This window comes from Mixophyes fleayi, chromosome 6 (genome assembly GCF_038048845.1).
Source record: "Mixophyes fleayi isolate aMixFle1 chromosome 6, aMixFle1.hap1, whole genome shotgun sequence".
Taxonomy (NCBI): Eukaryota; Metazoa; Chordata; class Amphibia; order Anura; family Limnodynastidae; genus Mixophyes; species Mixophyes fleayi.
In genome coordinates, this window is record NC_134407.1 from 124,749,774 (window position 1) to 124,821,862 (window position 72,089).

At 40.6% G+C, this 72,089-nt stretch overlaps 2 protein-coding genes across 7 annotated transcripts in view; one reads left to right on the forward strand and one right to left on the reverse strand.

Annotated features, from left to right (window-relative positions):
• Positions 1-17,159: 17,159 nt before the first annotated feature.
• Positions 17,160-53,763, forward strand: ZFP91 (ZFP91 zinc finger protein, atypical E3 ubiquitin ligase). Of its 2 annotated transcripts, none has more exons than XM_075217272.1 (12): positions 17,160-17,407; positions 17,876-17,907; positions 19,574-19,765; positions 21,379-21,418; positions 21,532-21,630; positions 21,782-21,886; positions 22,003-22,119; positions 25,121-25,171; positions 50,320-50,398; positions 50,585-50,699; positions 50,785-50,884; positions 50,985-53,763. In XM_075217272.1, exons 1-12 carry the CDS (start codon positions 17,217-17,219, stop codon positions 51,388-51,390), a joined length of 1,527 nt encoding a protein of 508 aa, XP_075073373.1. In that variant the 5' UTR covers positions 17,160-17,216; the 3' UTR covers positions 51,391-53,763. The 2 variants fall into 2 exon arrangements, with proteins under 2 accessions (XP_075073373.1, XP_075073374.1); XM_075217273.1 differs by lacking the exon at positions 17,160-17,407 and adding an exon at positions 17,720-17,780.
• Positions 53,764-69,138: 15,375 nt separating this feature from the next.
• The window catches only part of LOC142161556 (uncharacterized), an 8,193-nt gene continuing 5,242 nt past the window's right edge, over positions 69,139-72,089 (reverse strand). For all 5 annotated transcript variants that reach the window (XM_075217279.1, XM_075217277.1, XM_075217275.1 and 2 more), the window contains one exon: positions 69,139-71,444. In XM_075217279.1, the coding sequence (XP_075073380.1) occupies positions 70,847-71,444 (598 nt within the window). In that variant the 3' untranslated portion in view covers positions 69,139-70,846. The remainder of the gene's footprint in view (positions 71,445-72,089) is intronic.

A 72,089-nucleotide genomic window follows, 5' to 3' on the forward strand; every position in this document is an offset into this window, starting at 1 on the left:
AACTGCCTTCCACATTGCTCTCATTTCTAAGGCATGAGACTCTATTACATGGAGTTTTTTCTTGTGCGTGACCATGTTCCTTGTGAAACTTGTACCAGAAGTTGGGCTCCCCAGCCTGCAATACTGGCATTCATTGTATTACCCACTCTGGTTCTAAAAGTAACACCCCTCTTGCCTTTAATTTTGAATTTTGCAGACAGCTGAAATACTGTTTGCTGCTTCTAGACAGTCTGATGATATAATTCAGAGAAATCTGTTTGTGATCCCACTGAGTCAGTAGTTCCATTTGGAGACTCCACATATGCCACCTTGGCAAAGAATAACTCCTATGGTGGAAGTCAACAATCGAAGTCCCTTCCATATGTTTGTTTGGTGATAAGTATTTAGTTGATGTACCAGGCACTGAATCTTAATACACCTTTCTCCTGAAAGTGATGCGTTATTCTGTATGGTGTTTATGGATGCCCAGAAACTTTGTTGTGATGGGATGAGATTATTGTTTTTCCTGCTCACAATCCAGCAAAAAGGTTATCATTTGGGTTGTGCTGCAATTGACAATGTGTTCCAAACTTCCCACCACTAGGATGTCATCCAAATAGGGCCATATCTTTTATGACTACTGCTAGAGCAAATTGGACCACTGCACTCAAGAAACCAAAAATAACCTAAAATGGTAGAGCTGAAATTAATTGAACAAGGTATCCCTCTTTGGTTTTAAATAATAGACAAAAACACTCAAAATTACTGTGCTCATACCAGATTATATCATAAAAAACTATTAAAATTGTAATGATGTCAACACGGTGGCTAAGTGGTTAGCACTTCTGCCTCACAACACTGGGGTCATGAGTTCAATTCCCAACCATGGCCTTATCTGTGTGGAGTTTGTATGTTACATAGTAACATAGTTGATGAGGTTGAAAAAAGACACCAGTCCATCAAGTTCAACCTATTTTGGATCTCCTGCGATCCTGCACTTATATTTGAAATTAATCCAGAGTAGGCAACCGCCCATCTGTTTCAATTTTGAAAATCCCCCCAGACTCAATATTGCAATCCAATTTTTACCCTATATCCACTACTATCCTTTATTTTAAATTAACGGTCGTATCCCTGGATACACCTTTCCGCTAAAAATTTGTCTAACCCTTTCTTAAACATATCTATTGAATCTGCCATCACAACCTTCCCTGGCAATGAATTCCATATCTTGACTGCCCTTACTGTAAAGAACCCCTTCCTTTGCTGGTTGTGAAATTTCCTCTCCTCTAACCTTAGGGGATGACCACGTGTCCTGTGTACTGTCCTTGGGGTAAAAAGTTCCCATGAAAGCTCTCTGTATTGACCCCTAATGTATTTGTACATAGTAATCATATCTCCCCTTAGACGCCTCTTTTCTAAAGTAAACATGCCTAAACTGGCTAACCTTTCCTCATAACTTAATGACTCCATACCCTTTATCAATTTTGTCGCCCTTCTCTGAACCCTTTCTAGTTCCAAATTATCTTTTTTATAGAGTGGTGCCCAGAACTGTACTGCATATTCAAGATGAGGTCTTACCAATGATTTATACAGTGGCAAAATTACACTGTCTTCCCTTGCATCTATGCCCCTTTTTATGCATGCCAATACTTTGTTTGCCCTTGCAGCTGCTGCTTGACATTGAGCACTATTGCTAAGTCTACTGTCTACGAGCACTCCCAAATCCTTTTCCATTATAGATTCTCCCAAATTAATTCCATTTAATTTATAGATTGCATTCTTGTTTTTGATCCCTGAATGCATAACCTTACATTTATCTGTGTTAAACCTCATATTCCATTTAGCCGCCCAATCCTCCAGTTTATTTAAGTCCCTCTGTAGAGAAGCTACATCTTGCTCTGATTTTATTACCTTACAGAGTTTAGTGTCATCTGCAAAAATAGAAACTTTACTCTCTAAACCATCACCAAGGTCATTAATAAATATATTAAAAAGGAGTGGTCCCAGCACGGAACCTTGAGGTACTCCACTTAAGACCTTTGACCAATTAGAAAATGTTCCATTTATCACAACTCTCTGTTCCCTATTCTCTAACCAGTTTTCGATCCAAGTACAAATTTTGATTTCTAGACCCAGTTCCCTTATTTTGTAAACCAACCTCTTGTGTGGCACTGTATCAAAGGCCTTTGCAAAATCTAAGTAGACCACATCTACTGTCCTGCCCTGGTCTAAGTTCCCACTAACTTCCTCGTAGAAACTAATTAGATTAGTTTGACATGACCTATCCCTCACAAATCCATGTTGATTCCCACTAATAATTTTATTGCGTACCAAGTAATCCTGAATACTGTCCCTTAAAATACCTTCCAGTAGTTTCCCCACTATTGATGTCAGGCTTACAGGTCTATAATTCTCTGGTTGTGATCTCGTCCCCTTTTTAAACAACGGCACCACATCTGCTATTCGCCAATCCCTTGGTACTGAGCCTGATGAGATTGAATCTCTGAAAATTAAGAATAGCGGTCTAGCTATTTCCGAGTTTAACTCCATAAGGACCCTTGGGTGTATGCCATCTGGACCCGGAGCTTTATTTATCTTAATATTCTTCAGTCACCTTTGGACTTCTTCCTCTGACAACCAAGTATTAATTAATGGCATGGTTTCATTTCCATTTTTATGTATTACTCCTGCCATTTGTTCCTCTCTGGTAAATACTGAAGAAAAGAACGTCTTTAATATCTCTGCTTTTTCCTTAGTATCATTTATCAATTCACCCATCTCACTTCTTAGGGGTCCTATATTATCTTTTTTAATCCTTTTGCCATTTATATACTTAAAAAACTTTTTGGGGTTTGTCTTACTTTCTTTTGCAACGTGCCTTTCATTTTCTAATTTAGCCAATCTAATTTCCTTTTTGCATGTTTTATTACATTCCTTGTACCTATGGAAGGACTCCTCTGACCCTTCAGACTTAAACAATTTAAATGCACGCTTCTTCCTTTGCATTTCTTCCCTCACCTTTTTATTTAGCCACATTGGTTTAGACTTAATTCTTTTACATTTATTTCCCATAGGAATGAACTTATACATGTATGTTTCCAACAACATTTTAAAGACATGTTCTCCCCATGTTTGCGTGGGTTTCCTCCGGGTGTTCCGGTTTCCTCCCACGCTCCAAAAACATACTAGTAGGTTAATTGGCTTGTATCAAAATTGACCCTAGTCTCTCTCTCTCTCTGTCTGTCTGTGTGTGTATGTTAGGGAATTTAGACTGTTAGCTCCAATGGCGCAGGGATTGATGTGAATGAGTTCTCTGTACAGCGCTGTGGAATTAGTGGCGCTATATAAATAAATGGTGATAATGATAATGATGATGTTGAAATTGGGACTAAAATTGTATAGAAATGATAGTTAACCAGATGAAGGCACATATACAAAAAATGCAAATATAATAAAAATATTAATACTTTAATAATGATAAGATCATAGAACATGAATTGATAAAAGGCCTAAAGAAAGGACTAAAATGCACAATGCCAATGGAATATAGTGCAACCTAACTAATTGCACTGATTACCTGAAATAACAATAAATACCACCATGAGTAATGCATAGAGTTCAAGATAATGATTAACATAAAAGTAAACAACACCAAATAAATATAGTGCAACCTTACTAATTACACTGATAATTATAGGCCAGATGATAAATACTCATGTCGAAGTCGTATAATTGGATGAAAGAAAGTATATTGATTAATATTGTTTTACCGTGCGATTGCGATCAGTACGCCACGTGTTACAAGTCATGGCAATCGCACGATAAAACACGCATGCACACACTCGCACTTTCACATTCATTTATTTATATATTTCATATTTATAATGGTTCCATTCCACAGTCGTTTATGAGCAGATGTTATTTGGTTTATAGTTATATATTATAAGGTTATATGTACACTTAAGTGAGATTTTAAGTTCAGGTCAAGTATGTCATGCTTAGTATCATTCTAATCCCCGATTTATTCGCAGACAATCACCAAACAGAATGCACATTGTGTATGGTAGTTATAGATTGTAGGGAATAAATGATTAGAATGATATTATCTGTGTAGTGTAAATAGACTAGTTTAAACTGGATTCTGGGCGGGAGAGCAGACTCCCATCCTTGGAATGTTGACCTCCACCCTTGAAGGGGGTTGTTTGAACTGGCCAATGACCTGCATTGCACTGGACCCTCCTGAAGCCTGAACCTATGGAAGCAAGCCAACTCATCTGTATTGTTTTCACTGTATCAAGTGTTTATATACAGCTCCCTGGAACCAGATAAACAGTCATCTCTGACCACAGTCTTCTGGACTGAAATACTGTAGCTGGTACCAGCAGAGCGCAGCGGGTGCGGCGTATGAATGTATGTATAATATATCGGCTGTACTGTACTTTACTTAGTTATTGAACTGCACACAAATCGCTTAGACAATGCTTATTGAAAAACGTTGAAATTACTTTAATAATTTGGGTGCTCTTGGCGAAGGTTATGCTACCGGACGATGCGCAAGGCCTACGGATTTCGGTTCCTCAACAAAGGGTGGATTGACACGCCATATATGGGTAAGAACGCAATGTGTTTAAAACCTGTTCATCATTCTGTGTTGTAAAACCGAATGTCCGTTTTTGCATAATCTAAGGAGCGCTAACTTGGATCTAGGGACAAGAAAGAAAACGGTTTCTTTTTATTGTCGTTTTGCGTTTTAAATGTATTGCATTGCATAGCGTATGTTTACTTCTGGTGTTGTTGTATAGTATAGTGACTTGCTAAAGCCTCTGAAAAGATATTAGTATTGTTTTGGAAATAATTTTTTTGCGCAGAAAACAAAAGGTGTATGTGAATGCATAAGAGTTTATTTACTGTTGAAAAGAGACAGATAAGGGTTGATTTACTGTTGAAATGATACAGGGGTATTGTTCAGGCGTGTTTGACGAAACACGGTAAAAAGGTGACCTGAAAACAAAGGTTCTGTTTGAAAGGCGAACAGAATATAAAGAAACCTTTGTGTGAGTGGCATTCTGTTCTAACAAAGAACAGGGGAAAAAGAGACGCCACCGAGTATACATGGCAGGTATACTCGAAGCGAAAATAACAGGTTTTCGCGGCATTCCCAATAGTTATCGCAAAGCTTACTGATAGTATCTATAAGCGGTGCGATCGGACCGCATAGTTGATTGTGCAGCCGTGATTGTGACTTGAGAGATGTGGGAGGCAATACACTGCAACCACTGATATTCATAATAAATATTGGGTGCTAACAGTTGTAAAGTACTCAAACTAGGAAAGGCAGGGTATTGCGAAGTTGGTACTTATCTGCAGACCCGTAACTTAGAATTCTAGCGCTTGGGGCGAGAAAGACAAATGCCGCCCCCCTAGCACTCAATTTTAACCAGATGAACCTAAAATATTCCTAAATTGCGCCCCACCTGGCAGTCGCCCCTATCGCACAGCCCTAGTTACGGCCCTGCTTATCTGATCCCAGTTGTTAGGTTGTTTCTCCATTTGAGTACGTTGACAATCGCGTGTTATTGTTCAGTGGTACTCAGTGATGTGGAGTTGAGGGGACGTACCTGTTGAAATCGTCCACGGCCAATAAGAGATGGCCAATTGTGTGCTGCCTAAGGAATGTCCGGTTTTTGCGGCAAGGTATATTATGCATAATAAATATGGTGCGTAAGCAAAGGCGTACTGCGACACCTGGGTCAAGATGACCCGGGAGTGTGTGAGACCTTTCCCAAACATCGGTAGTTTTGAGTCAGAGGTGTTAAATAATGTTAGAGATAAAGTGCGGTTGATTAAATCAACAAAAACGAGAATTGAACATGATGACTGTTTAAAATTGTGGCAACGAGAAGGGTACACGTGGCAAGGGAGCGCGTGCTCAGCAGAAGTAGGCGTGGCGAAAAGCACGCACACAACTGAAGTGAGCGTTGCAAAGCGTGGAGAACTGAGTGCACACGCGCCTCCCGCTGCAAAATGCGGTTGGGATGGTAAGTACAGTATTTATTGTTATTCAGGTGATCAGTGCAATTAGTTAGGTTGCACTATATTAAATTGGCATTGTGCATTTTACTCCTTTCTTTTTCTTTTTATCAATTCATCTTTTTTAACAAATAATTTTAGTATTAATATTTTTATTATATTTGCACTTTATGTATACGTGCCTTCATCTGGTTAACTATCATTCCTATACTATACTATATATATACTTTAGTCCCAATTTCATTTTAACATCATCATCACAATATTAATAGTTTTATGATACAATATGGTATGAGAGCAGTAATTTTGAGTGCTTTTTGTCTATGACTACTGCTAGACACTAGATAAATCCCTAAAACCCACAAGCTGGAATCTAATGAGATCTTCACCTATAGCAAGCTGCCTTCCCTGTAGAGCACAACATGCTTGCAGGTAATTAAGGGCCCCCAGGACTTAAGCTTAAGATATTTGTGCCAGCTTAGAGATGGAATATGGAGATTATAACAATGTACTAGAGCCCCCTGAGAATATTAATAGCATTGCCATTATGTGACTGCCTGGTGGACCCAGAAGCAGTGTCCTGGCTGCTTTGCAATGGCAGCCAGAATGGAGAAGTAGATGTTGGCATCTCCCTGCATGCAAGCTGCCACTGATTGAAGCCATCCCACCCCCTAACAACATTATGACACATTACTTTTTTAATTCCGCAACTCTTTAGTAAAAGTTCTCAGGGAAGTTGGCAGGCCAAAGGACAGTCCGGTGACCTGAAAGTGTTGCCCCATGACCCAGAACCTAAGGAATTTTCAGTGATGAACGGCAACAGTCATTTGAAAATAGGAATCTTGGAGGTTTATAAATTTACAAAAAAACACTTCACTGATGGCTGTGATGATAGAATTCTACTACTACTACTTTGGAAGCCAGCTTCACTTCTGTTCCTCTTCATCACTAAATGGATACATACATTCTAATCTCTTTAAATTAGACTGTCGGTTTTCTACTTGTGCCCGTTCCTTATGAATAAGCTCTTTCACAACTTGATGTACTGAAAAAACGTTACCCTTTTTACTAATTTCTATTTCCGAGCTGCCGTGGAATGTAGGCAGGATATTACTAACAGCAATGCAGGAAATAATAAAACACCACTAACTTAGGGGCTTACCTAGAGCAGGTGCACTGCAGCTGTTTGGGGTTGGACTCAGGCTCCAGATATTTGGCTGCTGCACAGTAACACAGTGAGTATAATAGCACTCTTTGCTCCAACAGTGAACGCTAAGAGCAGTTCTGAGTCATATTACTGATAGGTACTCCATATTGGCACCCTGCAACCTAGAAATCAGATCTGCTCCCAGAGGTAGCAGACCGGTGATTGAGGTAACCAACCCAGTCTCTGGCTTACACTATAGATGGTACGTCACTGGGACCACAAAGCATTTAAGCCCCTACACTGCAGAGAAAATAACAAACTCTATCTGATCTACCTAAGTACAGGAAAAAACATGGAGGAACTGCATTATATACTGTGTGAGGGCATTATTGTTTAGCCTGTCTCTACCTAAACAAAAGGGAACTTCAACATTGCAGTGGTTGCCATGGAGGATTGAACCGAAAATAGTAATTTTGGTATAGCGTTTAGTATTTGAAATGCGGAGGAGCCATTGTTTATTTCATAAGACAAAGGAAGATTGAAATACTGCATGCAATGCAGATGCAGGCTGGGCTGTGGGGCAGGGGGGGCGTCTGCCCCCCGAGCTGGTCCCATATTGGGCTACCTTGGGCTGGGTTACTGGGCCACCTGCATTTTTTTCCTTTAAAATGGGCTGCTGAACAAAATCTTGCCTCAGGGCCAAAATTTGACAGCCCTCCCCTGTGCAGATGCCATGTATATAATAATTTAATTAATAATGAATATAGTTAACTAAGACAATATGGGTTTTTTAAATGTAACACATATATATATTTTTTATGCATTACAATATTTTAACACTGATATAAAACAAAGCAATTAATAACATAGTCGGTGTGTTTGTAGATTTTTTAATTTCATTCACTATTCAGCTGAAATTTAGATTCTGATAGTTAAAATAGTCTTATTGTTCTCATATTGCATGTGTGTAATGTGCTGTGTAAATGTACTGTTGTCAGCAGAGTCAACATTTTCCACAATAAAGGTTATGCCACGTGGGTGATTTTCATGCATTCTGTACAGTGTCAGCAGGTGCATGCATAAACAATCACTTGTAAAGCTGTCACACATGTGCTTTTATGTTGTGTTTCAGTGTGGAAAGGTTAAACTAAATAAGAAACAAACAAAAAACTGAATAAAATTCTGTTGCTACATGGAAAAGCATAGTATTTTCAACATGGTTAAGGTCAGAACACAAATTTGTTATTACTTTATGTACTTTATTCATCTGTGTGACCGCAGTTTTGAAGTAGCATGGATAGAACAACCTGTAGCCCAGCCGATTATAAGAATATTCACAACAACACAGAATATTTCAGGATATCAGTGTGCAGATCTTGTAAGATATAGTGACCTTGTTCTTTCATACCTCCCCCCTTATGAAGACCATATACCCAGGAAATAGTGTGTGGTGAAAGGGGGCATGGTCTTGGCTGATTGCTTGTCGAGGAAGAGGATACCATTTCTAGTCTGATCTTATCAATCTTGTCCTTGAAGTAGGAAGCAAGATCCTGGACATTGATAGTAGATGGAGGGTTCGTGGTGGGAGGATTGAGAAGAGATTTAAATGTATTGAAAAGGCGTTTGTGGTTAGAAGCCTGAGCATAGATAAGAGATTGGAAGTTTGTTTGTTTTGCAGTGTCCAGAGAATTTCAATAAGAGCGGTAGACAGAAGTATATGTGAAGAAGTCATTAGAGGTACGAGATTTACGCCAGTGAAGTTCTGCTTTCCAGGAAAGTTTTTGAAGATATCGTGTTGCTTTAGTGTGCCACGGTTAACATCGAAGTCGACGTGTAGTATGTAGTGTCGCTGGAGCCACTTGATCAAGGGCCATTGCTAAGGTTTGGTGAAAATGAGGTACTGCCATCTCAGGGGATGAGAATGTAGAGATAAGGGAGAGAAAGTGTTGGAGAGAGGTGGAAAATTGTTGAAGATTAATAGAACTAAGATTTCTGCGGGTATGAGGAGGCTTGGTAGAGTTAGACAGTAGAGAGGTTAGAGGGGGCGATTGTGTAGCTGATAAGGTGATGATCCAAAAGGGGGAAGGGTGTGTTAAGAAAATTAGAAACTGATCAAGGCAGTGGCCATCCTGATGAGTAGATGATTCAATCCACTGGGAGAGGTCAAGTGTGGAGGTTAGAGAGAGTAGTTTGGAAGCAGCTTTGGAATGTGGGTTATCAATGGGGATGTTGAAATCACCCATAATGATGGTGGGGATGTCTGAAGATAAGAAGTGAGGGAACCATGCAGAGAAATCCTCAATAAATTGTTGGTGTGCACCAGGGGGACGATAGATCACCGCAACACGTAGAGAGAATGGATTAAAAATGCGAATAGCATGTACTTCAAAAGATGTGAACACGAGTGATGGGACATTTGGTAGAACTGTGAACATGCACTGTGGGGAGAGAAGTAGTCCAACCCCACCTCCTTGTCTGCCTTCAGGTCTGAAGGTGTGGGTGAGGCCACCATGTGAAAGTGCTGCAGTGTCTGAATGCATGAGCCATGTTTCTGTTATTGCCAGAAGGTTGAGGTTTTTTGAGAGGAAGAGATCATGAATGGAGGTAAGTTTGTTACAAACAGAGCATGCATTCCAAAGGGCACATTTAAAGGACTTTGGAAGAGAGGGGAGACAGGTGATGTGTTTGAGGTTTGCTATAAAGCCGTAGTGCTCTGATGTATGTGTGTGCGAGGAGTGTGGGGGACCTGGATTAGGTGATATATCACCGGCTAATAGAAGCAGAGAGAGAGAAAGATAGGTAAGGGGATTGTAAGATGTGTGACTTTTTATTTTCTGGGGACAGGTGGAGGCTGTACTTGTTAGAGATAATAAATAGGACAAAAGTTTATGAGTGTTAACTAGAGGTGAGTGGAGTAATGCAGGTGCAATGTGGACAAATGTTTGTGTTGAAGGGGTGAAAGATGACACAGTCCTAAAGATAATGCCATGAAAAGAGACCAAGAAAAGCAATTTGTTAAACATTGTGATAAAAGGAGTGAAAGCAAAAAAGTTAGGGGATTTTAAAGAATTACCTATTTGCAGTGTTCCGTATAGATTAGAGATGGTCACTGACCCCCGTGTTTTGGTTTTGGATTCGGTTTTGGATCTGGATTACCGTCGTGTTTTGGTTTTGGTTTTGGTTTTGCAAAACCGCCATTGCGTGTTTTGGTTTTGGTTTTGTTTGGTTTTGTTTTGCTATTTTTTTCTTGGAAAATCCATGTTTTTGGGCCTAAATTAACCCAATTTAGTGCTCCAACTGTTTCTTCGTTGGTAGGCCTATTCTACACACAAAACAGATTGTCTTCCTCTCCATCTATGCATATTGGCAATGCAGCCATCGTCTTTGAATGTATATTACACCCTACACTTATAGTTAAATATGTAAAGAAATGGAAAAAGCCAGTTTGGTTTCTGTCTCTCAAGGCCCCTCTCCACTTGTATAAAATACCAAAAAATTCAGCCATTATAGACTGTACAATATTAATTGACATGGAGAAAGCCAGTTTGGTTTCTGTCTCTCTAGGCCCCCCTCCACTTGTATAAAATACTAAAAAATTCAGCCATTATAGACTGTACAATATAAATTGAAATGGACAAAGGCAGTTTGGTATCTGTCTGCATCAGATCCTCTCTCCACTAGGAGTAAAATAGAAAACTATTCAGCCATTATATAATCTAGAATATAAATAGAAATTGAGAAAGGCAATTTGGTATCTGTCTGCATCATAATCATCAACATCATCATTAGCGCCCTCGTCGCCTACACAAATCTCCCCCTCATCCTCTTCTAATTCCAAAGTGGCATCCTCAATTTGGGTATCACCGGCTACACTCGGGCTATTAAGGCACACATCAGCAGAATGCTCACGATTAGACATCCCACTGTTGGATGGACTCTCCACAGGGATTGTTGTCATTTGTGAATCAGAGCAAATATTCTCCTGTAATGCCTCACTGTTATCTTGCAGCTCGGCTTTGACGCGTAACAGTAGTTGTGCACCAATTGTAGGCTGGGTAACTTTTTGGGATCTGCCACTAATAGCCAAAGGTGAAGGCCTCATTCTCTCTTTGCCACTGCGTGTGTAGAATGGCATGCTTGCAATTTTTTTTTTATCGTCACTTAACTTTTGCTCAGTTACACTTCTTTTTCGCTTCAATACAGTAAATTTTTTTTTGGTTTTTGTTTTTTGCACTAATTTGAAAACACTCTGTTGTTTGACATCGCCTTGGCCAGATGACGTACTGGGAACACTGACATCAGGACTGGTGACAGAACCTGGTTGCTCATTCAGATCATATGTGGACTGCTTTGAATCCATTCTGAGCGCAAACCACTGGGGAGTGCTAAAAATTATTTAGTAGATTCTGCTGACAGTTGTGACTTTTGACAGCCAGAAATATTAATGCACAATTAGGGAGGACACCCCAAAAGCACTGAGGAGTGCTAAAAATTATTTAGTAGATACTGCTGACAGTTATGACTTTTGACAGCCAGAAATATTAATGCACAATTAGGGAGGACACCCCAAAAGCACTGAGGAGTGCTAAAAATTATTTAGTAGATACTGCTGACAGATATGACTTTTGACAGCCAGAAATATTAATGCACAATTAGGGAGGACACCCCAAAAACACTGAGGAGTGCTAAAAATTATTTAGTAGATACTGCTGACAGATATGACTTTTGACAGCCAGAAATATTAATGCACAATTAGGGAGGACACCCCAAAAACACTGAGGAGTGCTAAAAATTATTTAGTAGATACTGCTGACAGATATGACTTTTGACAGCCAGAAATATTAATGCACAATTAGGGAGGACACCCCAAAAACACTGAGGAGTGCTAAAAATTATTTAGTAGATACTGCTGACAGATATGACTTTTGACAGCCAGAAATATTAATGCACAATTAGGGAGGACACCCCAAAAACACTGAGGAGTGCTAAAAATTATTTAGTAGATACTGCTGACAGATATGACTTTTGACAGCCAGAAATATTAATGCACAATTAGGGAGGACACCCCAAAAACACTGAGGAGTGCTAAAAATTATTTAGTAGATACTGCTGACAGATATGACTTTTGACAGCCAGAAATATTAATGCACAATTAGGGAGGACACCCCAAAAGCACTGAGGTGTGCTACAAATTATTTAGTAGATACTGCTGACAGATATGACTTTTGACAGCCAGAAATATTAATGCACAATTAGGGAGGACACCCCAAAAGCACTGAGGTGTGCTACAAATTATTTAGTAGATACTGCTGACAGATATGACTTTTGACAGCCAGAAATATTAATGCACAATTATGGGGGACACCCCAAAAGCGCTGGGGAGTGCCAAATATGAAGAAAAAATAATAAACCTCTATCCTCCTCTCTGCACTAGCGATTTTGGTTAGAGCAATTGCAAGAACAATATTGTATTCTCTGTCCCTGCTCTAATTAGCCTATGACTACACCCTGCTCTCTCCCTCTGTCAAATGGCGATGGATTGCTGTGGAGGCGTGTATTTATAAAGTTGAAGTATCGCGAGAACCGAGTCCCGAGATCCGACAACGTCACAATGACGTTCGGCCTCGATTTGGATTCGGAATGGGCGGGAGAGTACTCGGATACCCAAAGTTCGGGTGGGTTCGGTTCTGGAGAACCGGACCCGCCCATCTCTAGTATAGATAGACAAGTAATGTAGAAATAGGCTGTGGCAGATGTAGCTTATTCCTGGAAGTGAAATCAAGTCAAATGTAGTCCAATGTTTGTCCAGCTGTGTTGTCTAACTGTGCATTTTCTTATACTTGTGAGAACACCCACTTAGTGCAGAAAACACACACATACGTCTCACCCCACATACGTCACCCCATAGACTGAAGCTAAGATGTAGTCAGGTTAATTTAGGAATACACTACAGCTGTGCTAATTGGTCAGCTAATCAAAGTAAAGGAAAACATTTGTTGAATAGGCTAGAAGAGGCAAAATACCTATCATAAATTATCAATAAAAGACTCTGGCCAACCCAAGTTAGAACTGGTAACAATTTCCTATAACATACTTTTAAACACACAGTTGCAGAGATGAGATACACAAATTAATGTAGTTCTGACTAGTAGAAGCTGGACATACTTCCATCATATTTGATAAGCAAATGTGTGGGAGGTTATGACTGGTTTATTAAAGGGGGAGTTACGACACTGGGATATGTCTGAGAGAAATTAAGAAAGGTATAAACTTTTGGAATATTTTTGAGCAAACCATAGGTGACCCCCAGTGGACATTTCCTCCCCACATTAGCATATATACTGCCGCTCTGAATGCCATCCCATTTGTTTGCTTTAAAAGCCTATGTGTGAAGGGATTGTCAACTCTTGGATCTCAATCCCAATACAACTACAGTGGCTGTGTGAGGACAATGATCATCCAACGCGTTTCATCCACTATACTGGACTTTTTCAAGGATCCTTGAAAAAGTCCAGTATATCGGATGAAATGCGTTGGTTACATCATCCTGTTTGTTATGTGCGGCGGGACGTTAAGCATTCAGCACGCTACGGAGTAGGATTTCTTCAATCAGCTTGTCCGGAAAACCTCTGAAGTTAAATATTCAGCTTCCTAATATGATCAGCCACCGCTGATTATCAGAGCTATAAACATCATATACTTAACATCCTTGCTCATCAGTGTGTTTTTTGTGCCCTCCATTTGCTTATTTTAATTGTATATCTTAGAGGTGCTGCAACATCTACACGAGTGCGCTCCCCCTTTTTTATCTTCTGGAGAGACTTGCCTACACTCGCCTCACAAGCTTTCTTTCCGCAAACAACCTGTTGGATCCTCTTCAGTCTGGATTTCGTTCTCAACACTCCACAGAGACTGCGTTGACTAAGGTTGTCAATGATCTGATCACTGCTAAAACTAAACGATTACTCTCCTAATTCTCCTGGATCTCTCGGCTGCATTTGACACCGTTGACCACTCTCTTCTTATACAAACGCTGCAATCCCTAGGTCTTTAAGACACTGTTCTATCCTGGTTCTCATCCTACCTTTCTGCTCTGCTTCCTTTATCAGTTGGAGTACCACGGCTCAGTCCTAGGTCCTCTGCTGTTCTCTATCTATACCGCTTCTCTTGGAAATCTAATAAGCTCCTTTGGATTTCAGTATCATTTCTATGCGGATGATACCCAAATTTGTCTATCCTCTCCTGATATCTCGACATCTGTGTTGTCCCGTGTAACTGACTGTCTTTCTGCCATATCATCTTGAATGTCCTCTCGCCAACTCAAACTTAATCTTTCTAAAACAGAGTTAATAATATTCCCACCCAACAAGAGCATACCTGATATCTCTATCTCTGTTGATAACATGACCATAAAGCCCACCCCACAAGCTCGCTGCCTAGGTGTAATCCTTGACTCACACCTATCCTTTGTTCCCCACATTAACTCTATATCTAAATCATGTTACATTTCCAGAATTCGCACATATCTTGCGCAAGACCCCAAAACAGACTCAAACCACTACAATCTATTTTGCACGCTGCGGCAAGACTGATTTTCCTTGCAAATCGTTATTCCTCTGTTGAATCACTCTGTATGTCTCTACACTAGCTGCCTGTTTTCTACCGAATCCAATATAAAATACTTTTACTAACCTACAAGGCCATCAACAAAGCTGCACCAACATACATCTCCTCTCTTGTCTCAAAATATCTCCCAACTCGGCAACTCTGTTCTGCACAAGATCTGTGTCTCTCATCCACCCTCATTACATCCTCTCATTCCCGGTTACAGGACTTTTTCGGGCTGCACCCACTGTATGGAATTCTCTCCCTTGCACAATAAGACTCTTCTCTGGTCTACAAACTTTCAAACGTTCTCTGAAAACCTACCTCTTCAGACAAGCTTATAATATTCCTCAACCACCGCCTTAACCTCACTACCTTACCTTATTACCACACGTTACACAATTTCACACAAGACAACTACCCCCTGACCAACATTGTTGTGTGACAGGATCATTTAGCCCATGAGTCACTTTTACCTTTGCAGCCTGGCTGGGCCGAAATGCAAAATGTAGACTTAGCCTTAGCCTCATGTGTCAAACTCTCATTGTCCCATAGATTGTAAGCTTGCGAGCAGGGCCTTCTCACCTGTCTGTTTTACCCAGTTTGTTTATTAGTTTACTATGTTTGTCCCCAATTGTAAAGCACTACGGAATATATTGGTGCTATATAAATAAATGATGATGATGATGATGAAGCACAAAAACTGTGTGGCAGGAGTTTAAAGGAATGGGTTTCCATGGCCGAGCATCTTCATGCAGGCCGCACATCACCCACCAAGACCAATGCCAAGTGTCTGATGGAGTGGTGTAAAGCACACCGACACTGGACTGTGCAGCAGAGGAATCGTTTTCTGTGGAGTGACGAATCACGCTTCTCTGTTTGGCAGTCAGATGGGCGAGTCTGAGATTGGCGGATGCCGGGAGAACATTACCTGCCTAACTGCATTATTCCAACTGTAAGGTTTGGTGGAGAAGAAATTATGGTATATGACTGTTTTTCAAAGTTTGGGCTAGGCCCCTTCTCTCCAGTGAAGGCCAATCTTAATGCTTCAGCATACCAAGTTATTTTGGACAATACTATGCTTTCAACTTTGTGTCAAGTTTGGGGAAGGCCCTTTTCTATTCCAACATAACTATGACCCAGTGCACAAAGCAAGGACTGCAAATACATGGTTTGATGAGTTTGGTATGGAAGAACTTGACTGGTCCGCACCAGAGCCCTGACCTCAACCCCATCGAACACCTTTGGGATGAACTGGAATGGAGATTGTGAGCCTGACCCCATAAATGCTCTACAGAATGAATGGGCACAAATTCCCACAGAAACACTCCAACATCTTGTGGAAAGCCTTCCAAGAAGAGTGGAAGAGGGGGACCAACTCCGTATTAAAGTATATGTATTTGAATACAATGTCATTACAATCCCTGGATGCTTGTATTGGTCAAGCATCCGAATACTTTTGGCCATATAATGTATATATAAGCGATATAAAATGTGGAATGGTTGTACCAGGCATAGGAGATATATAGAAAATATATCAGTAAAACTTATCAGTACTACACACAGTGTAGAGAACATATCAGTGTAGCAAAACAACAAGCGTCACTTTAAACACCAAGCAGCAGAGGGCGCTGCAGTGAGCCAAATCATTCCGGCGTTCCAGCTTTTACCCAATCCTCAATGGGCATTCCTTTAAGCAGACTGGAACTGTCATTATTTTTAGTACCTCGCTAAAAATGTTAACATAGAGATGCAACCATAAACTTGCTATGTTCCCGAAATATCACATAAATTATGATTCCTATAGCGATCAATGCTTGAAAAGTTATATAACAATACTGACATCACACAGCTGTTTCGTGTCTAGAAACCTTATATCACCAGTCATCATGGCCACTGCTGGGAGAAAAATGAAGGATAATACTAACAATTGATATTGTCTTTTTAACATTATAGTTTGAAATCTATATTTACTATTTATACTCCATGAGGTGTTTCTTACATATTTTAACAGATAAATTCGCTTTCCTGTGAACGGCAATATGTATTTTCATAGCTATATGAAATGCTTAGACGCAATAAAGTTGTTTAAGAAAAAAACTCCTAGTTACATGAAACTACAGTTCCCAGAAACCAAGGCTGAAAAGGCGCGTAACAGAGCATGCGCGGTAAACTCTCTTGCACTCTGTCTCAACACTTCCCTATGAAAAGCTAGGTACAGTGATAAATGGGTGTGTCTAAGATCGTGCTGCAAACCTTTGCAGCTATGGAGCATGCGTATTACGTCTTGGGAGAAACTAGCGCTCATCTCGCACATGCGTAGCCGTGCGAGGTCCGTTAGCAAGGGTGAAGGGGGGGGGCGCACGTCATGTGACGCAAGAGCGCTGACCCGGAGGGGGAGCTCCGCGCCTGCGCAGTGCCGAATAGACAGAGCGGACTGGCTGACGGACGGATGCCGGGAGGGCCGGAGCCGCGCGGCCGCCCGAAACGGGCAGTAGGGGCCGAGGGGGCGGCAGGGGAGGAAGAGGCAGTGACCGGGGGCTCCTCCCGCAGGAGGAAGGCGGAGTGTCCGCGGAGGAGGAGAAGCCGCCGGGAAATGCCTGGGGAGGAGGAGGAGGAGCTAGGCCTTGGGGGAAGGCACAGGTGAATGACGTAAAAAAAAGGGGTGGTCGGGGGTCTGGTGTGTTAGCGCTGTTGCTGTGTGGTCGGCCAAGAGGAGAGGTGGGCGTGACACTGAGTGAAAGTGGGTAGAAAAGTTGAAGTGGGCGTGGCTGTATTTTGATTTGCATAATTGGGTGGGATTGTAGCTCATTAGGTTTTGGGCGTGGTCATGCATGTTATCAAATTTGTTGAATGAGAAGTGTGGCATTCTTGCTATTGTAAGTCAGGTGGGGAAAAAACTATGTTGGCAGCATATTTGGATTGTGATTGAAGCCTCCTATCTGATGTGCTCCTCGTGGGAGAAACACTTTAATTAAGATGGAGGCTTGTGTGTTTGGTATAGAGCAGGAAGTGGGTAGGTCTGAATTTCAATCAAGAAAAGTTTGTTCTCAGCAAGGTGTTTGAAAGCATTGTAAGATATTAGTTAATAAGATTAATTTGTATTTACAGCTACCTGGAGGAAGAAATGTTAGCTAATAAAGGTGGGTATGATCATTAGTAATGCCTAATTAATGCCTTTTTTGTGTCACATGAGAAAACAATAAACACAAAATAAGTTCTCGGATCAAATGGACCAGAGTGACTTAGCCTAAATTATTTTATATGTAAAACATTGAATACTGTCTACATTACCAATATGAAATAGATTAATTCAGTTTCTGCACTTATACAATATATAGAGCAATGTAAAACCAGACATTGAGACACGTTAGATGCCTTAAGCTGTTAATATGCAACATGCATGTGAATTAACAGTGTTACCCAGTTCATGTGTATTCCAGATGCCCAGCTTTGTATAGTTAAATGGCAGGGGTATTTCCAGGTTCCCTCATGTGAGATATAGGAATGGCAATAGAATTAAAAAAATGGATAAAAACTTAAACATACATCTGACAGCTGTGTACTTTGCTTTTAAGCTGAAAAGAATCCCCAACATGTTGTAATTTAGGGAAATGTTTTTTTTGCACCTGTCAAAAGGAAAAGGTGTAGTGGAATTGTGAACACTAATACAGTTATACCATTTTTATCATTCCTGAGCCACTCTGCCTTTATTTGCAAGTCTTGTCTTTGAGCACTGACATTCCAGATGAGTGTGTGAAGCAGGGTTCATTGTTGTGCATCATCATTAAGTATATAAAGAAAATAAGTTTGTGTTTCAGAATAATTGGCAGAAGTATTAGTGATAACTTTTTCCTTGTTTACATTTGTATTATTAGGCTTATCCATTTCCATTCAGAACAAGGCTGTCAATTGATCCTGTCTCCTGTTAATACTAGTATTAAAGTTAGTTAGCCTTTTAATGCAGTTTTGGTCTTTGGAAACCAGCTGTGTATTACTAACTGAATAAATTATTTGTACAAATAATATATTGAATATTCTTAATACAAAGTAGTTTGTATAGTTTAACAACCGTATTATATCATTTTGTAAAAATGGATGACTAAAAGAGAGATATGGTCTTAAGAAATGAACCACATTTCACACAGCTGACACTTAGGATAAGATTCAATTAATCGTGAAGTATCTCGGGTCGTCAGAAATCTCTGCTCATTTTTCGGTGCAAGGAAAAATGAGCAGAGAGTTCTACAGTAATTGCTGGCAATGTCCAAGAGCCACATCACCAGCCATTGGGAGAGCTTCAATTGCTGGCGATGTGTCGCGCAAACATTGCACCGTGCACATTACTGGCAATTGCGGTAGAAATCACTCAAATTTTTTTTCATGGGGTGTGAGGAAAAATGAGTGGAGATTTCTGTCAAATCTCATTCCGGAGACGCAGCTAATTGAATCTCCCCGTTCGACTTGGGATGATATCAGATGATCTATAAAACACACTTCTGTTATTGGACAATCACGGTTCCATTGCTTACTGTGTGTCAGGATGCTATATTTTTCTACAGAGAAAATTCAGTGTTCAGGCACATCACACTTAATTTGGGTTTTGGACAGTAATAGTTAAGTAACCATGTTTAAGAAGAAAACCTTTTTCGCTTGTAAAATGACTCTATTGAAACAGTGATTAAGTATTTGTTGTAAAGTTTACACACAGTCTTTGTAACCTTCTTTGCAACAAAAATAATTTGTGTTATCTACATCAGTACTGTATTTATTTATATTCACTCTTCATCTCCTCACCCCACCTTTCAGCCCCAAAGTGTGAGGTGGAGGAAGTAATTGTGCAAGAGACAGAGCCCCCCATAGTAATTCCAGATCAGAATGTGGAAGTGGTGGAGACCCGCACAGTTGTGAGGGAAGGCGTCTTACGCACCACACGTTCAGAGTCCCCTACCTTGGAGCTCATCTGCAAGACTGAACCGGATCCAGATGATCTTGTGTACGGTAAGAAAAGGAAATTAATGGAGCCATTTGTGCATATGACAAGTATCAAATAAACTTGTGTGATCGTTCCAAAAAACGTTATGAATGTTTTTGAATTGTAATATATTCTTCCAATATCAGGGATACAAATTATGCGCTATCTTATCTCAATCTTAATTGTAGAATATATATATATATATATAATGTGTGTGTGTGTGTATACCAGCCCACTTCAACCACTGTGAGTGCATGTAATATATGATATATATCACTCTACCTTAATGAAGGAGGAGAGGTATGTGCAGTAGACTCAAAGGGTCTAATTTTTAATTGTTACAGTGTGCTCATAAATCGGGCCTGAGCAACCTGTGGCTCTCCAGGTATGAAACTACAAGTCCCAGCATGCTCTGTCAACTATTGACTGGAAAATCATCCTGGGGCTTGTAGTTTCACAACACCTGGAGAGCCACAGGTTTCCATGACATTTAATGCTTTTACCAACGTGGATGGACTGGCTTTATTGAGTTTTCTGACTACAGCCGGCTCCCTCGTTATATATCGCCAACAACCAGACACCATCATGATTGAACTGAGTAGCTCAAATTGCTTTTCACGTTACTATGTTCAAAGCTGATGACACTCTGGTGGGAGCAGCCATAGACAATGGACTTGGTTCAGCTGGCCTGTCCAAGATGGCAGGAGAGGTAAGGGGGATATACACTGTACTAAAGAGTGTATATAGCAAGTAGTTACAGCCCTTGTGTCTACTCTGCACGTGAACTCCTAAAAATTGGTGGCGTATTCCTGGTATGCTAGAAATTTACAGCCAGTAGTTTAAGGATCTGGCAGTGTAAAATGGAAAGCTCTCTTGTCAGCACATTAATTGGAAAAGGTTTGTCAGTAACCCCAATATACATATCTGTTATTTATACAGTGAATTATATGGCCCTGTGAAATAAAACAAGAAAGGTACGTTTATTTTAAAGGACTTTAAAATCAGGTGACGGAATGTCTGTCTACATTATAGACATCCTTAAGTCTGCTCTCACCCACTGTGCTGACATGTTATGCCCAAACATCACTATAATGTGGCAGCGCTTTGCCCCATTCCCAGAACCAGGTTGTCACTGACAGCATTATTTTCCAGTGAAGGGGTCAGGAACAGTTGCTTTCAGCCCTCTGCATTGATAAAGCAAATCATGTGTTATCACTATCGTGATGTCCTCAGAAGTTTCCCTGAACTGAAGGGACTCCAGCTTCTGGGGATATGTAATTTCTCCTTTACTTGTCGGCACTGAGCTAACCTGGATCTAAATGGTTTGCATGTCACTTGCCGTAAGTTAATGGTTAACCTGAATCTACCAAATGCTGGCAATAGGTAGCCAGCAGGTTGTTGTTGATGGATGTTAGTTACGTATTGTGCTCAAGTAATTATAGGAAAATGTTGGTTCTGCTTTTATGTAAGCAAGGTTGTGAAGAGACGATGGCTATAAATGGAGCCACTGCACTAGATACTGACATAGTTGTTTTGCGGAAATATAAAAAGGATTGTAGGCATTAAGTAACTGATGTGAAAAGTTTATCTCTAAGAAGCTGGTATTGGTGTTTATCCTTCATGTTTTGCATTTTTGCAGAGATCAATGAGGGACCCTCCTCATACACAGGTGGAATCAGGTGAGGTGCACTTCAGACAGGCCAAAAACAATAAATATGATTTAAGTTCCTTTTACTAGTTCTAACTAAGGTTTTCTTTTGTCTTCATCTGCCTCCTCACTCCCCTGTCTCAGTGAGGAGGAAGAAGAGGAAGATGTGTTGGTAAGTGAGGAAGAGATTCCCTATAAAGATGACCCCAGTGATGAAACCTACAGACCTCCACATATTGACAGGTATTGGATAGTGTCCTTTAAGTCAGTTTTGACTGTTTTATTCCTTCTGTTTTATTATGCCACTTCCATCTCCTACTTTAATTTCTTATTTTTGTACTTTTCCACACTTCTCTATCCTTTTCTCATCATCTTCCTACTTTCCATTCCTCAGTGAGGAGGAAGAGGAGGACGAGGATGATGAAGAGTTGATAAGTGAGGAAGAGATTCCATATAAAGATGACCCTAGAGATAAGAGTTACAGGCCTCAGATGAACAGGTACTGGTGATTACTATTGTTTATGCATATTTTTCATTATGTGTGTGTCAATCCCGTCTCATTTCTGTAAGTGTTACTTTCTCTTTCCTTCCCATTTATCCATTCTTTTTTTTTAGGGCATCTACTGGGTCCAGGCGCAGAGGCCCACGTATCAGAGAAGAGACTGCGCCTGTAGAAGTGAAGATGGAAGTGAAGGAAGAGAATCCAGTACCTGAACCAGAAGCACCTAGGAAGTGAGTGACCCCTTAAGAGAGTAGTCTTTTACATCGTTCATGGCCATTTTCAGCTACGCATTGTCTCATTGCAATGGGAAATGTTTTATTGCCAAGTGTTCCAGAGTGAATTGAATATTTTTATATTTGTTGGTCCCCCCCCTAAGATCTTTTGGAATAAATATGATAATTGTTATATAGGCTGGTTGGAGTTGTATCACCTTTTGTTTTTATATCCTTGTTGGAATTGTGCCTATTGTATAAACGGGTAGTATATTAGAACATCTATATACATATCTGTGAATAGGAATTTGATATAATGTAGTATTTTCACCATGTGCCTTTCCTAATATTTGTAAAAATGTATTATAAAGATGGAATAAGTAATGACATTGCCAGTATCAGTTAGTTGACCTTGTCACAATATATAGTGAACAGTGCAGGCTAAAACTCCACCCTAATTATACAGATATACGCTAAATAAGCGCTATAGAATTGCGTCTGCAGAGTATTAGATGGTGTATTGCCATAAATTGTATCTGCAGATTATTAGGTTGATGTATTACATAGCCATTCTAGGATGGCTATATAATACATCAACCTAATAATCTGCAGATACAATTTATGGCAATACACCATCTAATACTCTGCAGACGCAATTCTATAGCGCTTATTTAGCGTATATCTGTATAATTAGGAGGATTTAAGTGGGACTTTGCAAGAAACTTTTTGCAAATTTTAACCACATATCACGAGTTTTATATTTTTCTTTTAATTATTTCGCTCAATATTTCCTTTTTTAATCAATCTCAATAAAGGTTATTTTTTATCAAGCACTCCTGGAGTGCCTCAACTTACACTGTCTTCCCCAATCTCTCCCCTTTCCCGTTCGAGTGTATATCATATTTACCAATACAGTGTTGGGTGCACCCCCCGGTTTAGGCTTGTCTTCAATCGGGATCACATTTACTATACATCAACAAGTGCTTGCATTATTCTACCTTGTGCTGTTTTCTACCTTTATGTCTCTAAAACTCCACCCTATTTACCTTTTAATTTTGTCCCTCAATGATTTTTTGAAATGAATGGAAATGTTAAAGTTTTATTGATCTGGAATCCTTGTGCTTGCAGGTTTAGTTATCCAAAAAGGATAGTAATTGCAATCTGTTGGCCAAATGTATGCAGAACTACATGCAGATCCCCTTCCCCTGGGCACATTAGACTGGACCACCACCCCGCAGACACCCCTGCCAGTCACACTTACAGAGCTGTCCTAGCCTCTGTCACCTCAGTGGTTGGTTAGCATACCTGGTGGCTCAGGTGGTGGAACAAATAGCACTAAATAATGTCTTGCAACCATAATGAGCCATCGGTCAGCCATGTAAATGGAAATTCTCTGTGTCCTTTGCATGAGTCACTGAGAAGTCAGAACCTTCTGTTAGGCTAATTAATGCATATCAGTAGCACTATTTAGTTCTCACCATTCCATTCAATCTGCAGGTCCTGCTGATCTCAGATCTCACTGTGATGACATCACATGCTATTTAACACTGTTAGTTCACACAGCCAGCATAACAGCTGGTCCATCACTAAGGTTTCTGTACCATCTGGGTTATTGGAAGTAGTGGAGTTTGCTGAATAATGGTCTAATAGAGCTAATTAATGTGTGCTTCTAGCTGTACTAATAGGTTGTGAGTTCTTATTGCTTGACACGTGGATTTTCAGCATAAAGGCAGGACTGATGAGCAATTAGTTAGTGCTGTTGGTCGTCGCCCCCACCCCTTTGCTTGCACTACAGGCATTGCTGACCTCTTGTTCATGGGCAGAGGTGAGCTATACAGGCAGAAGCAGGGTGTTTTATAGGCCAATAGCATACCTGAACTGTAAGGTTAGCCGGAAGATTGGGGTACAGGAGAGAAGTTGGGAGTATTGGGTTGTATGTCAAGGAGTCTGGAGTTGTATCACTGGTAACTGCAATGTGGGAGTGTGTGTATATATATTAAGTAGGTTGTCTTAGGGGGAGGATCCTGTCAACAACCTGATATGTAAGTTGTAGTATGACATGCACAGCCGTAAAGTTTCACCTGGTGCTACATGGTTCCATTCACTCAGTAAGTGACTGGTCCCTAATGTGGAGTGGATACTGGAGCAAACCATAGGTTTTTAGAGTAAAACTGCTGCAGCTACACTACATGAACTCATGGGGGTAAATGTATCATACTCCGATTTGTACAAGTCGCCGGAAATCGGCGAGTTGACAGCTAAAATTTAAAGCGGCGCTGCATTGTAAAGGGAAGTTTCCCTTTACAAGGCCGTGCCGTTTTAAATTTTAGCTGTCAACTCGCCGATTTCCGGCGACTTGTACAAATCGGAGTATGATACATTTACCCCATGGTGTTTTCAATAGCTGACAACACTTGCTATTTCATTCATCCCCATAACATGTGATTTGGAACTGCCCCTGCAGCCAAGAAAATACCAACTCAAGACTGTCGAGAGTTCCACTTACCTCCTAACATGGAGAGAACACTGAGAGAGGAGCACATAGGCAAAAAAGGGCTATTTTGGTATTGGATTATGTGTGGTGTGCTGAGTTTATATGTGGTTGGCGTGGACTCTGGTGGACATGGTGCTACATATTTCGAATCTTGAACCTGTTATTCTTGATGTGGTTCGTTATGGTGGTCAGTGGCCTGTATGTGGTGAGTATAGGTCTGTTCTCTGTCCTGAATATTTTAATTGAACTACAGCACTGTTTACTATTTTGCCATACTATACACAGTGATATACTCTCTCATGTATGACCCAAAAAAGTGTCACTCTACACCTATGAGTTTGCTCAGAACAAGCTAGAAAAAAGTACACAGTAGACTGTGAACTATCTCCATTACATGTTATTTTTTACAAATTTTCAAGTGCCGTGGTTACTTGACTTCCGAAGTTTGGCATGAAAAAAAAAATGCATACAAAATTTTTGGGCTGGTCTTCAAATCTCATTTCTTGTTTTGACTATGTCCTTCAGGAGAGGCCGACGGCGCAAGGATGATAAAAGTCCAAGACTTCCAAAGAGGCGGTGAGTAGGTACTTGTTTATCAAAGTTGACTCTGAATTTGCATACTGTTTATTATTTTGAAAATTCCTTATTTTCTAAAGAATTGTTTGTGGATTTTTTGTGGGATGGTTGTGTGTAAAACAAGGATATCCCCATGTATGTAACATGTTGAGTTAAACAATATTGCTCTGTAGTCATGTCATTTCTCATAACAATGTGGTCAGTGGTTGGCCATCGTATGGTATTATTTACGGTATACAACATGCTCTTGTTCTCACTTTGTGCCTACTCACCTTCAATGGAGAAGTCCAATAAACAGTTATGTAAAAATACTATTTGACAGTATAAATTGTCTTTGACTGAATTTAGTGAGTAAAGTAAATATTGCCCTCTCCACAGTGACATTGTGCCAAGGGAGTCTCCTTGGCCCAAGCTTTGGAATCGCAATGTTTGTGGATGGCTCACTCCCATCACTTAGGCTGGTGGACGGTAGGGGATAGCCTTTTGGTTTTTACTGGTTAAAACAGCATCGGTTTTAAGAAGTTGGGAATTGTTACAGTATGGGAAATCTGTAACCAATCTCCACAAATTTAGTTTACATAAAATAAACGGTAAAGCCTAAAAACCTGTAATAATACAAAATATTACTTCTCTGTGGTTCCGTAATTCAGATTCAGTAGGCCTGTCGCATCAGCTGAAAGTAGGAGAGTATCCCCATATGGTGGAATACATTGGGGAGCTCTCCTCGCCTTTTTTTTTTATACAGGCAGCGTATTGTTTATATACAAACAAGGCTCCCTTGGATTGAGAGTTTCAGACATCGAGGGACCCTACTGGATTGCAGGAGGACAGGTAAGTAATAGTTTTTTTGCATATTTGCAATTTATGGAGCATTACCCACAACTGATGATAGGTCGGCTTTAACTATATTGATGACTAAAGTTATTAGTATAATGCAACCCACCCACTGTTACTACTTGAACAGTACTTATGTAGATAATCTTACCTGAGTATTAGGAAATGCATTACCAGTTTAGTGATTTGATAGCTAATTAATTGTGTATTATCTAAACAGTAAATAATCACAAATTAAAGACAAAAAAGGTGAATTGTTTAAAAAAACAAAAAAAAAAAACCTTGAAAAAAGTAGTCTCTGAAAGTTCATGTAGTTTTTTTGAAATTTCTCTGATAAAGGTCTTTTGTTGTTGATGTATTTGTAAATACTGGTTTTCAAACATAGTGGCAGAAAATAATTCTAATTCTCCATGCCAAGTGGTTTGACAACTACTTTAAGCAGCTGATAAAGAAGGGTAAATGCTGAAAAAGTTTGGGAAAAAGCAAAAATATCTCCACGACAATAATATTCAGAAATTTGATGATATACAGTCATGGCCAAAAGTTTTCAGAATGACAAGTATTGGTTTTCACAAAGTTTGCTGCTTCAGTGTTTTTAGATCTTTTTGTCAATGTTGCTATGGTATACTGAAATAAAATTACAAGCATTTCATAAGTTTCAAAGGCTTTTATTGACAATTACATTAAGTTTATGCAAAGAATCAATATTTGCAATGTTGACCCTTCTTTTGAAGACCTCTGTAATTCACCCTGGCATGCTGTCAATCAGCTTCTGGGCCACATACTGACTGATGGTCGCCCATTCTTGCCTAATCAATGCTTGGAGTATGTCAGAATTTGTGGGTTTTTGTTTGTCCAACCGCCTCTTGAGGATTGACCACAAGTTCTCAATGGGATTAAGGTCTTGGGAGCTTCCTGGTCATGGAATTTCGATGTTTTGATCCCTGAGCCACTTGGTTATCACTTTTGCCTTATGGCAAGGTGTTCCATCATGCTGGAAAAGGCATTGTTCGTCACCAAACTGTTCTTGGATGGTTGGGAGAAGTTGCTCTTGGAGGATGTTTTGCTACCATTCTTTATTTATTGCTGTGTTCTTAGGCAAAATTGTGAGTGAGGCTACTCCCTTGGCTGAGAAGCAACACCACACATGAATGGTCTCGGGATGCTTTACTGTTGGCATGATACAGGACTTCCTTCTCCGGAAGCATTTTTCCCGATCCCCAAACAATCTGAAAGGGGATTCATCAGAGAAAATGCCTTTACCCCAGTCCACAGCAGTCCAATCCCTGTACCTTTTGCAGAATATCAGTCTGTCCCTGATGTTTTTCCTGGAAAGTCTTTGCCTCACTGTGCGTGCAGATGCACTCACACCTGCCTGCTGCCATTCCTAGCAAGCTCTGCACTGGTGGTGCCCCAATCCCGCAGCTGAATCAACTTTAGGAGATGGTCCTGGCGCTTGCTGGATGTTCTTGGGTGCCCTGAAGCCTTCTTCACAACTATTGAACCTCTCTCCTTGAAGTTCTTGATGATCTGATAAATGGTTGATTTAGGTGCAATCTTACTAGCAGCAATATCCTTGCCTGTGAAGCCCTTTTTGTGCAAAGCAATGATGAATGCATGGGTTTCCTTGCAGGTAACCATGGTTAACAGAGGAAGAACAATGATTTCAAGCACCAGCCTCCTTTTAAAGCAGGCCTGTCCAACCTGCGGCCCTCCAGATGTTGTGAAACTACAAGTCCCAGCATGCCCTTCCAGCTATCAACAGGTTGTCTACTGGCAAAGCATGCTGGGGCTTGTAGTTTCAGAACACCTGGAGGGCCGCAGGTTGGACAGGCCTGTTTTCAAGCTTCCAGTCTGTAATTCAAACTCAGTCAGCATGACAGAGTGATCTTCAGCCTTGTCCTCGTACCTGTGTTAACAAGAGAATCACTGACTTGATGTCAGCTGGTCCTTTTGTGGCAGGGCTGAAATGAAGTGGAAATTTTGTTTTTGGGATACAGTTTATTGTCATGGCAAAAAGGGACTTTGAAATTAATTGCAATTCATCTGATCTCTCATGACATTCTGGAGTATATGCCAATTGTCATTCTAAAAACTGAGGCAGCAGACTTTGTGAAAAATATATGTGTCATTCTCAAAACTTTTGCATATGACTGTATATCACAATTACTACCCATTTAGTAACAGATACCAAGAAACACAATCTATATATGTGAAGTTTTCAATGAAAACTGAGGTTTAATCCACAAAAGTGTCAAGCAGCGTGTGCCAATGTTTTGGCCAGCTACTGTCCAACTTCACTCCACTGCCCTGAAAATAGTCACTAGCTGGCTGAACACTGGCATACATTCCTTGATACTTTTGTGGCTTAAACCTCACTTTTAATTGACTTGAAATATATTTAGTTTTTTAGTGTTTTTCTTTTTTTTCTTTATTTTTATTATACTATCTATAATTGGGACATCGTTCAAAACAAACTTTGTATAAAAAGTAAAGTTCTAAAACACACATTGCCTGATTCATTAAGGAAAGTAAATGCCGATATGTGCCGTACATTGTGGGGGGGTTTTCACTCTGTGCATTTCTTCAGATCTGCCTGTAGTTGAAAACGGATATGCATATACCCAAATTACATGCGTTTTTTTTTAAAAAAAAAAATACACAATACTTCGTTTTACGGACCTTAATAAATCAGGCCCACAGTGTGCTTGGTATTATACATTTTGAGCTATGTATATATCTTAAAAGTTGTTTTATCCCATATTTATTGGATATGTATATGGCACACTTTGTTAGAAAGTCAAACTGTCTATCACAGGAAATTGCAACTGTGCAACCAGGCCAACTTTTCCACACAGTTGAAAATTTGTCCTGCTTTAAGTCTGCCATACTTCTCAGGAAAAATGTGAATAATTCACCCATCCAGGGCCAACATTCCAGCCGTTGCTCAAAATTTCAGGAATGGTAAGAGTAACAATTTCCTGTCTCCCTGGGCAAACTATGTAAGTGAGGATGAAATTGCAGAAATGAGGCTCAACTGATCTTGATCCATATCCAACAAGTATATCCATAGAGTCCACTAACTCAAACTCTGACTGCAGCAATCCACACTGTAACACATTGCTGATTCAAAGCATAGGGGTATTCTGTGGGTCATTGAATGAAACCCTTGCTAAAGGCACATTGATGGCTTTTTTTAAGTAACACAAGAAAGTGAGGATAGCAAACCAATTAGAAACCAGACTTTTAATCAACTGTATGATCATTTCCAGTCATAATTCAGGAGAAGTCTTCATATTGAAACAATACCTAATACGCTTGCTGAACAACCTGTTAGCGGTAAGATGAGGGTGAGTGTTCTTCCCTAGAATTTATGATGGTTTCTGCATCTGTGGAATATTAAGTGTGTCTAAAGGAGCTCTGTGTTGTGGATCACCTAATGTGCTCTAGTTATTTCAATAATGATTAACTGAAAGGGGAAAGAGAGGATCTTCAAGAATCCTCCCTTTTGCAACAGTCCATCAGATGTTGTACCAGAAAGCTTGGTATTATCTCCAGTGTTGTTAACCATATATATGGTGCCACTTGGTGAAATGGGTCTCCGGATACTATTTTTATACTGCTGACACTCTACTATAAGCCAGACATCTGTGATGTAACATAAATTAAAAATGGCTTTCTAGCGGAACTACAATAGTGGATAAAAGTCAGGTGGCTAAACTGAAAGCTGAGAAAATAGGTTCTTGTGGCTGGTGATGGACGTGTGGCAAAATATGGCATATATACCTACTGAGCCATTTTGTCTTTGTTCTTTTCTGCCTAACTGAAACCATGTGTGTTTCCTGGGCATGGCATTTAGTGAATATATATTACTAGGACAATAGTTATCAGCAGTTGTGAAATATTCATTATCACTCCTAAGTAGCTGAGGAAGAATTAAGCAGCACATCCCTCCAGAGGATCTTCCAGCACCAACCTTTGTGTTGTATGCTTTTAGATAGATTACTACAATACCCTTTTTCTCAGGAATACTTGATAAGGACGGTGCATACTATTAAATAACCAGTTTCATCATATGGTGAGATTACAAATTCTTAACACTCTACACTAGCTGCCAACAAATATTAGAATCTATTTTAAGCTTGACTTTAAGAACATCTGAGATACTGGCAAAAACACTCATTTCTGGGATATAGGAAAACTGTCCCAAAATACAGCTGAAATTGTTTTTTACTTATTATGGTCATTATGTTTTGAATACAGAGTTTTGAGTTCTAAAATAATTATTAATAAAAATTTGGCAAATCAATAAACATAGTAGAGCTCTTTATTCTCAAATGCTACTAAACAATGTACATTTAGGATGGCAGTATACCAAGGATTTGCATACAGTTATATGCTGTTGCCACATGACGACAATGTTGCATTGCACAAAACAGATTGCCCTTGATTAAAGTCTCATATCGGTTGTGCTATGTATGCTTGCCTATTGGACAAAGCTGTAACTTGGTTCACGTAGACCTTTTTTAACAGGTCTTCTGACCTTTCCAATGGAATACTGTCATGTAGTCTCACTGAGTTACAGTGGCATAGGTTATCCATTTAGCATTACAATTGGTAGGTTTAGTAGTGTAACCAAAACTAAGTAAGTGGTTGTAAAGAGGAAATAGCCCCATGCTTTTCATAACTGAGTGTTGATGCTTTAAACCTATGGGTTTAGTACTTAAAAAAAAACCCCAAAAAAAAAAAACCCCCTTGATTAGGTGATCCTTATTTCTTGGAACTGAGAGGCAGAATAATTCATTGAAGCTTAACTGTGAGTCTTCCTTGTAGCTCTAGACACTCTAGAAGTTGTACTCTATTAAGTGTACTTTTTTTTTGTTTCACCTTAAACCAATATGACAAGTTCAGTATCTGCACACACATTTTTTTTTTTCCTTCTTCACTTCCTACCATTTTCTCCACTTCCTCCCTTCCTATTGCCCTCCCTTCCTCTCTCATTTTTTTTCACTTCTTCCAACAGCTATATTATCTTAAATCCATCTTGTTGCTCAAACACCTCTGTTACAGGCCAGTCTTTTACATCGGTGAGTATCTTTTGTTGAACATTCTCCTACTGGCAGTGTGTTCCAGGTAAACCCTTCACTTACAGCCAATGAATTTCCAGTGACACAGTGATTTAATTATGTTAAACCTTCACTGTCTGTACAGATGTATTCCTCAGTTCATCATTCCCTTTCCTGCCCACTTTAAATGTATGGGGCCTGATTCATGTTTGTGTGTACTTCCATTTGCATAGCATATCTTGTTTCAAATGGCACAGTGAATGCCCGGAAACAGACCTTACACCAATGAATGCAATTTCAGGCAATTATGACTGCCTATGACTTGAGAGGCATAATAGGGGAGGGAAGAGGCAGATTAATGTAGTGTTTCTGGTTTCACCCGGATCCTTCGAGGCATTACAGGGCAGATGTAAATTCCAATTGATAGTAATGACTGCCATGGCATCAGTTTTTTTTAATTAAAAAGTTCACGTATGTGTGCCAGTAGCTATCACAGAACAACTGTACTCAAATAAGATATACTATGAAAATGCATTGTATGTACGATACGCATTTAAATCTATATTTAAGAAATACTTTCGGACTTGAATCAAGTCCAAGACTTGCCTCCAGGACCCTTCAAAATCTAAAAAATTATGCCTATTCTCTTTTAAGTATTAAGACTCTCAGTTTTATTGTAATTTTGTTGGCTGCCATGCGTGCATACTGGTAACTCTTGAAGTAAATGTCAATCTTTCTGCAGCCTCCAAAACTGACTGGGTTATTGAAAAAAGATATCCAGATCAGATTTTTCTGTGTTTTAAATCTATTACTGCTATACTGAACAAAAATAGAGCTGATCTGATGTGTGCCTGCTTAAGAAAAATATTCTAGCACATATTCCTGTATCCAATGAACTTGCTCAGATCTGGTACAAAACTCCTTGAGTAGATCCTTCTGTCATGCATATTAAGGTAGACAGCTTCTTCAGCTAAAGATATAGTCCCATTCCAAGATGCCATGGGCAAACCTATTAAAATTTCTCTTTGCAAAGCACTCTTCAAGTTTTCTGTGATCCTCAGACCACCCACAGCAGCAGTAACACTTTGCAGTTGTTCAGAATTTCGGATGATACACTTTTTAAAAACTTCACGGTTTCCAATCATCTCAGACAATCAACTTCCTAGGGAGCCTATTCAACTTTGAGGGACTGTTTCTGCAACCGAGGAAAGTATTCAATCTCGCATCTTCCGCTCTTCATTTCATGGTTCAATCCAAGGTCTCCGCCAACCATAGCTTCCATTTTGTGGGTTTGATGATGTCTGCTCTAGAAACCATTACTTTCTCACATGAGATTTCTGCAGTCTGTTACCACACCACTGGAACAAAAATTACCTGTCTCAAATCTTTCCTCTATAAGACAACACACATTCTGAACAGTACTATTGAACTCAATCATAACATCTGTAAATCGGATATCCTGGTTTCCACATTTCTGGACTGTTATGCTAAGCTTGGGAGCAGTATGCACTACCTGACCTGTAAATGACACTGGTCTCAACAAGAATCAAATTGGGTTCTACCATAAATATACTTCAAAGAGTAACAAGAACCAACAATTTTTATTGTGCATTTGGTCTCCTGTATCGATTTCTTTGGTGTGTCTTTTTCCACCAATTGCTCTCCAACCACATGTGATCAAGAAGTATAGAGTCACTCACTACAGCATTGACTAGGCCATGGTATTTGGTGGACTCGCTGATGTGTTGACACGGTCCAAAGGCATTCCTTTTTTGACAGGACTATTATTATTATCCTTTATAAAGCACCAACATATTGCATAATGCTGTATATTGCATACTATGACATGAAATAAAAGGTAAAGATGGCCATGCCCAAACTCGATTACAATCTAAGATGTGTGTGAAACAATTGATACATAAAGTATTGGAATAAGAATTCTAGCTGTTGGTGTGAAAAGTGTGTATGACTATTGTAATACAGAAGGACCATCAGCCACTAATATTAAAGTAGCCATTGGTGAATAACCTTTTTGTGCGCATACTGGTGGTGTGGTAAATTTGGAATGAGGAGAGACAGTGGGAGGTGGAAACATGAAATTGAAAATTGTAGCGGCAGCTGCTAGCACCAAGCAGGCCATGGAGATCACCAAAGGAAGAGCTTGGCTGCCCATCATTGATCATTTTGTTGGCTTGCCCAGAAAAGGTTGTCTTGTGTGAATTTGGGTCCCTTGCAATTTAACTCTAGGGCTTGTGGTTGGGCTTGTATAAACCAGTGGGGAGCAGAATACTGCCAACACTGTAAAACTCAGGCAGTATTCTAAATCACCAGTCCACTGGCTGTGCCTATTTACGGATCCACTCTTTCCCCAACTTTGACTCCCAAATAAACTCTCAAACAAAGTATAGTCTCGATTGAGCACACAATCAAGTATCTAACCACAGCTGGTACTAGGTGACAGCAGATGTGTAAGATGCCCTGAGATATCAAAATTACACTACATGACCAAAAGTATGTGGACAACTGAACATTGCATTTATATGTGCCTGTTGAACATTTAATTCCAAAACCATATGCATTAATATTAACTTGGTTTACCCCTTTTCTGCCATAACAGCCTCAACATTTCGGAAGGTTTTCAACTAGAATTTAGAACATGACAACAGGAATTCACATCCATTTACTACATGAGCACTAGTGAGGTTGGGCACTGATGTTTGGTCGATAAAGTCTGGCCCACTGTTTTACAGATGTGATATTTCACTAAGAATAGTAACTTGAGTGTGAGCCATTTAAGTAGAACTTCATTTAAGGTTTCAAATGAATCTTTTAAGCTTTTTATTTTTAACGGACACAGTTGAAATTATACAATTATAAAATTAAAAAAAGGCACAGTACAATGTCCACGTTTTCCTCCAAAGATATAAAATGGATCCATAGAAGTGGGGAAGAAGAGAATGGAAAAGGGGTGAGGTGAAGGGGAAAAGAGGAATCCCAAATACCGCAGCTCTGAAGGACCAATAGAAAAAGAGACCAAGAATATTTATGTAGTGGCAGGTGTCCCCCTGATGTAAATTTCAGCATTGGCTTAAGTAAACAAAGCAGTGTAGAAGTGGTTGGAGCAACTCTTGGAAGGTTTGCAGTCAGGGTGACCTAGGCCTGAGATGGTGACATTGGTGGAACACGTCAGAGAGGAGCCTGAATATCTAGGGGACGTGCCTCTGAATGCTGGTCTTATCAAAGCTAGAATTTTGTCTTTGGTGGTCTCCGTTCACCAAACAATATGACTGAAGGCTTAGGAGGTATATTCTGAGACTAAGAAAACTGGCATCATTTGGTCTTGTCTTGTTTTATCCTGGATGAAATAATGGCAAGTGACAGATGGAAAGAGTTCCTTTCTGTAGGTAAATTTTTCAAAAGTGCAGGCTACTCAATTTTGTTCTGTTTGTGCTACCAGTAAGAGAAGGAATCAGGTGATGAAAAGTAGAGGACAGCATAGAGGGAAAACTGTCCTGGTCCACTAAGAAGCCGATGGCCAAGCTTTCAGGTAATTGTTCAGGATGACAGAGCAATCAGCCCACCCAGCAGTGACTTCTGCTTTTCTACTGGGGTCAGTGGTTTAGTTCCACTTCAGATTCCTTGTTGAGGGGAACTATAGATCAGGGATATATCACTGATCATCCTAAGGTCCCACCCAGATGTTTTTCTTCACTTTGGACTGCAAAAATGCAAGGTTCTGCGAGAAGCTATTAATTTGTTATCACCAGTGTAATCACCAGTGCCAGCAGATCAGAGGAGGTGGGGTTTTATTCAAAAAACACTGTTCCCTTTGACCCATTTTGTCAACATTTATGTTCTTGTGGACAGTTTCAAGATGTGAATCTAGAATGAGACGAGTTCATGGTTTCCATGGACGTATTAGACACTTACTTGCCCCCCTGCACTGGAACGACCTCCCTCGCTCCATCGTCTCTATCCCAACCTGTGCTTCTTCAAACGCGCACTTAAAACCCACCTGTTTCTTAAAGCCTACCAACCATCCACCTAACCCCTCATCCACTCTTCTCGTTATCCCTCTCTTCTCTCCCCCTGCTTCACTGGCTTCCTTTTGTGCCTGTTTTTGTTTCGCCCTACCTTATGATGTAAGCTCTTATGAGCAGGGCCTCCCCTCCTGTCTCCATACCGGTTCTTCTGCTCTGTCTTTACTCCATATGTCTCCCTGGAGTTCCTGAAGCATTGGTACTTTGTCACCCTGTTTTGTACTACTGTTTGTACTATGTACGGCGCTGCGGAAACCTTGTGGCGCCCAACAAATAAATGATGGTAATACTAATAATACTTGCATGTTCCAATCTGGCAGGATCACCAATGTCTTCTCCAGTTTGCGGTGTGTTTCCAAAATTTCCAGTTTCGGGCTGTCCCCTTTGGGGTGACAAGGTGTTCACAAATATAATTGCTTCGCATCTGAGGCCCAGGGGTGGTTATTATCCATTACTTGGACAGTATTTTGATCAAGGCAGAGTCCTCAACTTTTCTTCAGGCTCATTACAGGGACACAGCACAGATGCTGGAGTCCCACGGTTGAATTATCAGGCCTGGTCTGTGCTCAGAGGCTAGTATTTCTGGGTCTACTGTTAGACACTCAACAGTGGAGGGTGATTCTTCCAGGAGACAAGATAGACTCATTACAGAAGCTGTTAGCTCACAGATGTCTGTTCTTTTCTGCTTGAAAATCCTTTGATAGATGGTCTCAACATTCAAAGTAATGCAGTTTGCACGGTTCTATTCAAGGGTGTTGCACATCAAACTCATCTCAAAATGGGACAAGTCACACTCATGTAACCAGACCCAGACAACTATTCTGTTTCCAAGAGTGCGTTGATCGCTCCTGGGGGTTGGGCATCTCAAAGGGGGTTGCTCATTTAACATTTAGGGGGGAATTCAATTCCCCCCGAAAGTACCGCCGGGTTAAAACTATTACTGTTATTACTAGGGATGTGCACCGGCGACTTTTGAGGTCTCGTGTTTTGTGTTTTGGATCCGGATTTTCGTTATTTTTGGGGTTCGGATTTGTCTCGCAAAACACTTGACGAAAGGTCTCGGTTCGGATTTAAGGTTTTGGATTCGGATTTTTTTTGAAAAAAACATAAAAAGTTTAAAAATCAAGTTTTTGGGCTTATTTTCACTCCTAGGCTATTATTAACCTCAATAACATTCAATAACAAGCATTTCCACTAATTTACAGTGTATTCTGAACACCTCACAATATAGTTATTAGTCCAAAACGTTGCAACAAGGTATCTTTCTGGACTGCGTAGAGGAGTGGGTCACCACAATATATATTAAAAACCCTGAACTTTTATGATTCGCACCAATAAATGTACCTGGACTGCGTAGAGGAGTGGGTCACCACAATATATATAATAAGAAAACCATCAACTTGTTTGATTCGCACCAATAAATGTACCTGGACTGCGTAGAGGAGTGGGTCACCACACTATATTAAAAACCCTGAACTTTTATGAATCGCACCAATAAATGTACCTGGACTGCCTAGAGGAGTGGGCACTGGGCACCACAATAAAATATATAAAAAACCTTCAACAGGTCTGCATTACACTACACATACGGCTGCTCCTCCATCCTCTCCATCATATACATGTTGGAGTTTTAGCGTGTGACAACCTCTTGTTTTTGATAATGTCAGTGCATTTTGAATATTTTTCAATTTGCCCCACACCACTGAATGTACTTTATCTATGATACGCATCTATCTATCTTGACTGCGTAGTGTGGTGGCCCCGGTACACAATTTGATACCGGGGCCACAATAAAATAAATACACCCTCCACGTGTCAGAATTCCACCAAACAAGTATCTGGACTGCGTAGTGGGGTGGCCCCGGTACCCAATTTGATACCGGGGCCACAATACCTCCTCCAAACATGGTACAGACAATTCGTCATTGAGATCCCATCAAGTATGTTAAAGACAGACAGGGTCCAAGTGTTATTGGTTGACTTTGTAAACCAAAAAACTGTCCCTGTTGCACATAGTCGTGCAATGAAGACTGACTTTTTCATTTAAAGGCACCATCTTTCAAGTGTAGTGTTTGTAAGTCTAAGTCATATTATACTTTTGGTAAAATTGGTTTATTTTGTTCCTCTTTATGGTAACTACTAATAGAATTAAAGTATTAAATAGAAGCGGCAGTTCCTCTTTATGGTAATTAGTAATAGAATTAAAGTATTAAATAGAATTAAAGTATTAAATAGAGTGGTATAGAGTTGTAGTGTGGTATAGATAGAGTGGTCCCCACAATATAATAATAAAACCCTCAACTGGTCTGAATTCCACCAAACAAGTATCTGGACTGCGTAGTGTGGTGGCCCCGGTACACAATTTGGTACCGAGGCCACAATATAATTAAAAAATTGGGCATCAACTGTCACCGTTGTTTAATATCTGATACACCTAAATATGGACTGCACAGTGGAGTGGCCCCGGTAGTAAATTTGGTGCCGGGGCCACAATACCTCCTCCAACTTCCAAGTGTAGTGTTTATAAAGACAGACAGCATCGAAGTGTTATTAGTTGACTTTCTTAACCCTAAAATTGTCCCTGTTGCAAATATTCGTGCAATGGACAGTTACTTTTTTATTGAAAGACTCAAGCTTTCAAGTGTAGTGTTTATAAAATATAAACAACAATACAGTAGTTTTAGAGCACGTCAATACCTCTTGTTTTAAATTATGACAGGGCATTTTACTTTTGGTTTAATTTCTTGAATTTTTTTAAATTTGGTTTTACTTTTTGAACATGGCAAACGACTGTTGATTGGTCATATAATGCAAAAAAAAAAGTTCCAAGATGGAATTGTCCTTGGGCCCTCACACCCACCCTTATGTTGTTAAAATAGGACATGCACACTTTAACAAACCAATCATTTCAGCGACAGGGCCTACCAAACAACTTTGGCTGAAATGATTGGTTTGTTTGGGCCCCCACACCAAAAAAGCTATTCATCTCTCCCTGTACAGACTAAACAGGCTCTACTGAGGCAAGATGTCGTCCTCATCCTCAACCTCTGATTCCTCTCCCCCTACAGTGTGTACTTCCTCCTCATCACACATTATCAATTCGTCCCCGCTGGACTCCACAACCACAGGTCCCTCTGTAGTATCTGGAGCTCAGTGCTGTACTTCATTGAGGAATTGATTATTCATTTTTATAAACATCATTTTTTCAACGTTGTGAGGAAGCAACCTCCTTCGCCGCTCACTGACCAGGTTCCCCGCTGCACTAAAAACTCTTTCCGAGTACACACTGGAGGGGGGACAACTCAGGTAAAATAGAGCCAGTTTGTACAGGGGCTTCCAAACTGCCTTTTTTTCCTGCCAGTAACAATATGGACTGTCTGACATGTCTACTTGGATGGTGTCAGCAAAGTAATCATCCACAATTTTTTCTATTGTGACAGCATCCAATGCAGCGAGAGTAGACATGTCTGCAATGGTTGGCAGGTCCTTCAGTCCGGACCAGATGTTATCAGCATCCCCGCCAGTGCCTCTTTTGGGAAAACTGAGCTTTTTCCTCGCAGCCATAGATGTGGAAGAAAATGAGGGTGGAGCTGTTGGCATGTCACGGTCCTCTTCAGAGGACAATCTCCTGACCAGCAGGTCTTTGCACCGCTGTAGACTTGTGTCCGCCGGAAACAGAGACACAACATACGCTTTAAACCGAGGATCGAGCACGGTGGCCAGAATGTATTCCTCTGACTTTAAAAGAGTGACCACCCTCGGATCCTGGCAAAGCGTACGAAGGGCTACATCCACAAGAGCTACATGCTTGGTGTAATCGCAATGGCTTACCAGCTCCTCCCTCACTTTCTCCAGCTGCTTCTGCAACAGCCTGATCAGGGGAATGACCTGACTCAAGCTGGCAGTGTCGGAACTGACTTCTCGTGTGGCAAGTTCAAATGGCTGCAGAACCTTGCACAACACGGAAATCAGTCTCCACTGCGCTTGACTGAGGCGCATCCCCACTCCTTTGCCTATGTCGTAGGTGGCTGTGTAGGCCTGAATGGCCTTTTGCTGCTCCTCCATCCTCTGCAGCATATAGAGGGTGGAGTTCCAGCGCGTCACAACCTCTTGTTTGAGGTGATGGCAGGGCAGGTTCATGCTTTTTTGATGTGCCTCTAGTCTGCGGTAGGCACTGGCTGAATGCCGAAAGTGTCCAGCAATTTTGCGGGCCACCGCAAGCATCTCCTGCACACCCCTGTCACTCTTGAGGTAATGCTGCACCACCAAATTAATGGTGTGGGCAAAACATGGGACGTGCTGGAAATTGCCCATATTTAATGCCCGCACAATGTTACTGGCATTGTCTGACACCACAAATCCCCATGAGAGTCTAAGTGGGGTAAGCCACTGGGAGATAATTTCCCTCATTTTCTCTAATATGTTGTCAGCGTTGTGCCTCTTATTAAAGCCTGTAATACACAATGTTGCCTGCCTTTGCATGAGCAGCCATTTTGTAGATGCTGCTACTGATGCAGCTGTTGCTGTTGCTGCGGAAGGGGATGCATCTACCCAGTGGGCTGTCACAGTCATATAGTCCTTCGTTTGCCCAGAACCACTTGTCCACATGTCCGTGGTTAAGTGGACAGTGGGTACAACCGCATTTTTAAGAGCACTGAGGACACTTGATCGTACTTCTCTGTACATTTTTGGTATCGCCTGCCTAGTGAAGTGGAATCTCGAGGGGATTTGGTACCGGGGACACAATACCTCCATCAACCCTCTAAATCCCACTCCACTGATGGCGGACACCGGGCGCACGTCTAACACCAACATTGCAGTTACAGCCGCAGTTATACGCTTTGCAATAGGGTGACTACTATCGTATTTTGTGGTCATGGCAAACGACTGTTGGACGGTCAATTGTTTTGTGAAAGACTTAGCGGTCTTACGACTTCCCCTCTGGGAAGATGACCGACTAACAGCAGCAACAGCAGCAGTGGCAGTAGTAGGCGTACCGCTGCAGGATTCCTCGGATGAATCCCGTATTGAGGAGGACTCAGTCTGGCTGCTGACTTGGGCTGCAGGACTGAATCTGATGGAGATTGTGGAGGAAGTTGACGAGGAGGGTGTTGCTGGTGTGTATCCAACTGGACCACGGGATTTAGGTGTCCCTGTACCGATGAGGGTCCTAGCCCCAGTTCCTGAACTAACCACTGAACTATGAAGGTTATTCAGGTGACGTATAAGGGAGGATGTTCCTAGGTGGGCAAGATCCTTACCCCTGCTTATTTGAGCTTTACATAAGCTACATATGGCCATACATTGGTTGTCTGGATTTGGATAAAAATAACTCCAGACCGAAGAGGTGCATTTTTTGGTCTTCTGACCAGGCATGACGATGGGCTTTTTCATCCCATGGACATCAGCTGTTTCCCCCCCTGGTGCCTCATTTACAATAACCACATCACCATCCTCATCATCAAGTTCCTCCACAGCGCCAGCTACATCATCAATAGCCTCCTCCCGAGCCACCTCTTCCCGTACAGTGATGGGAAGGTCAGGCTTGACAACCACCAACACCCTTGGACTCGCCTTGGGGATTTGTGATACTTTCTCTTTAGAAGGCAGAGTTGTTTGCTGTTTTGTTGCTGACAGCATAACTCTCTTCAATTTTTTGTAGGGGGGGGGAGGAGGAGGAGGGCTAAGATCCGTGGGTGAAGCTGAACCACTAGTCATGAACACGGGCCAGGGCCTAAGCCGTTCCTTGCCACTCCGTGTCGTAAATGGCATATTGGCAACTTTACGTTTCTCCTCAGATGATTTTAAGTTTCTCTTTTTGCTACTTTTTCTTAACTTGGGCTTTTTGGATTTTACATGCCCGGTACTACGAGATTGGGCATCGGGCTTGGAAGACGACGTTGATGGCATTTCATCGTCTATGTCATGACTAGTGGCAGCAGCTTCAGCATTAGGAGGAAGTGGGTCTTGATCTTTCCCTACTTTATCCTCCAAATTTTTGGTCTCCATTATATGTAGCACAAGATACTGCAGAATGTGTGAACTTGGTAATATTGCAGTACCAATGGACTTATACTGCTGGATTGGTTTTGCAAATTTGGTTATAATTATTATATATTTTTTTTTTTTTTTTAAATTTTTTATTTTTTTTTACTTTTTTTTTATTTTTAAAAAACTTGGGAATAGTGGGGAAATAACTATGCCCTTAGAAGCACAGAGCACAGGACACAGCACCACTGGACTGAACAGGACACGGCACAGGACCCAGCAGCACTACGGACCTCAGCCGGACAGAGCACAGGACACAGCACCACTGGACTGATACTGCAGAATGTGTAAACTTTGTAATATTGCAGTACCACTGGACTTTTACTGCTGAATGTGTGAACTTGGTAATATTGCAGTACCAATGGGCTTATACTGCAGGATTGGTTGTGCAAATTTTGTGGTAATTAAAAAAAAATTAAAGTAGTTTTTGGTATTGTTTTAAAAAACTTTTTTTTATTTTTTTAAACACAGGGGAATATTGGGGAAATAACTATGCCCTTAGAAGCACAGAGCACAGGACACAGCACCACTGGACTGAACAGGACACAGCACAGGACCCAGCAGCACCACTGACCTCAGAAGGACAGAGCACAGCACACAGCACCACTGGACTGATACTGCAGAACACAGCACAGCACAGCACAGAACTAAACAGCACAGCACAGAACTAAACAGCACAGCACGAGATCTACCAGGACAGAGGACCACCTAACACACCCTCCCTCTACCCTGATCAATGCCCGAGTGAAGATGGCGGCGACTAGCGGGGAATTTATAGGATCCGAGTATCGCGAGATCCGACAACGGGATTATGAGTCAGAGCCTCAGTTTCACATTTGAATTTGGCGCCAATACCCGGATCTGTCTCGGATCCGACTCGGATCTGCAACGTTCGGGTGGGCTCGGATTTCATAAATCCGAGTGCGCTCATCCCTAGTTATTACGGTAGTTTTAACCCGGCTTTCAGGGAGCTGCGAGCAAAAAGCCAGCGTTAGAACTACCGTAATAGCGGTAATTATGCGCATTATTACCGTAATAATGCGCAGGCCGCGTTGTTTTTAACAGTAACGTGGCCAATTGAATATGCCCCTTAGAATTGGACATTTATAATGATGACTGCTAGGCTTCAGGGTCTGTGCTAAATTGAAGTTCTGAATGCTCTAGTTAAGGGGCAACTTCTGTTTGGAGGGAAAACCTTAAAGGTTCAGTCAGACAATGCCACTGAAGTGGTGTACATCAACCATCCGGAGTGTCACAAGAGTTCTCTTGCAGTGAAGAAAACAAGCAGGATCAATCTCTGTGCAGAGCAAAATATTCTAGCGATATTGGCCATGTTCATTCCAGGGGTAGAAAAACTGGGAGGCACGTCCTGCATCCCAGAGGGTGGTCTTTTAATTCAGAAATCTTCCAGGAAATTGTGAAGAGTCAGCCAGATCGGCATAATGACATCCTGGTTGAACCACAAGGTTGAGCAATTCTGCTTCAAGACAAGGGACCCATAGGCGTTCTTTGTCAATGCTATGTCTGTCCTATAGGATTTCCACTGGATTTATCCTCCAGTCACAAAATTTCAAATAAGTTGAAAAAAGAAAGGGTCAGGGTGCTATTCAAGGTACCAGGCAGTGGTAGTACTTGGACATTCCCAGGATGTTGGTGGGTTTGTAATGGCATCTTCCTCAAAGGAAGAATCTGTTAACTCTGGGACTGATTTACCATCAGTGTTTAGTCCTTCTGGCTTTCTCTATGTAGCAATTGAAGCCATGATGCTTGAAAAGAAGGGGTTCTCCGACAGGGTGGTTTGGATCATGCTGGAAGCTAGAAAACCTTTTTCAGCAGAGTTATTATATGGTCTGGTAGACTTTTATAGACTTCTAGGTGTGAGAGGAGGAAGGTCCCAACTACTACTTTCCAGTTTACCCATTTTCTCCTGTTTCTGCAGGGTGGCTTGGATAACTAAGGAAAGCTAGGTTCCTTAAAGATTTAAGGTTGGTACTACCAGACGTGTAGACCTTTTTACAACAACCTCCTTTTTAACCAGTTGAATCCATGGAGGTGAAGTTTCTCACATGGAAAACAGTAATTCTGGTCATTTCCACAACTAGGAGGGTGTTGGGGCTATGTCTTGCAAATCTCCCTATATCGGATAGGGCCGTTCTCTGTACAAAACCATCTTTTTAGCCTAAAGTGGCTTCTAAGTTCTGTCTAAATCAGGATATTGGAATTCCAGCATTGGGGCTCAATTGTTCTTCAGAAGAAGAATCTCTTTACTCATTGAATATTGTTCGGGCATTGAAAGTCTATGCTAAAGGGACACTAGAGTTTAGGAAAACTGATCTTCTGGTCCTCAATGTTGTTTAGAGAAGAGGTTGGTCTGCATCAAAACAGTTGATGGCTACATTGATCACTTCTGTAATTAGGCACGCGTACATTGGGGCACGGAAACCTGTTAATTACAATGTGAAGACGCATTCTACCAGATCAGTGAGCACTTAGTGGGTGGCACAGCAGAGTGCCTTGGCTGAGCAGTGTTGGGCAGCCACGTGGTCCTCAGTACATACTTTTACAAAATTCCCTGTTCAATGTTTTTTGCATCCATGAATACCTGCTTTGGTCAGGTGCTGCACACCAACTCTGTGAGCATACCCACCTGAAGGGGCCGTTTGGGACGTCACCAACAGGATGAAAGAGGACTAGATTTTTATTCTTGGGTTAAAACTTTTTCTCTGAATCCTTTTGGGAACACTGAACGCCCACCCAGATTACACTCTAGTTTTCCTGTTAAAATGAAACTTTTTTTGGGGGGGGGTGAGGAGAGAGTTAGTGGTTTGTTTGTTTGTTTGTTTTTTCTCTTTGTTTCATTTTTTTTCTTTCGCATTCCTGTCGGACTTGGTTAGAAAAATAACTAAATTCCCTCAAGGATGGGAAAACAGAAGGAGGATCACAGACCTGTTTGAATTTATTTAAAGTGCCAAAGGCCTAATGGAGGCTCTATATCCCCATGGTCCAGTGTCCTCCAATAGATTTAGAGAAAAGGATTTAATAGAAGTATAAAAAAAATCCCGCTTAAGATCTCTAATTCTTATACCTGGTATGTGTTTGGAGGAAAATATTTTGAGACTGGTTATGTCATTAAATGAAACAGACATTAGAATATCCTTCACTATGAGGTATGATTCAACTTGGGTACTTAGAAATCACTCCAGCAGATGTTAGAGTCAGTGTCCTGGTACCTTTCAAAAACGTTGACGCGTCTTGAACTTTTGGTGTGCATTACCATGAATCTGGCTTTTATCTGGGATTTCCTACACTGGTTTTAAATGCTTGTACCTGCCTGATAACCTTTAATCGTAGTTAAGTAAACAACCTGTCTTTCTGCTTCATTTTACCTCTGGGTCTATTATTCGTTCTCTATTTCCATATTTCATGATTGTACAGTCGAACCTCCATTTAAGTGAAACTAAAACACTTCATACAAAATCAAGCAAAGTCTTCCATGTGGGGCCTTATCAACATGTGTGTGGTTTCTGCTTTTTGGGCATTATTTAATGACGTTCCCGTAACTGATTAATCAGGAGGTCCCTCTACACATTTTACGTGATTGCCTCTGAGTTTGCTGTTTTAGTATTGAAAGTTCTTGTGTTGTTTTGGGTTCTTTTCTTTATTCTTTTTTTTGTCACTTCTCACCAAATTTTTGCCACTTCCATACAGCTATCTATGCTGATTTTTTCCACTTATCATTGAGTCTTTCTCAAATGCCCATAATGTCAGCATAGTGAGAAACTCCCTTAAGCAACAACCAACAACAAAAAGTGTGGGTTGTTTGGTGTTTTTTTTGTCTTGTTTTGTCCCAAAATTCTTGGCATGTCCCTCCATGACCTTGCTGATGTAAACTAAAGGCTACTTCCTGTAGTAGGATGTCTAGAGTTCGGAGGAGTGAGAATTAAGCTCCAAACTATGGATTGTTGTGCATCTCACCAATGAAGGAACACAAAATGGTGCCTAACAGAGCAAGCTAGGTAAGTCTATAGGGATCCTTGGAAGAGGGTGAAGTCCACATCGGGAAGGTGGTGTTATAAATACTTTTTTCTGAAATATGGTTGTGATGTTGGCAATCTCTCATTTTACGGACATGCTACAAACTGTTAAAAGTAATTGTGCTGGAGTTTTACTGGCTGTTTGTGTTGCCAGGCAACGTGCATGGGAAAATCGTATACAATTTCATGCATCTTCTCCTGTTTTTCTACTACGTTTCTGCTGCAGTGCCGACAACGAAGCAATATTCCTATAAATGTGAATGTATTGAATTTGTTTTGTGCAACACAACAAAATTTGCAGTATGCTGCAACTTTGTCAGACCATCACAGGATAATGTGACTGAAAGTTGTATGTGTAGTAGGTGCCATGATATACAGATGATAGGATTTGTCACCCAGCAAACATCTGTAGTGTAGTTTTTGTTTTATAATGACATATTATCACTTAAAGAACAATGCATTTTTCAGAGTTTTCTTTAAAACATATTCTATAATTGGCCAATTTTGGGCACTAGTACACAGTAGTTTACAGATATTTATTGATTTGCTGACAATGCTGACCGTGTTCTGCGGGCTGTAGAAAATATGCTTTTGGGTCTTTATGTACAATCCTAGACTATAAATAAAGTACTACAAAAGCATTAATGAAGTAGAGGCACATATAGGGAGAAGGAGAGGTGATTTGGTTCTCTTCTTCCTCAGGACTGTCCATGATAGAATAGTCTCCTGCGACAGTTCTGGATAGTGCTAGGAAATAGTCCATAAAGTACTGACTATAGGCAGGTCCTGCGCACACTGTCTGAGTTCATGTTCCGGGGCATCCCAACAGTGCAGAGACATAGTACCAAAAGAGGTGCTTATATGTTTATGTAGTGTACCCAGGATGCTGGTGTTTTATTCTGACATCTGAGTCAAGTTGTGCTGAGTTCTCTTACCTGCTTTGCTTTCTGCATACCTTATGTCTTCTAAGACTGAAATCTCTGGATTGAGTAGCCTGTTTATGGTTACTGGAATACAGTGTTTGTAGCATATTGGATCTGCTGCATCAAGCAGTACAATTATGAAAAGCCAAACTTTGTTTTGTACACCATACACTTCAGAATACAGGAAAAGAAAACAGGTGCCCTCGTGTAATAATCACTAGAATTTTGCAAAGCGTTGCCTATATTGAAAACGCTATGCAAATTAATTCTAAATACAGGGTGTTTCAAAAAGATGGACCCAATTTCAAAGCAATATATTTCACAATGGCAACATGTTACAATTACACAAGTTACAAACCGTTTAAAGAGTTATCAAATTTTACTAACCATTTTATAAATCCTCTATGTGCAAGTTTTCGGCTGGCATGGCGAGTGGACTACAGAGAAAAACGTGAGAAAAATTCAAGAATTTTCTGTGAAGTGCATGGTCACCATGTGCTCTTCCCCTTACATATACAGCCTATTTGCTCAGAGTCGGAACCAACGATGAATTCTTTTTGCCATTGGCGGCTCGATGGCAAAATACCGTTGAAATGCACAATGCACTGCAAGTACAGATTCAGTTTTTCTGAACTGCAGAACGCAAAATTCCTTTTGTTGCCTGGTCGCCATCTTGTGAACCACTGAGGCTAGTGGCTGTTGGCGCGCTTGGAGGGGCATTGAGCGGTAATCATTTGAAACTCTATTCTCCACTCTTTAAAGTGGTAAAGAGTTTTCATTCATGGGCGATTCGTGGTTGCAGAGATATAGCAATTTCAAATCGGGTCCATCTTTTTGAAACACTCTGTACTATAACTAGAACTTTACCTTTTGATAGTATAAAAACAGGCTAACTTCATGTTTGTAATTTCAATATGCAATATCTCGATTTCTTGTGTAGGAGGACTTATACCACTATGTTTCTTTGAACATTTATGTCACAAATGCCCAGGCTGTCTCAGATACAACAATCTGAAACAGTTGGCCGTGATTGGAGTTACCTGGGTTACTTACCAATGAATGCAACTTTTCTGCCACCACAGAAGATTTACTATGGAGTCCTTACGTTCACCAAAACCACTTATTAATGTTTCACACTTAAATCGCATATACATGTAGCACCCACTTGGCTTCGGAAATTCACAAAGAATATAGGAGAATATGCTATATTAAATGTATTTAATCCGAAAAATGTTTCCAAGTCTTCAGTACAAAACAGTTCATAACAAGGCATACAAAATAAGTTGTACAAATAAATTCACTAACTTACTAATAATCTAAGACTTGGTGTGAGGAGTACACTTTGAAAAGGATGGCACACTTCAACCTCAATACTTGGGTCTCCTCAGAGAAATGAACATTATCAGGTCAGGAAACAGATTTAACTTCTTACACTGCCCTCACCCCCACCTTTGTAACTTGGCTCTTTCAATGTTGGGGCAGCTTGATTCCAAGAATGACACAGGGCTTTCCAAGCGAGTTATTTATCCCTGAGATATATGTCTGCCATCTGAGGGCATGATTCTCACCTCTGCTCTGCTTGACTGGCCGGACTATTTACACAACTCTAGAGCATCTCTGGAGAGGTTATCTGTCTAATCTGGTTACTTTCAAAAGACACTTGACATAGGTCACTGGTGTCAGTCAACAAAGCACACTTTACATTACAAGGCTATCATCATCATCATCATCATCATTTATTTATATAGCGCCAACATATTCCGTAGCGCTTTACAATTGGGGACAAACGTAATAAACTAATAAACAAACTGGGTAAAACAGACAAAGAGGTGAGAAGGCCCTGCTCGCAAGCTTACAATCTATGGGACAATGGGAGATTGACACATGAGGTTAAGTATACATTTTGCATCTTGGCCCAGCCAGACTGCAAAGGTAGGGTGACTCATAAGCTAAATGATCCCGTCACACAACAATGTTGGTCCGGGGGTAGTTGTCTTGTGTGAAATTGTGTAACAGGCTAAAGGTAGTGAGGTTAAGATGGTGGTTGAGGAATATTATAAGCTTGTCTGAATAGGTAGGTTTTCAGAGAACGCTTGAAAGTTTGTAGAACAGAGGAGAGTCTTATTGTGCGAGGGAGAGAGTTCCATAGAGTGGGTGCAGCCCGAAAAAAGTCCTGTAACCGGGAATGGGAGGATGTAATGAGGGTGGATGAGAGACGCAGATCTTTTGCAGAACGGAGTTGCCGAGTTGGGAGATATTTTGAGACAAGAGAGGAGATGTATGTTGGTGCAGCTTTGTTGATGGCCTTGTAGGTTAGTAAAAGTATTTTATATTGGATTCGGTAGAAGACAGGCAGCCAGTGTAGAGACATACAGAGTGATTCAACAGAGGAATAGCTATTTGCAAGGAAAATCAGTCTTGCCGAAGCATGCAAAATAGATTTTAGGGGTTTGAGTCTGTTTTTGGGAAGACCAGTAAGGAGGGAATTGCAATAGTCAATGCGGGAGATGATTAGTGCATGAATTAAGGTTTTAGCAGTGTCTTGTGTGAGATATGTGCGGATTCTGGAAATGTTCTTTAGATGTATGTAACATGATTTAGATATAGAGTCAATGTGGGGAACAAAGGATAGGCGTGAATCAAGGATTACACCTAGGCAGCGAGCTTGTGGGGTGGGATTTATGGTCATGTTATCAACAGAGATAGAAATGTCAGGTATGCTCTTGTTGGCGGGTGGGAATATTATTAACTCTGTTTTAGAAAGATTAAGTTTGAGTTGACGAGAGGACATCCAAGATGAAATGGCAGAAAGACAGTCAGTTACACGGGACAACACAGATGTCGAGATATCAGGAGAGGATAGATAGATTTGGGTATCATCCGCATAGAGATGATACTGAAAGCCAAAGGAACTTATTAGATTTCCAAGAGAAGCGGTATAGATAGAGAACAGCAGAGGACCTAGCACCGAGCCTTGTGGTACTCCAACTGATAGGGGAAGCGGAGCAGATGTGGCTCCAGAGAAATTAACAGTGAAAGAGCGATTAGAGAGGTAAGATGAGAACCAGGATAGAACTGTGTCTTGAAGACCTAGGGATTGCAGCGTTTGTATGAGAAGAGAGTGGTCAACGGTGTCAAATGCAGCCGAGAGATCAAGGAGAATTAGGAGAGAGTAATGGCGTTCAGTCTTAGCAGTGATCAGATCATTAACAACCTTGGTCAGCGCAGTCTCTGTGGAGTGTTGAGAACGAAAGCCAGACTGAAGAGGATCCAACAGGTTGTTTGCGGAAAGAAAGCGTGTGAGGCGAGTGTAGGCAAGTCTCTCTAGAAGCTTGGAGGGGCAAGGGAGCTGAGAGATGGGACGGTAATTTGAGAGAGAGTTTGGGTCGGAGTTTTGTTTTTTTAGAATAGGAGTAATCACTGCATGCTTGTATAGTGATGGAAAGATGCCAGTAGAGAGTGAGAGATTACAGATTTGAGTTAGAGGTGAAATGAGCACAGAAGACAGGGATCTACCAATTTGCGAGGGAATAGGATCAAGAGGACAGGAGGTAGAGTAGGAAGATAAGAAGAGCGTAGAAATTTCCTCTTCATTTGTGGGGTCAAATGAAGAAAGGGTGTCAGAGGGTAGTGGGAAGGAAATGAGCTGATGGCTACATGCAATATATACATTGTTACTATTCCCCTGAATATTCATCTATGACAAATAGTGAATAGTGATTAGAATACATGATTTCCACAATTTATAAAGCTATAAAGTGAAAATATTCTATAGTTTTCACGTGCAAATCTATGCAATGTTTGTCATATAGAAGGTTACATGACTTTCAGGTAAACTGCTGTGTGGCACATTTTGGTTTTTGTAGTGTTTTGTTTTAAAGTGAGTTAATGAACAATATAAAAGAGTGGGATATGTTATTTCCAGCTTGTGCTTGATTAAACTTCAAAAATGAACTTGTTACTTGCTGTAATATGATGTTATGAAGGGGCAGATCTTAGTGCCAAATAAACTATTCACTTGTATGTAATGCAAGCTGATGCTTTTTGTGTGTCTTATTTCTCGGTTTGTTCCTAGTTGTAAAGCATTGCTGAGTTTGCTAACATTGTATAAATAAATGTTTAATAATAATGTAGTATTTCAAAGTCTGGATTTTCCAATTATAAATTCAAACCTATTAATGACTGATTTGTGCCTCTTATCAGGAAGAAGCCCCCTCTTCAGTATGTGCGTTGTGAAATGGAGGGATGTGGTACAGTACTGGCACACCCCAGATACCTACAGGTGAGTGCAGACCAAAGGGAGGGAGAGCAGTGTTTAATAGCTACCCCTTTCTTCTTTTTTGGGTGCACATTGCAGTGAATGAGATGCAGCTACTATTATCCTGTTTATGCATAAATTGGAGCCCAATATGCTCAATTTTTTCATACGAAATTTTACAATAACAGTGAATTTTGCTCCCTCTTTTAGCATCATATTAAATATCAGCACCTTTTAAAGAAGAAATATGTATGTCCACATCCCTCCTGTGGGAGACTTTTCCGTCTGCAGAAGCAGCTGATGCGTCATGCAAAGCACCATACAGGTAAATATAAGAACTCTCTTATGCACAGGGAGTATCCCCAGCAATGTGCATCTATACCTACCTGTGACAATGCTTCCATTATTAGACCAGCGGGATTATATCTGTGAATACTGTGCCAGAGCATTTAAGAGCTCCCACAATCTGGCTGTACATCGCATGATCCACACCGGAGAGAAACCCTTACAGTGAGTATCTGCGATCTCCCTTCTCTCACACTGTTTATCATGAATGCCTTTTTTGAGTCTATTCACTTCACCTTTGGTCTTTCCTTTTTTCCATTTGTAGATGTGAGTTCTGTGGTTTCACCTGCAGACAGAAAGCCTCCCTGAACTGGCACATGAAAAAACACGATGCTGACTCTTTCTACCAGTTCTCCTGTGGCATCTGCGGGAAGAAGTTTGAGAAGAAGGACAGTGTTGTGGCTCACAAGGCCAAGAGCCACCCTGAGATTCTTATAGCTGAAGCCTTGGCGGCCAATTCTGGCTCTCTCATCACCACCAACTCTGAACTGCTGGTGACAGAGTCCCCTGCTTCCACAGCCTCGGTTATTCAAGATGAGCCTGCACCTCCCCCAACCTTCTACTCCAGCGCTGGCTCCAAGATATTAGTTGCTTGCCCAGCCCAGCCAGCAGAAGGACTTGGTGCTACAACAGAGGTTCTTATTGAGGATTCGGACTCTGCAGGAACCTAGAGCGGGAGGATATTCTCCCCCTGCACAGCACCTAGACTGTTTCCTTGCCCCCCCCAGCTGGCTGGCTGCCTCGTCCCTCCAGTGCTTTCTCTCTGTCCTTGTAGAATCTGCATACACTAATGCTGGGCTCAAAGTTTTGCTCCTGGTGTTTTCAGTCAATTTCTTTTGATCTTATGTTTTCGGTTTGTTATTATTACTAGTTCCCTATTTCTGCCTCCCTCCATTTCTTTGCTCTATTCTAGCCTCTTATGATTTTTATTTGATTTTATTTCCCTTCCTCCTTTCACGTTCTGCCTCCCCTTCCTCTCTCAGGTGCTGTGCTCTGCACTCTCACTGTATATAATATGTTTAAAGAATAAAAATGAGCTGTTCTGTCTCACATGGAGCCCTCTCCCCCAAGCAAAGCTGCTAGTGTTACTTAGAGCGCTGCTTGCGGTCTCTTTGTACTCTGTGACCTATCCCCCCTCCTTTTTTTTTTTTTTTTTTTTTTTAATCCCCTCCCCTTAATTTTAATTTTTCTCCCTAATATGAGTGAAATTTGCTGCACTTTAGAGTGATTCAAAGAGGGTAGTTTGTCTAAAACTGTTCTTTTTGGCCTATTCCATTCTCTAGCTCTCCCCATCTGCTTGCTTGCTTGCTTGCTCTCATTCATGAATGCCCATTATGGTTCACTGGTATTGTCACTCTGCACACCCCATCCTGTGTTGTAGCATTGCTGCCCTTATACAAACGAATACTCTGCTACAGTGCACAACTGGCATTTTTTGTAGTATTCATGCGTCTTATTATACACAAATTATTTTGTCCTAATTCAAGCCCCCTGTAGCACCATAGCTGTTAGCCACTCACACCTCTTTCCAGACTTTGTCTACATCTTGTTTTTGCACGGTTAGTCACCAGAGGTTTTTTTTTTTTTTTTTAAAACAACCATTTTTCTGCACTTTAAAACCAACTTCCATTCAACTCTTTACCCGTTTACACCTTGCACTCTTCCTGTTCACTTTTTAAATCTGCAAAAAAAAAATCGATATGATTTACTATTTAGATATATTACTTGCTGGAAGTTAGTGGTATGTGTCTCTGATTTTCTGTTGTGAGATGTATGTGTCCTGGATGTGAGTGTCATCTGATAATTGCACATTTGGAAATTGGTGAGAGTTAGTAATAATTTAGGCATGCGTAAATCAAGGCATATGAGGTTTAAAAATAATACAAATGAATAACAACTCGCCTACCATGTGAATAATTGCCAGACATAGAGAGCTAACTTAAAAATCTACATTTAATTCAAAAAAACTAAAATTGTTTTGGTTGTTTCCTTTTTCGAAAGGTTTACCACTTCTCTGACTACTTGAAAAAAAAAAAAAATAAGCTGGCTTCTGGAGCTTGTCTGATTGGCCCTTGAATGCCATATTTTGTATTCTGTATGTATCAAGTACAATAAAAAGAAAAAAACAACTATAGTTTGATCAAATATTTAAGCTCTTATGGCAAAATACCCACACACTGACAGAAGTCCAGACATTTCACCTTTTATGTGCAAATACTTTTTCTTTATCAGTCATTGTAGGCTCTGAATAGATCCTTGCACTGTCCTACAGCTGTTCTGATGGAAAGGAAAGTCTAATATGCATAGGAAAATACTTCTCATTATCATACTCTTATCACAAGTATCTGTCTGCTGATGGCTTTAAGTTCTTGACTTTTTTTGCATATGTATTTGTGACCATTACTAGTTGCACTTTTCAGTAAGGCAACCAGTATTTAAGGTTTATTGGCTCTTCAAAAGGCATTTTCAACCCATATTATTATTATTTTCAATATGTCATGGGTAGGGCAATTATTAAATAAAAAAGTAACAAATAATTTACTATTATTTGTTACCCTCCTCTCCTGCTTTTCAGCTGCTAAGTGCCTTGATCTGCCTCTTATGGCTGCTGTGCTAGAGTGCAGAGAATCATGTGGGAAGCTTGCTTTGTGTTTGGGGAGGATGTTTGTTCTGACTGCTATAAAAGAGAAAATTCATCTCCAAATCCAAAACAACCATCCTTCTTTGTTTTTAGACTGCTACTATTTAATTGTGTGTAGCATTTTCAAGCTGGTGACAGTAAAACTAGCATCACTTCACTATAAGAGGCAGATGAAATAAATGACAGCTGAAAAACTGATCAAGACGGCCAGAAAGTATTTTTTTTTTTTCTTTAAATACCTGCCACACCCGTGACATTAAAAAAAATAGAATGTTTAGTTGGAGAACCCTTTTGATATGCTGTTTGTGTATATAGTTACGCAGATTACTTTTTTTTTTTATGTATGTGAAATGACTTCAGGTCATTGCTTGTAACATCCTGTCAAATAAAAAAGATAATAGGATGGACAGAGCAATTGGAGAATTACTGACCTCAGTATGCAACACATGAAGTATAAGCCGTTTAAAAAAATGTCATCAAACATTATATCCAGCAACTATAAAAGATTCAATATGCAGTGAGACAGTGAGTGGCCAATATAGAAAATTGCTGCTCATTTGTCTGTGCTGTGAGGCTTTCCAAGGAGATCACTTCAACATAAGGTAACTGCCCTACTCTGTAGCAAGTTCATATTTTGGTGTGACAGAAAACTTCCTAGCAGGTAATGATATATATGTATACTGACTGTATGTGCACCATTATGCCTGTCTGGTTTTTATTTCAATGGCCTAAAGCAGGCCTGTCCAACCTGCGGCCCTCCAGGTGTTGTGAAACTACAAGCCCCAGCATGATTTGCCAGTAGACAAGCTGTTGATAGCTGGAAGGGCATGCTTGGACTTGTAGTTTCACAACATCTGGAGGGCCGCAGTTTGGTAAGGCCTGGCCTAAAGCTTCTCAAACCTTTGTTCAGGTCTCACTAGCAGTACATGTACAGAAGCATGTCTCCCCGATCACTTTGTTATTTGCTGGAACTCTGATATGCTGCAGAAAATGGTTGCTTCAATTGTACATGGGCAATATCTGCACTTTAATCAGAGGTGCGACTGTGTCACTGATGGGCACACTTGATGTAACCAAAATGTTGTGCATTTTAATCAGAAGTTCTATTGTTTCATTGATCAGTTTAATTAAAATAGAGCTTCACTTTCTTGGGGTCACACCAGCAGGCAAATGTTGCTCCAGGATGTAGTTGAATATCTTGGTGATAGATTAGTTGGTTTATTCACAATGGTTTGCTCATAATGAAAAAGCATGATTGCCATAGGACTGGAAAAATAATCTGTTCTGTAGAGGCTGAGAAACTGTTGGGTATTAATATTTTTACAGGCTGGTGCTTAATAATAGCTTGTCACTTCTACAATGTTAAGGAGTCAATGCTAGATCAATCAATCTCTTCATTAGAGAAGGAAAGCATGTATTAATGCGATGGTCAATTTTAAGAAAAATGTATTTAAAGGCAATTGTCCATTTGCCAATTGCATGCTGAACCTGCTAAGAAGATTTTTGCTATGTGAAACTTGGGACTCTTGGGAAGTATGACAATGGGCAACAAAAGGGAGCAGGGAGCATAGGTTTTTTTTTTTTTGTAAACTTCTAGAGCTACTTTCCTATGGATAGTGCACTATGGGAGGTATTCAATTGACAGCGGGATCGCCGAAAATCCCGTGCTCAAAGAATATTACCGTTAATATGGTAATTACTCGCTGGATTTCAGCTCGCAGCTCCCTGAGCTGCGAGCTGAAATCCAGCGAGTAAATTACCGTATTAACGGTATTTATGCGCAGGATTACCGTATTAAAGGTAATATTCTTTGAGCGTGGGATTTTCGGCGATCCCGCCATCAATTGAATACCCCCCTATGAGTGTTATCAGCTATTTCCCAGTATGGGAATACAGAATATGTGTAAATTACATGATGTTTGACACATTCATAAGTGCATAATTTTTTTCCCTTTATTAAACAATACTATTGTAACCACTAACAAATTTAGAGTAACCAGTTTACATGGATTTATTAGTACAGCTTCTGAGGGGAGGGCAGGGGTCTACTGTGCTTGTTGCCAGGGATTTTTCAGGTGATTTCACATGCCATGGAATGATGTACCCTGCACTGTACCCTTCTTCAGTAGTTGGTTGCTCCCAGGACTTGCACAAGTTAGAGGTGTTTATTGTCAAGGGATACAAAGTCCCAAACCTTAAGACCCACATGGATAAAACTGGCTCCAATGTCAGAGACAGAAGGCAAGTTCAATGTCAGGTCAGGTTCAGTCATGCGGATGCAACACCAAATAAGTATCCCAAATGGGTAGTCAAAAGTAACGGTAAGGGCAAGCAAATAACCTTCAAAGCAGGAGTCAGGCTGTTTTAAAACAAAGGAGAACTAGAAATAACAGCAGATGTTGGTCATCAGCCTTGTTTTTGAGCTACACATGGTGTTCAATATTAGAATAATTGCTCAATGGTGCTAATAATACGGCAAGATATGACCAGCTTTATTGGTGAATAAACAAAACCCCTTTAAACCATGAAACTTCACATGCTGTTGTACTGTATGTCTTAACATAATTCAGTAGATATAAAAATTGCAGAGGAATGTTTGACACCAAAGTACTCTTCAGTTTGAAAGGAACCTCACATAATTATTCTGTTGTTTAACAAGTGGGTGGAGCTGGAATGTGAAGAAAAACTGTACACTGTTGATAAAAGCACAAAATAAAACTAGGAAGTATAAGCAGGTAAGAATATTTGTGGATAATACTTGTAACTTAAATAAGCAATGTTTTAGTAGGACAGACCCCACCTTTCTTAACTTGAGGAAGGTTGCATATCTGCCAACATTCCCTACTGTAAAATCAGGACAAAATAGACCATATGCCAGATTTGCTCAAGCCCCCTTTTCCAGGACACCCACTTGTTTGGAACTTTTTGCTGGTATGGGATTACTCCCTCTAAAAGGCCATAGTATTGAAAGAATCTGTAATATGATCAATGACCCTGCAGAACACAGGTTGATCACAGTGGAAGATGATGAGAGTTCTTGTGGCAACACATTTTATGAGCCATGTGAAACCTGTGTCTGTTTTAAAGCTGAGCTCATCTATTCAGCCATTAAAAAAAAGTTAATCACCAGCCATTTACAATTAAACTTATAAATAAGAGCTTTACAATAGCATTATTGGGTTCTACGTGCCCACAGACTGTGATCTTTTCATCGTGAGTGAACCGCTCTTTGACTGGTAATGGGTTTATACACTAGCCTTAATATAGTCCATTTAAGTCTGTTATCTAAAGATGACATCAGCTGCAGAATTCTTACATGAACTGTCCTGAGGTTTTCATCATCAACATTTATTTATATTGTAAAGCGCTACGGAATCTGCTGGCGATATATAAATAAATGTTGATGATGACATCAGCTGCAGATTTCTTACATAAACTATCCTGAGTTTGTGGTTTTTTTTCTCCACAAAAGGCAGAGAGAGTACAATTGAAACAATTCATATATTTGTTATAAGCCCTAGATTTATTCCACTGTGTCATGAACACGCTCCCAGCTTCCGTGACTCTTGGGCGATTTGCTGTAGGAGGTCACACGATTCCAGCCCGCAGTCTCTTTACCTATCACACAGGTTAAAGACCTACTGAATCGCCCCAAAGAGCGCTTACAACTCACACACTTCAGGTTTGCCACCACCTATTGAATATAGGCAATAGGACCCCAGTATACTGTCCCACACTGGCAGACAAGGCTTCTAGCTGCTTACAGACTAGCAAGACCCACACCAGCAAGCAAAGGTTTAACTTCACACCTCCAGACTGTTAGACAAATGTAAATGCCAGCACACACAGCTTGTTAATCAAATGTATCAACAAATCACACAGTGGCATTCAAAGGGTTAAGTTGGCTGAGCTATTTTCTTGTTAACAGGCTAATGGATTCGCTAGAGTATCAAGGACGCAACATATTAAATTATAGATTTAATATACAAAAGTACAGGGCATACAGATATAAAAAATAATGAATAAACAATTATTAGATTGACATAACAAGCAAAATAGTTTAAAATAAAAGGGGTTACCATCAGAGTGTCACTTCTGTGAATTGCATACTCTGCCATGGGAAATTGGCAAGGAAGATGGACAACTTATCAATGTGAATTGATTTCCTAAAGTCTGACCATTTGCTATACTTGGGGGTAAATGTATAAAGCTGAGAGTTTTCCGTCAGGATTGAAAAGTGGAAATGTTGCCTATAGCAACCAATCAGATTCTAGCTATCATTTTGTAGAATGTATTGAATAAATGATAGCTAGAATCTGATTGGTTTTTCAAACCGCTGGAAAAATCTCAGCTTGATATATTTACCCCCTGGTCTCAGCCTTTTAAAGACACTTCCACACCTTTCTACCCCCAGGGGGTTGTGGCCTGTGACACTTTTTTCAATCACCATTTGCATGTTGCCTGATTTACTAACCAATTCTACTATATGATCTAACTTTTCTGTAGAGCGTCACATCAATCCAATTTTATCATTAATAAATCCCCTATGACTCTGTCCATCTTTTGATACAAAACATGATGACATTTTGACAATGTGACATACCTTTTCCAAAGATATGTGATTTTAGCTGTTCCCGGATACCACCCGTACCTGTCATTCACAACCCTGGTGTGATTTCTGCTCCACAGTATGGAGATGCACCCGGATTTCACAAAATATGAACTATGAAGGCATTTTCCTTGGAAGCTCATATTTCTATATACCTGTATAGGCCTTCAAAATGCTGCCTTGGGCTGCAAAGGATGTCCAGCAAGAGCCCTTTGAAGCTGCCATAGGTGACACTCCTATCTTCTCACACTGGAATGTGCAAAAGCCCTCCAAAACATTTACATCAGACTTTCTGTTCTCACATTTTACACTGTAGTAGCTAAACCTATTAATGGATTCATTTGATATAACATATTTTCACTGCAGTTATGATTTATCCCTTATAAATAACTAAGTTCTCTATGTTCACGACACAATGCATATGTTTGTTTGCCACTTGGAATTCTTTTTTAACACCACTCAAATGTGCAAAACTGCACGGAGATATTTGCTTTTATTGTACATCTTGCACCAGCCAGGTAAAGCTAGTTACTGATTGGTTGCTATGGTTTTAGACAGTGCATATTTGCACCTATCGGCAATCTTAATAATTAACCCTAATGGTGAACTGTGATCAGGTGCAGACCTTGCACAGTATAAGCAGTGGTTATGGCAGTTTTAGGGACAAGCGGAGAGACAACCAGCATTATGATGCGCAGCTTACACCCTGTGCAAAGATAAAGCACTGAGCAACACTGTCATATCTGCTAGGCTAACTCTGCCTATGACTAAAGCTGGGTACACACTACAGAATTTTCCGACCAAAGTGTTATCTACAACGATTGTACCAACGACTGGGGGGAGAGTTCTGATCAGCATGCCGGTTCATGCGTACACACTATACATGTTTTAAAGGATTTACCCTCAGATCTGTGCCCTTAAACTGTCATAACCGTCGGCTGAAAAGATTGGAATAAGATTTATATAGTTATGCTGAACAATCAAACGAAACGACAATCGTTCGTTTAAGTACACACACTAATTGGCCCAAATGGCCATTTATCGCTCCATTAACGCAATAGTTGTCTGAAAAACCTGCAGTGTTACCCAGCTTAAGATAGGCTGAGCATAGAATCTGCCAGTAAGTCACTACCCTAAAGGTAATGGCACACAGAAAAACAAAATGCTAGCGTTGTGTAGATTTTAAATACTGAATTTCTCTGCAATTTCTGGGCTCCTGTTACACTCCTCTCAACAAGTCAACATGAGGTTTTTTGTAATTCTTCATAAACAATAAAGAAGAGAGAAATATAGAGGTTAAAATTTGCTTCAAAACGCTAAAAATAGTTGCTTTAGTAATTGCTTCAACTTTATGAACTTGTGAATTTAAAATTTAATAAACTAATTTTATGTGCTACCTAACAAAATGCATCATAAAAATGAGGGGAAAGATTAGAAAAATGGTATGACATGTTTGTTATAAATGTACACTACAGTTTATATTTAATATGCAATAAAAAAAGCACATTTAAAATCGAAATTCTGTGCCCATGGCTATACTGCTAGACCTATAAAGAAACTTGGTGTAGATATATTAACTGTAACAGGCAGTTGTAAATACACTAATGCTCATAGCTGTAGTGGGAGGTGGTATGTGTATGCTCTTCAATGCTCCCTTTCCTTTGTCTAATAAACCCAGAAATAATAGTAATAGATATCCGTTCCTTGCAGTGAAGCTCTATATGGAGTTCCCTGATGTCCTGTATAATAGTTTGTAGAGTGGTGTTATTTACATGCTGTGCGTAGAAAAAGCGAGTGTGCCATTACCGGACAACTAATGAAAGATCGATTTACTAAATCCTGGAAATCACCAACACTTTTTTCACTGGTTTCAGACACTTGAGAGGAGTTCAAACTCGGGTAGATGAAAAATTAAAAAATCTGCAAAAATGTTCCCACAGGGGTGCATGTAAATCCAGCTTACAGAATGGGAACATTTGCACGACTGTAACAAAGTATTCTGTAATTGTCAGGTGAATTCTAAATGAAACAGATTTTTTGTTAATTTGCCAGAGCTTCCTAGCAGCGTTGATTTTTTTTAAAAAATTTTTTAAAAGCAAATCAAGAGATTTAGAAGTCCTGTGATTAATTCCTGTGATTATACTGAATAATGAAAACATCCACTGCAATTATATTAGTAAAAAATAATAGTAAGCTTTCAATATTTAGCATAATGAAAGTGTTTAACAAATTAATTAACCTCTTCATTAAATGACTTCTGAATCTCTTAATGTGGGGTAAAAACAATTTTATTATTATTGTTAACAGTTATCTATGTAGTCCCAATATATTTTATAGCGGTTCATAATTGGGAACAAACAGTAATAAAACAAGACTGGGTAAATACAGAAAGACACAGAAGTTATAGAGCCCTGCTCGCAAGCAATTAATGCTGTTGGGAAGCTCCCAGGACATGGAAAAATGCAGGATCATTTAGAATTCATTTGACCCCTCTAGAAAGGTTTCTGTCACTAACCCACTTGCTTAGTAATGAATAACAAGATCGACGTTGCATTCTCATTCATTACATTGTGGTCATTCATTCAATGGAGTAGAAACACTGCTGAAATTATTGGGAAAGTTTAAATGAATGGGGAAAGCTCCAAGATTTTCTAGATCTATGTAAATCTCTACAAACGGGTACTTCATGTATTAGCGCTGCAACAGAATTTTCAGGTGATTTGAAAATGATTTTAATTGATTTAAAAAAAAGATTGTAAAATTGACCTTTAGTAGATCTCACTTTATATGCATTTGTATGTTAGTATTTTTCTTGGTGAAATATAATATGAATAATCACTTTTAGACTGCAATACTGGTTATGACCCTGAATGCAAGTGAATTGGTCTGCATAAACATACGTTTGTTATTCATTAAACTAACCTTTAACATTGCGTTTCTTAATTTTGCCTAGTAATGGGGAATGTATTTGCTTTACAGTTTTATGCATTGTCTTTGTACGTGTTATGTTGCATGCGTCTTGTCCTTTTTTTGGTTCTAAAATACCTTTCTATACCTATTCACATCAACAATAAATATTTTTATTAAAGTTTTTTAATAAAATATATGTAAATGGTGTCAATATGGTTTTACATCATTTGGATTTATTTCATCTTGTTTTGTGGATGCTGCACATAGCTTTACTTTTCCTTTTTTTATTGCAAATATACGATAACATAAGCTTGTCACATTGAAATGGGATATTGACATGTGAGAAATGTTCAGAAGGGACGAACGATCCAAGAAACTGAAAATAATGACGATAAATGTACTCTAAAAGTAGTGCATTCTTCACCTCACTTTTTGCTCCTTTTACGTTTTATATTTTAGTTATTTCTAAATACTAATATTATATTATTATTATTATACTACAGCTCAATTTGTATAGCTAAACAGCACGATCAAGTACCCCCCAGGAACATGGAATGCACCCCATCATTTCATATTTACCAGTCTTATACACTAGAGCTTCTGCAGCAAAATGTATGCCTGCATAGCTGATTTGCAAGAGTGGGCGAGTAGTACATGGATGAAACTGAACCCCAACAAAGGAAATAGCTATTGTCTGAGGATAGGAGCTTATAGCAAGATGATAACAGGACCAGTGGATGGGACAAAAAAATGACCATTGCAAATCTTCAGAACTTCAAAAACAACCCACAATCTTGGTGTGATACTGGGTGCTGATTTACCCTTCAACCATTCATGTCAGGAATATCACTAAACTCATATTATTTAGAACATACTGTTACCAAATTGGCTTACTCTGTGACCCTGTCTTTCTTAGCAATTTGTGAGTTTATCGCTTTGGGGTTCCATTACCGTCTATGACCTACCATTACTGACCACTTCTACTGCTGTTACTCAGCCACCAGACACTCACTAAGTGGCAACTACACACCAGTTGTAGGAGAGTAGTTGTTGCCCCCACCAGGCTCCTTTACAGACACCTGAAACCACTTACTTCTAGCTGCTGTATATAGGTGCTGCAGCACCTTTGCTGGAGACTTGTGGCTAGCCCTTCCTGTCCAATTACCTTGGATCAGAACTGCAGTGTATTAGGTAGAGCAATGACTCACAGGGCTGGGTTCACCAGAGGACAGCTGGGGAAAGGATTAGTTTAGCTCTTATCTGTCGGTCATGGGAGTACAACAAGTAATGCATCATGCAGGATCTTGTAAGCAGAATGGTGTTTATTGCTTTTACAGTCTTTACAAAGACTGTTACACACCCTTTTTTGTACCCATGGTTATACCTCTTGACCTAAAAAGAAGTTATTGTAGACTTAGTAACTGTAACAGGCACTTGTAGACACACTAAAGCAATTAATTATATTGGGAGGTGGTATATGTGAGCACTACACTAGACCTTGTTCTCTGACTAGTAGACCTAGATACTTACCCATTCCTAGCAGTGAAGCACTGTATGGAGTCCCCTGATGTCCTGTAGAAGAGTTCATAGAGTGGTGTTTCACCGGATCCAGGGGCCCAGTGTTGTTTACATAGCAAGTGGAAGGGATCTGAGGGAGGGATGATTACATCAGAAGCACAAAATGGTACACACTTACAATGGTTTCTACTGCCCCTTTATATACAGTATGTTACCTTTTCTGTAGTGATGGTGGAATGCCACAGCCTCAGGATACCGGGAGGTGTAATCCACCAGGATGAGGATGCATCTCTCTTTCCCGATCTACAGGCCTCAGGCAAGGGTTCTACTATGGCCATAGCCACTCACTAAAAAGTTTCCCTGACAATTGGCAACTGCATAAGGGGAGCCCCCCCAGCCGCTGGCACATGGCACAGGACTTACAGAAGGTCTGGATGTCATCTGAAATTTCGGGCCAGTAAATGTTCTCTATCAGGCACTTCAATGTTCAGTCTGTCCCTTGGTGGCTTGCCATAGGGATTTTGTGGGCAACTGACATTAGTTGAGCGCGAAAGCGCTGTGGGACCATTAACTGAACTTGTTCCCTAATAGGCCTATTCCCTTCTACCTTCCTGGCTACCCTGTACGCTATCCCTTTCCATCAGATCACGGTCGTCGTCCCCCATCCTGTAATAGTTGATCAGACAGCAGCACTTATCTGAACTCTTTCTTATGGCTTTCACTTTCTGGGGCACTCTACAGGGGAGTCTACATTGGAGCGACTGGGATCAGTCAGGATTGGCCCAGACAAAGGAAGGTCATGGTGGTCCTCACTACCCACCACTGAAACTGGCATGCTCCTAGGGACAGGAGCATCACTGGGAAACCCCCCAAAGCCAGACTGGCTGGAAACAACATTCTCTTTGTTGCAAAGAGCTGGCTGGGCAGTCTTGATGATCTAGCAGCTTGAATCTTTTCCTTTGAGCTGGGTGATGCTTTGATAGCTCCTGAAGATTATAATCTGTCAGTTTGACTCCAGGTGTTGGAGTTAAACTCGGTTTGCATCCGTTGGCCAAGATTTCCCTGGACCACATCTGTTGGGAGGCCAACCCAGACTGCAATGCCTCACATATCCTTGCCAGCTCCCCAATCAAAAATACCCTCACCATAGGCACTTCTCTTTGGAGACCATCTGTCACTGTAACATGATAGTCTGACACTGCAATACAGTAGCAGGATCAACAAGATGGTGGGTTCACTACAGTAACTGAGGCCCTCTGATTTTCTCAGTCCTTCTTCCTGCAGGGGCCTTACTTGGACTGGCTACTGGTGCCTCCACATATTTTTGGGTGGCCTTTTGGCCATACAAGTGACTTCTACTTTCACTTCCACGCCACCCTCCATTGGGATGCTTGGAGTGGGAACAACTCCAAAAGTCAAGTAACCAAGCAGCGCTCCAGTACTCGGCTTAGCTGCATGTGTCTGTGGTGCTTGGACTATGGAATAGTTCCTCCTCAGGTGACCGATTTTTCTGCAGTCACTTTCTCTCAAGTAGGGGCTCTGGTGCTCTGTGTTAACTCCTAGTGACAGGTCAAAGCAGTGGCTGGCTATAAGCACTCAGGTGTGTGGGTACTTGCTTGGGGGGAAGCTAACAAACCAGGGGTGTTCCACTGCATACAGTCATATCGGGGTGGCTGTTAGTGTGGTCGAACTGCCACCTATTGGTTCCTCAACCAGCCAGCTACAACCAATGTCATTGGTTCCTGGTTCACCCATTCCTTCACCCCGTGCACACCAGCAGTGAAACTGTTCTCTGGAGATTAAATCTTATCTTGTCCTGGGTTTTGGCACCAGATCCCACGGCCCACTTCATCACAACCTGCCGTAGCCGGTTAGCTACTTCCTTGTGGGTGATATGATTATATTTGGTCAAGTCCCAAAACGTTTGCCTGCAGGCCTCTGAGATAATAGCCTAGACACATTAGGAGGACCCCTTTTATCACTTCATAGTCTGCCCAGTCCTCTGGGGCCATTCTTTGTCCTTGGAGTGTGGTAACCAAATATTTTACCCACTCTTTCCCAAGCAATTCATGGAGTTTACAGATCATTTGAAACACCTGCAAATGTCCATCAATATCTCCAACACTGTCGTGAAACTTTGTAAAGTGCTCTGCAGACTTTGGCACCCGCTTATTGACCCACATTTGGATAACAAACATCCGTTATTCTGGGGGCGCCTTCTCCTCTCAGGCTGCCAGCTGCATCATTAGCAAAAACAGCCCTTTCGTCATCAGGGAGTTGATGCCTCTGGTTCACATGTATGTATGAAAGAGCAAATGCTGTGAGCAGGCACTGGGTTCTGTGATGATTGTGCAGGTCCCTTTGTAGTTGGCATTGAACCTCCTGCTGGTCACTGTCACCAATCACCTTCCTCCACCTCTGACTTGCGCTGTTGGTCCCAGGTTACCAGTGGGTTCAAAAAAAGGACAGATGGAGAACACAAAGTTTAGTTCTTACCTGTAGGTTACAAGATTACAGCAGGTAATCAGCATCATCAACATTTATTTATATAGCGCCAACAGATTCCGGAGTGCTTTATAATTAGAAACAAACAGTAATAAAGCAATACATACAAACAGAGCGGTAAGAGGGCCCTAGGTGTCATGCTGAACCTTGTAAGCAAATGGTGTTTATTGCTCTTTAAGAGCTCTTAAAAGGACTGTTACACAACCCTCTGCAGTAGACATAACCACCTAAAAAGTACAAAATGATACACACTTACAATGGGCCCTACAGCCCACTTATATACAATTTACACACAGGGCCTGAGCCTTAAAGAGACCAAGGCAAAAAAAGGAGTACATTTGCTCCTGGGCAAACCATGTTGCAATGCAAGGTGTGCAAATTAGTTTATTATTTTGCACATAAAGAAAATGCTGGCTGTAGCAGCATACTTACTAAATGTATTTTTACAGTGAAATTTAAAGTTGATCTCGGACATGCCTTACCCCAACTTTAAATCTGTCCCCACATTTTAAATTTAACAATGTTACATGGGTTTGCCAAGGTGCAAAGTTACTCCTTTTTTGGCTTCCCTCTCCTTAATGACTCAGGCCTACGGTGTGATTTACCCCCCCTGCCCCTTTAACCAATCCAGGCTGATTCACACAGATGGACGTGAACCAGATTTTTAATGATGCTGAGGGAAATAATTACATCAATGGCAGATAGTACAGAATATTGCAGCCAGTTTGCAAACAAACCTCACTATTGCCATATTACACCAATAATTTACTCTCTACATTCGACACTCAAAGTATTAAATAATTACATTTTTGTTCCTAATATTACCACCCGTTCCAATGACCAGACATAGTTAAAACTAAATGTACCAAGAATCCAGTTACAATTCTGTTGAGTTTCAAACCTTTATCATGTTGTGTCAACACTTATTAATTTATTAACATTTATTTATATAACACCGACATACTCCGCAGCTCTTTACACATTTTGGAATACACTACTCTGCAGAATCCAAGAAACGCTTTCTCTAGTATTCAAAAACAGGTGGAAAACCATCAGTCTACCAAAGTATTTAGAGGCAATCGCATGTCTTCACATTGCATTTTATGTATTTGCTTGGAAATTATTAAGAGCTGTGAAATCCATGGGAAAAAGCCCTAGGCAATGCAATACTATTGCAATACATGAGTGGTGTGAATACCGGTATAAACAGCTTTGCAACATATTGTTATCTTTGCAACCTCTGGCATCACTAGTCAAATATAATATAACCTTTAACTATGGTGGCCATTTCAGTGAATACCTATTACATGCCACAATAACTCATATAGTAAACATTATTTTTTCTTCATAAAGGGCTGGCATATCATGCAGAGCTGTACATGAAGGAGATAACATAAATAAGATATATGCAATGACATGAAACAAAAGGCAACAATGTCCCTTCCTAAATGAACTTACAATCAAAGAGGATTGGGGAACACCTGTTACATAAGGAAGCAGATTAACAATTATAGCACCTGGATAGGAAAGTGTGTGTTATTACAAGACAGCAGCATAATCAGCCATCAATAATAAAGCAGTCCTTGATGGATTGCATTTCTGTGCAGCTACCAGTGGTGCATCATGTATGAACTGAGCCAGTGGCGGATCCAGGGGATCGCCCCCCCTAGCAGACACTTGCTGCCGACGGCTGTCACGGCTGGACAGACCTGCACATACTGTGCAGCCGTCGGCAGCCTAAGATGTTAGAACGAGGCGGGGCCTAAATCGCCCCCCCCCCCCCCCCCTAAATCGCCCCGGGTACAGCATTTTTCTAGGTCCGCCCCTGAACTGAGCAGACAGCAAAAGGTGGAGAAATTAAACAGCAACCTGTCACTGTAGAAAACTTAACATTTTCAGCTGCAAAGCATAATTGTCATTTACCAGTTATATGATCAGGCACTGCCAACTTGGCATGGTGTCTTACTTTAGTATCATACTCACTGCTGGAAACAGAGCCAGGACTTATGTAACCCATGTGTCGCTGCATTTGTCACCAAAAAGAGGCAGTGGAGGTTATGAACAGAGGAACTGAAATGGCAAAAGCAATGACAGTTGACAGCAATGGCAGTCAAACTGAGATTGTACTAGACAACCTGGTCCTTGATGTAATGACCTCTGTACCACCCCACAACCTCCTACTGCCCTCACAAGCCTTAACTGATTTTATATTTGTGAGAAAGCACAAAGCTGATCTCTAACATTGTATTAGGATGCAAACGTTTCACTTAACAATAGCATTAAATCAGACACTTTCATAGTGTATATTGTACAAGGCAGAGAAAAGTTAATTGAGGATTGGTCGCTTTGGCTCAGTGCAAAGTTCAATGTTGGTAAATGAGCCCTATAGAGTGACAAAGATAATATACTTCACATTGGCTTATGAGCTGTGTTTGAACAATACTCTCTCTCATTCCCAGGTGCAGGCTGGAGGGCAGGAGGGCATCTGCCCCCCAGGCCGGTCCCATAGTGAGCTACCTTGGGCTGGGTCCCTAGGCCACCTGCATTTCTTCTTCATTTAAAATGTGCCTAATAGGCTGCTGAATTGAGTCTTGCCCCCCAGGCTAAAATTTGCCAGCCCTCTTCTGCTCATTCCCCAGATCATTTCCCTCAGCCAAACATTACTCTGGTCACAATACACACATAGCATAAGATGGCCCCACCAGACCTTCCCAAAAGTACAGGTCTTTTAACAAGATGCAGCTCTGAGTACATGTTAATTTTATGGATACCGCAATTAATATGAAGGGTGAGCTGTGCAGCACCCTACTTTGTGTCCTACGCTATTTTTTTCTTCCCTCCACAGAAGAGAGTATGCCCATTGTACTGTAAATGCCTACCATACTTGCACAGATTTGGTACTTGCACCTCCTTATGCTTGAAGAGACAGAACAGGGCAGGGAAGTAGCACGCAAATGCAGATCGAGTGCAGTAAGGACGTGTTAGCAAACTGAGGAAGACCCGCATAGAGATGCATATACAATGTCAGAAACCATAGCACTTGCAGGTGCCTGAGTGTTGGTGCAAATACACATTGATGATGATAATGGTCGCCAGCACTACCCAGCTGCTGGTGATTGGTTGATTGTGGATCTACCTCTTAAGCTCATAGGCGCTTTCTTCATTGCTTGTGTTTATACGATTTTGAGGGTGTATTTTACAATTAATGTTTGCTACTTTCATTTGTATATAGAGAAGATAACAGATGTATTTTTAACGGTTATTTTATCCAAATCAAACCTAATAGCGAATGTGGTTTTCACTATCAAAATAAATTATGACTTTTCTTTTGCTTATGACCTGGTTGGGTGGAAGTACGCCTGACATAAGCCTGGTGAATATACTACTGTTGCAGAGCTGGATGTATCTTGAGATGCTCACAACTCAGCATATAATCATAAATACGCTATTTTTCCATGAAGCATTATAGAGCATATTTTTTGAATGCATATGTCTCCAACTCTGCATGAGCCCCACTATCTCTCCTCTCATTCATGGAGTAGATAACCGCCTCCCTGGAATGACAATGGGGCAAAGTTCATGGTAAAGCTCCATTGCACGAGCATCTGTATAATTAAAAAGTACCCAACCATGAGACAGGCTGACAGCTTTTATATACCCCATGAAAAAATAAGCAAATTATGATAAAACTATACTAAACATAATCTAATAAAATGGTAATTAAACATACTAATTATTTATCATAAAAACTACTACTCATGTGTTGTGAGGAATGATGCACCCCTTAATATGAAATATAAGGATATCAGAAGTTACCATGGAGTTGTATAGCTGGTATATCAGCACCTACTGCTCCATGTGTTAGTATGGTCACATGACTCCCCTGTGACTTCTAGTACCTTTGTATTTCATAGTAGGGTGGCATTGTCCCCTATTTATCTTCAGGAAAGTTCAGAAACATTCTGTCTGTTTTGTGTGTAGCCTGATTACAAAGCATCCATCTACAACATAGGGATCAATACACTAAAGTTTATTTACAACCCCAAATACTCTTAAGTTGTGTTCACAACACTCTGATGCAGGAATATGTACAAGACAGAAGCAAGGGGATGAAATAATGTCCCATGATGCTTTACTTCCATTCCTGCTCCCAATATGGGGCATGGATTGCTATCTAAAACGGAATAAGCACACACACAAATATTTCTTATAAACAGATGATAGACTGAACAGCTAAAAAAACAGACCAATGTTTATTCATGTGAAAAGTCAGTGAGGGTTAATTACAAACATTGCACAAAGCTGGTTGGTATAGTTTTAGTGCATATCTGCACCTTTCAGCAATGTTAGTAATTAACAAACAGTATGTACACACCTTTAATTTTACACAGGGTTTGAGTGCAACACAACAGAGCAGAGGCGGAAATAAACTACTCAAGTTTATATACACAAAATCAGAGACAAAGTATTAGTTTACCATAAAACTCGGTGCAGGTATGTTTGGTTAGGATGGCTATACAGTCATTAGGAGTCTGATAATCCAGACATATTTTTGAATGTGGCTGTTTACCACAAACCTTTCTCTTGGAAGACACTAAACAGCCAGCCACAACTTGATTCAGCCATTTACAGCTAGGTTAAACTGATGATAGTATCATGCCTGCCCTGTTCTATCTGCTGCTCCCATATTGGATCAGCTACAATGGCTTCTTATAGTTGCAGGCTAAGTTGACAGCAGCAAGCATAGTCCCAACGTGAACAACAGCTAAAGTTTCCTTACAGATCATATGTAATAGTTCTTGCATTCACCTGATCACAAGGCACTCTGACCAGTCTGCCTATACCCCTGGTGTGCCAAGAAGAGACACTGAGTCTGGAGAAGTATTGCTGAGAGCTGAAATAAGCAGACAATTAGTAGAGCTAGTGTCACAGAAGACAGAGACCAAGGAAGCTGAGATGGAGCTGCAAAGATGAACTTGTGCTTCTGTGTGCATGGACTCCACATAGGAAATAAAATGCTATTCACTGGATATTAACACAATAGAATAGAAGGGTGGTGGCCATGCTGCAGGAAAGCTTGCCATCTACTCATACCAAATATGGAATGGGGTAACAAGATAATTGTTTTAGTAAAGGTTTTGGTGACACAAAGTCCAATAATACCCCTATACGGCCACCGCTATACTTTTCTAGTCCCATCGCCGAGCTTCAGTCTTGGAGAAGATAATATGCAGTGCTCGCCTTTGTGGTCACAACATTTTTCATGCAGGAACATCCTTGAAGCATATTTGTAATGGTCTCAAGCTTCTGAGTGAGGGCACATGCTTTTTTTTCCTGTAGCAAGAGAATGAGGATTACTGAATTAAACATGGTCTGACAGGTACATTTATGACCCATGTCTGTGTTTACATATTCAGGACAAAGAGTGGTGATTGTTTTCAGAAGAAGTATGCTACTTAGGACCATAAACCTGAGCATTCCCAGAGTCAAAGTCCAGGTGACTCTCAGGGAGACTAGGCTGTGGTTCACAGAACTCAGTTTGGAGTGCAGGTTGCAGCGAGTTGTTGTATGTGTTCAGTGAGTGACTGCGGATCATGAGAACCAAAATAGGAAAGCTTTACATTTAAAAAGAAAAGAACTGTGGAACTTTAAATTTGCTATAAGTTGCAGCTAAATAAAAATCTCTGCAATAGCCATCCTAATGCTACCTTTGGTCTTGAGTAGTCATCTGGCGGCTGAAGCAGTTTGGGTAAGTGATCTGAATGGAAAAATACCATGCACAAATGCCCTTAGTTAAAATATAGCACAATATGTGTATCCAAAATTGTTGGGAAGAGAAAATGAAAAATACCGCCCATCAAAAGAGAATATAACACAGCAAGGTCTGGTAGTAGCTAAGTTTCATACAAGTCACATGACCTCTATATACAGGAGTAGGTTAGTTTTACAAGGCCCAGGGTCTCTCAGTTGACAGTTGCTTCTCATAGTTTTTCAATGATTTTTTAGGTGGAATCAGAGTGTTACCAAGTCCTGGCTTTTTCCTCTTCCCCCTTTCAGCTTGAATTTCTTTACCTTGTACTTCCGCAGACACTACATCGCCCCCTTTCCAACTCTCTGGATTCACCTCCCAGGCTTCATCACTCAACTCTTTTCCCTGAATTTCTCTCTGTGCAGACACAGAGGTCCCCTGAGGCAAGTCACTCCCATGGCTATATTTGCATTTTGTTCCGTAGCGACATCGCCCGTCTCTCTGGTAAGCCAGACAGGCCCCTTTTCCACTCTTTGCCCAGTTGCTATCACTCAGTTTGACATGTCGCTCCAGGATTGTCCTCTGTACCTGTTGCTCATCTCGGAATGGGTTTGAAAAAACACTGCCAGAGCTCATACCACTCTGTGTACCGAGGCGAGGTGCAGGGAGGCGGAATGAGGGAAGGGGACAAGGAAGAGGTTCTGCAGCAGTTTCTTTTTTGTTATGATTTTCAGCCTCATCTTCACTGCTGGAGGCAACATTAGCAAATGATTTCAATTTGGAGCGAGCAGTGCTGGAAAAAAAAAACAGTAGCAAAATAAAGCTACAAAAACAGTTAGAGGGAAAAGAGTGCTGTTTTCAAACATCCTTCCTAAAGAGCAGCTACATGTAACACCTTGAGTGCCAAGGACAAGTGGGACTCATTCTTAGCACTTTAGTGGGTCATATAGAAGATGAAACCCCTTCTACATTTCTCAAGCTGCCAGGGAAAAGGAATCTATCCTCCATTAGAAAAGTGTGTGCATGTGTATGAGCAGTCCATTAAAGTCTATTGGAAATGCCAGGAATAGGGGGGACCCTCTATCTCCCTATACCTTGCACTGAGAAAGCTGGAGGTACCATCTCTTGAAAAGAGACAAGTTCCCAACACCCCTGTTTATTAAGCATTAAATAAATAAGTGATGAGCACAAAAGTGCTCAGCACAGGGGCTAGAAAAGTCTCATGCAGCATGACTGATGTTTTTTTCCTGGGATTTCTCCTTAAAGGGATTTTTAAACGTTTACCAAACAAATCACTAAACCCCCTGTAACCAATAATAGCCCTTCTGTGGGGTTTTCTCCTTTGGGATCTCCCCAATGTACTATTATTGGGAGGGGGGGGTAGAAATTGTGAATGTTTGGTGAAGGTGGAAGACTCCCTTAAGGGGTGGGGTGTATA

What these genes read in the sequence shown, in the direction of transcription:
- ZFP91 (XM_075217272.1), top strand. Translation starts at nt 17,217, where the DNA reads ATGCCGGGAGGGCCGGAGCCGCGCGGCCGCCCGAAACGGGCAGTAGGG. An exon ending in TCATACACAGGTGGAATCAG is followed by an intron (nt 21,419 to 21,531) that starts GTGAGGTGCACT and finishes CCCCTGTCTCAG; the next exon opens with TGAGGAGGAAGAAGAGGAAG. An exon ending in CCAAGACTTCCAAAGAGGCG is followed by an intron (nt 25,172 to 50,319) that starts GTGAGTAGGTAC and finishes GCCTCTTATCAG; the next exon opens with GAAGAAGCCCCCTCTTCAGT.